This window comes from Oreochromis aureus, linkage group 6 (genome assembly GCF_013358895.1).
Source record: "Oreochromis aureus strain Israel breed Guangdong linkage group 6, ZZ_aureus, whole genome shotgun sequence".
NCBI lineage: Eukaryota > Metazoa > Chordata > Actinopteri > Cichliformes > Cichlidae > Oreochromis > Oreochromis aureus.
In genome coordinates, this window is record NC_052947.1 from 31,635,842 (window position 1) to 31,701,101 (window position 65,260).

The following is a 65,260-nucleotide window of genomic DNA, read 5'->3' on the forward strand; positions in this document are numbered from 1 at the left end:
GAATTGGCAGGGTCTTCAGCTGTCAGGTCCCTCTCCTGTGGAACCAACTCCCAGTTTGAATTTGACCCATAGACACCATCCCTACCTTGATTAGGCTTCAAATTTGCCTTTTTGGCTTATAGTTTAGGTTGGACAATGAACCATCCCTTAGCTACCTTGCTGCTATAGGCTCAGACTGCTGCCGGAATTCCTATGATCCACTTCTTTGCCTCTCACCTCTTTTCAGTGCTCACATGCAGCATGTCATTAAATATTGTCCCCTTGCTCCCTTATTCTCTGTTTCACCTTGTCTCCCCAGTCTCTTTTTTCTTTTTTTTGTATCATCTTTTCTTTTTCCTCTCACCCCACAACCATTCTCAGCAGATGGCTCCCCGTCCCTCATCCTGGCTCTGCTGGAGCGTTCTTCAGAATACTGTATAGTCCTTACAGTAATTAAGTGTCCTGAGTTGACTGTTGTAATTTGGCACTATGTAAATAAACTTGAATTGACCCTGAATTCATTTGTATCAGTACCTGCAGTACCAATGTTGTCAAACCACTTTATGCGATGACATTTCAGGATCTCAGTACTTAGGAGAACAGAAAAAATGTTGGATCAAGTAAATAAAGTTCACCTACACCAGCCAAACCTCTGTGCAAATGATATAAATAAAGCCATTAAAACACAATTTTGAGCCCACAGTTTAAAACTGCTTTATGCAGCACACAACGATTACAAAAACACATTAATCTCTCTTTATCTCTGAAAGGCTGTAGCTTTGTTCAACATCTATTGAGTCACAGGTTAATTGTAAAAATATCAGATCTTTTGTACAATATCACGAACAAGGATAACTCTATGGCAGTGGTTTCATTTTGTTAATGTGTAGTGATCTATCAGCTGATTACAGTTACAGTATGATGTTTCCTTTAAAAACAAGGAGAGCTCTCAGAAACACCAAGTCTGGCTGCGTAACTATTAAACACAAGAAGAATGATGACAGTAATTACAGTGGGAAAACAGTTTGATCCATATCAGACATAACTGCTTTGTGCTCAAGAGGCAGATAATTATTTTTCTGCAATATCTACACCCCTCCCGTTATAGTACACACAAACGTATGGTCTCTTATTCTGTACACACATGTGAGCAGTGTTTTTTCCTCTTACTTCACTTCTGTGGGACTGTAACCCAGCCTGTGCCTGTTTTTGGACTCAAGTACTTTTCACAATAGACCTGTCACTGCTGATTGATTCCTGCTCCACGTAGCTCCTCAAGCTGTTTTTGTCCTGATCTCAAAATAACGTCTCATAACTTTGTGTACTGCATGTACACTACTTCCTGTCCAGTGTAAAAATTAGATTATAAAAACCAGTTTCCCAGATTATACCACACCCCCACAACGCAGACACACAGCACAGTCGAAAGATATAATGAAGACTGTGATTTCAAATCTAATGCCAACCACAAAAGGTCAGCGATCCCAGAGGAAAACTGATTTTAGCCTTTGAATATTTATTCCTTCAGTATTAGATATAACTTTATTTCCTATTTTATTAAATAATTACTGCAGCCTTGCCTGACATTCTTTCTGCTTTAAGGATTTTCATAAGATTTTTATTTTGAGGGTTATAAATGTTACTGAACCAGAACGCAGACTAACTGTAGTTTTTAAAAAAAAGTAGAGAACAGTTACTGTACTCCTTTGAAGCATATCCTTTTTGAGTTGCAGTTTTATTAATTCCAGAAATTGTTTTGTACCATCTATAATCCATTTGGTTATCATGGGTTTGTGGTTTGGGAGCGAAATTCAGATTATTGCTGTAAGATTTTTTCACAGTCAGCTGAAATTACACACAGATGGTTTCAGCATCCTGTGGGGAAGCTTTGGGGAGGATGTATGGAAGAAGTTTGACCACAGTAATATGTTTTTAGTGACCCCAAAGATATAATGTGTTTTCGGACATCCTCCCTGTAGACTCGCAACATCACAAATGCCCATCTGGGATATTATTGGATCCCACTCGTAAAAATATTATAGGAGTTCTTAAAACAGACATTTTAAGAACTGTGAGCAGATCTGAGCAAGCGTGAGTATTTGTTCTGTTTTTGTAATACATTTTGTCTTGCTTTGATTTTGCATCAATTAATGAGATTATGGTTGTGATTTAAACACCAATTAGAGACAAAAGCTTCTTTGTCAGAATTTGAAAGCAAATTTTGGGCTTCAAAATCCAATTAAAGAAATTGTTTTTGTGATCAGTCCCTGTTTGCCCCCATTTCCTCTGTTTTTCTCCTCTTTTTCCCTTCACCTCCACCCATGACAGATGGGTGCCTCTCTCTGAGCCTGGTTCTGCAGAGTGTCGCTTTCTGTTAAAAGGAATTTTGTCCTTCCTTTGCCAGGTGCATGCTCTCAGGGAATTGTCTGATCATTGGGGAACGTTCTCTACGGTCTTCACCTTAGATTATAAAGCTCCCTGATGATGAGGGTTGTGAATCACTGGTGCTGAGATAAAACTGAATTAGTAGAATATAATCAATGCCTAAATTAGCTTGAGCTAACTTGTTATTTTTTATTTTGTTCATTTTTCTGAATTCATTTATTTATTGATGGCTACAATATATCTATATCTATCTATATATCTATATATATATATATATATATATATATATATATATATGTGGTCTCAGAGTTAATTTAATAGCAAAGTTAGTCATTCATCAATAGTCATATGAGGAAGTTATCCTCTCCCAGTATTTTTGAGGGTATTCAATAATCTAATGCATTCGCTTTTGCAATAAAAATGGACTGGTTCTTATATAGCACTTTTCTACTCTCACTGAGCACTCACAGCTGTTTATACAACTTATGCATTCACCAATCACACAAGCACTTTTATCTAAGGTTTTTAGTGCTCCTATCTAACGTTCACCTGGATTCATGCTGCGATGGAGGCATCAGAGGGCAATATGGGGTTAGTATCTCGCCCAAGGATATTTGGCATGGGATCGAACCATGAACCTTCCAGTGAGTAGGTGACCCGCTCTACCACCTGAGCCACATCCACCCCAATTAAAGAAATCCACACAAAACATATTCTACAAGAAGACAAACTGTTTCCTCTAAGTCAGGGGTGTCCAAATCCAGGCCTCAAGTGCCGGTGTCCTGCAAGTTGTAGATGTGTCATTAATCCAACACAGTTAATTTAAATGGCTAAATCACCTCCTCAACATGTCTTGAAGGTCTCCAGAGGCCTGCTAATGAACTAATCATTTGATTCAGGTGTGTTGATCCAGGGTGATATCTAAAACCTGCAGGACACCGGCCCTTGAGGCCTGGATTTGGACACCCCTGCTCTAAGTAGCTCTTCATTTGAGAGCCTGGTAGTACATGCAAAAAAAAACGGGAAATAACTGTGTTATTCCCTAAAAAACACATAAATAACAGTTAAAACTGTGTGTTGTTTATAGATTTTGTTTGATCAGGTTCCAAGGCTGGTAGTAGCTGTGAGGGCTTTTTACTAGTTGCTGCTGATACTACTGTTGACAGTGCAGCAGCAGCAGCAGCCCCGACAGCTGATATATTGGTCATGTTTTACACTTATTTGTAGTTTCTTTTCCTCTTTTAGCTTTTCAGCTCCAACTTTTCACTTGTTTGTCCATCTTTATAGACCACTTCTTCCACACTAACCTGTCCTACAAGGTGGAAGAGCGCATGGGAAGGTAGGGGAGAGGCCTGTTGCAATAGGGTAGTTGACTAGGCAATCCAGTGTCAGCTATGAAAAAGGGCTGCTGGAAATGCTTGTAGGGCTGATGTGCAACTGCCCTTCAAGCGACGCAGTAGCCTGTATAACTATATGGACAAAGAAAAAATCATATTGCCCATTGGGCACATGCCAGGTTTTATATATTTTTGCCGACACCACTGCACTAATACATCAGTTGTCCATTCATGCATACCATGACTGATTCCTCTGACTCCTGTCTTGTCTCCCCTCTTTGTGGCTATGAACTGGCTTGGGACAAATTCTGACATTCAGTTTTCAAGTAAAACTGCATAAGAAAAAAAAATTAAATTAAATAGAAGGATTGAAATTGGATTTGTAAGCCAGCTCTAATGGCAGGGTCTCAGTGCAGCCTTGTGTCTCTCACAGTGTTGACGTCACACCAGATTTTCTGCTTTAAACAAAAAGAAAAAACTGTGTTTTTTATTGTAATCAGTAATTATAACTTGCCTACTAAGTGAGGTAAGAAAGTCAGTAGCCAATGTCAGATGGCTTGCACATGAACCAAAGGGTAAATTTTCCTATTATGCTTGATGTAGAACAGTTTGCTTTTCCTAGCGAGAACTTGCCAACAGTACACAATTAAATAATTCATGGTCAACTCTGCTCCAGAGTTGTGGACAAACCTTCAGTCAGACACAAACTTCCTGAAGCTGATAATCCAAGTGGGACAAAATCCTGATTTTTTTTCCTGGAAATGAAATGTTCAGTTGTCGTGAGCCTGTCCAACCCTGTAATTTTCCCTGTATCCCTTTTTTCTATAAGCAGAATGGCACTTACAATATTCGATGCTGGAATGCAGCGTTCTGCCTCTGGTGGTTTATGTTCTCTCTTATATGTAAATGCACACACAGGCACAGCAATATTTTCAGAGAGACTTCGAGATCAATTACACACATGAGCACACATTCCCGGACATGTATGACTAACTAATACATAATTCATCAACTCATTACCGTCTGCACAACAATACACAGATATATGAGTAACCATTTCACATTGCAGTAATCTCCATCAGAAACATGGTTAATAATAAGGCCGCTAATCGGCTATGTCACATGTAATTAGCAATAACTGAGAGTGTTATTCATGCATGTGTGCACATAGACCATTTCATTAGCTTATTGTGTGCTTTTTTAAACTTAGGTTGGAACCTGGATCTTGAACAGGAGCAGTTCTACAGAAACTGCAAAATATCAGTTAAATCCAAGTATTTCTTTTTAAATGTCACGAAACTGAGACAGGTGTATTACTTATCTTTCAGTCAGAGTAGCATCAATGGCTCTCTGTTTGACACAACATACACTGAGACTCTTTTTGCTGACAGAATCAAATTTAATTGGATCCACAGAGGCATATGAAACACAATAATGTGGCTTTTATACAAAACCTCTTCCTTTTCTTAATGACAATGTTTGCTTCAGGGCTGTTTTGACAACTACAATACTTTAAGCAAAGAGACACAATATGATAGTTACAAACATGCTTTTCTCACAATAATTCTTACTGCTTTCATTTTTGAGTCACCTGCACTGTAACCATTAGCATAACAATACACCCAATCACCCACCTGCTTTTGTCTATTTAGCTTTATTGATATGTATAGTTAACTCTTTAAAGAGTGTCTATTTTCTGTTCTGAATTTAAAGAAAAAAAGGTCATTTAGGTATATATGCTGCTCAATAAAACAAAGAAACCTTCATCACAGTATAACACATAATCAGGTAAACTGTCAGTTTGACCAACTGACACATAAACCGCTATGATTGCATTTCACCTGCTCTGGTGCAAATGAGAGTGACAAAACATCTGGAGATGCTAATCCAGAAGCTTTCATGCATGTCACGGATAGATCAAGACATTGGGGATCCACTGTTTGACCTGCCATCGCTGGTGTTCTCAGGTGAATTCCAACACAGCTGCACAGTGCTGGGCTGTAAGCACAGGTCCTGCTAAAGACTGACTTCCTCATGGAGGAACATTTTAGTCAGAGACATGTACATGAGTAGCCTGCTGGAGGTGATTTTGTGGGGCTCCCATAGCTCTTTGCGTAATCGAAAACATGCTGGTTTTGCTGCTGGGTTGTTGCTCCTATATAGCCCTCTCCAGCTCTCCTTATGTAGCATCCTGCCTGCTTCACTCTCTTGTGACGGGATATGGATGTACCATCCTAGAGAAGCTGCTTTTGCAACTAGAATGGGCTGCAGTTACCATCTAATGCCAGTGGTCCATGGCCATCACCTATTACTACTTCCTTTTTGAGGGGTGTCTTGGTATTACCACTCCAGTGCAAGTGTTAGCACTGATGCACTGGAGAGAAATCAGCTGAAACTGATTCACAATGATTTCTTCAATTCAAGCCAATTTTATTTATATAGCACCAAAACAGTCACCTCAAGGTGCTATTTCTTGTTTATATGGTTTCCTATATATCTCCATATAATATATAAACGTATTAATAAAAATATTTTGTCCACATTTATTCTAAAAAACACAGTTTCAGGTTCTGCTTCTTTCTTTGCACGAACTACAAAGAAACAAGAATTAATTTTGAAAAACCTTTGCTATAAGAGAGGTACTAATAGCTTTCAAACTCATGTGTGCATAATGCCTGTTAGCAAGCAGTTCACACTTGGTGAACACACATTTTAGAGGAGTTCTGTGTTGTTTATTATAATAATTATTTATTATTTATTATTATTATAATAATTTGGGATAGATATAGATGACCATCATTGCTACAGCCCTAGAAAATGTATGCTTCCTAACAAGACAAATTGATAATGCACAAGTTTCACTGGTTTTGTGTTATACTGTGAAGATTGTATCTGCTCTTCATTTTTTTAAGCAGTGTTTCATTGCTGGCTTCATTTATAAAACCCAACTAAAAAATATGGGTGGGTGTGGCACAATTTTTGTTCTGCGTTACTAAGTTTGACATAGAAAGCATAAAAACAATCTTACTTTCATTGTCAAAGTGGTGCATTAACAAAAAAAGTTAGTCATACATTATGTTTTTAAATGCAAAACCTTTTCTTTAAAAACCTCCCTGGAATATAAAACAATCTTTTGACATCTGTACAAGCTGTAGATTTTGTGCAAAAATTATATTTCTAAAAATTAAAGTACGCCTGAAAAATTGTGCAGCTGACAGTGACTGTAACCGTGTAAGCATGAATCTTACAATGAGTAATCTTGAAGGCAAATGAGGAATTTGAGTTAGGTGTCAGACAAATCCAAGAGGCTCTGGATAGAGCGTGTACGTCTAATTACATATATACAGTTAAATATTCAGTTAAAATTCAATTCAACCAAATTACTCCTCTGTCCATATACATTCAATCAAAATTTGTTTAAAAATGGAGTAGAGGAATAAAAATATGGATTTAGTGCTTTATGCAGTCAACGACAAACCTGTGATATATTATTATTTTCTTGTTTGGCTTTGGCTCGTTAAAACCAGAATAAGTTAAACTTTGTATCATGTTCGTTCTAAAGGTGAAAGAGTCCATATTCTGTGTGCCTGCCTCAGCATAGCAAACACTGACTCTTATCACAGCACGATAAAATAGAGAGGTCTCCAGTAAATTGCAACTCCTGACCACTCAGGCATCAAGAGTCTCTCATGGTGCAATTCACATTCATTTCCATCGAACCAAAAGTTTAAATAAAATCATACTTTGACACCAAGAGGTTCTTCGGTACCACAGATTATTGCCAACTGCCGCAAACACACACGACACAAGCATGTGCCACAATGGTTACACCGGATAAGATGTGAGAAGGGTTGGTGTTGAAATAGCTGTCGTCCATATGCGCACAGGCAGACACACGTACGCACACTGAACGCCACAGAAGTTTTAATTTATTTGATCATTCTTAATGTCTGAAGTCAATAAGTGTTTTTTCCTCCATCTCCCAGAAGCAATAAATACTCATTTGCAGCTGGGCAGGACTCAACGGTATTTCCTGCAATGTTCTGAATCGGTGAACATCATGATCCCTGTTTGTTACTTCCTCATCCTCTTCCTGCTCAAGCTATACAACTGCCACATGATAAGCACGGATCCGAAACAACAAGCGCAATCAGTGAGAGTTTTTGCGATGAGGTCCCAGGGAAGTCAGACATTAGTTTCCTCTCCTTCCAGAGTATATGAGCGGTACTTCATGCGCTCTTCCAGACACACATCCTCTGTGGCGGTGCTGCTGGTGGCGCCTCTGTGCGATTGGAAAGAGAAGTGCAGGGTGTGCCTGCTTTTGGCAGGTCTGCATTTCCCTGTCCCGTTGCTAAAGGAGACAACGAGTTTGCGGTTCTCCTCAGTTGCAGCGGAGCAAACCGGGCCGCTGTTGGCTTTGTTGAATCGAGGCCAGTCAGCACTTGGGTCACTGGTGTTGGGCACATTGCCAGTGGCGATACTGCCGCTTTTAACGTGTGGCGTTTGGCTGTGTGTGTGGCGGTACTCCTCATCAATGTCCTTACCCAGTTTCCACCTCTTCCACTTTTTCAGCATCTCCGACTGCACCTGAGAGAGGAAGTGATGGGAGAGACAAGAGAGATAGTGGTGATGAAGATTGAATAAGACACAGAGGACATCAAAAGATGGATGTTCCTTGCCAAAAACTGCATTTAAAAGACTAGATATTAGCAGATGGATCCTGTCGTGTCTGCTGGTCTTTGCAGACAAAAGAAAAAAAAGTGGAACTTGAAGATGTTTTTAGAGATACAAAAGAACAAATAAAGGGAGGCAGCAGGAACAGAGACAATAAAAATGTATCTTCACAAAGAAGATACATTTAAAATTAAAGTGGTTTTTGACATCGAAAGGAATCTGTCTCACCTCTTTATTGACAAAGCAGTACAGGATGGCAACCAGCAGGCCCTGAAATGGAAGAACATTTAATATGCTTATTGTACTTAGAATACATTTTCCCATTATTAGAAACAAATACCCAGAAAATCACTATTTTTGCCTCATTACTCTCGTCTAGTCCCCACAATAAAATAGTAAAAATAGTTTTTTGAAACAAGAAGGGGAAAAAAAGAAAAAAAGAGTCATTTTATTGCACTGGACAGCTAAAGCACTTGATCATTGAACTGCCAAAGGCAGAGGCATAGTATGAATGATGGAGAATATAATTAATGCAGCCCAATCTCATTCCTAGGGTGTCAAAATCTCTATTACTATTTTGTCAGAGCCGCTGGGATCTCACAGACGCACAGAAACTTGTCTTATAGAAATAGAGAGACACTCTCTCACTCCCAGCTTGTCACATATGGATGCCTGCAAACAAGCCCGTGGCGCCACATTTAAATACACTGCCATTTTTAATGTGTAGAGTTATTGTTATGAGGGGGGGCATTGTACCACAAAGTAATTTTTTGCTAAACTCAATCAGGTAAGTTTATGGTGCAAAGACCTAAATTACAAGCAACAGCACAAGAGCATGCGAAATTAATGTGCAAACTCTTGTGACTTACTCCACCTTTCATCTCCACCTTAATAAATGTACTTCCTAGTCTTTCCAAAAAATAATTTTATCTCTCAGCCACGAATGCTGCCACATCTGGTTCATCAAGTCACGGGTGCCAGGACAGCTTGTTCACATTTCCTGCAACACCAGCAGTATCTGACAGAAGGGTAGGATTTGTGCGCTGCCTGAGTAAGAAATAGTCTAAAAAAATAAATTGTGAGGATTACGAAGGAGTTTGCTGGGCAAAAGAAATGTCGAACCCAAGCTCTTCACCTATGTTTGCTTTTATACGCAAATGTACAACATATAAAAGTGCCAATTTCTTTGTTCTCTGTGACCTCTTTGAATTATGCAGACAATTTATTACTTTAATATCAGGTTTATGTCTTCCTGGGTGTTGATCCTCTGAGGTCCCTCTGTTATATTTATGGGCACATGTGAAACAAGTGAAAGTTGAACTTATACCTGGAAGGAGTTGAACAGGAGATCACAGAAGAGGCGCACGAGGCGCAGAACAGAGCCTTTAGGAACAGATTCATCAATGACAAAGGTGAAGAGGATGGCATGAATCCCAAGCAGGGGAATGAGAGTCAGGGTAGATTTTGCCAGTCTGGAAGAAAAGAGAAAGGGGAAGCAAATGGGTATTAGAGATTACAAGAAAATTTTGAAAACAGGGGTTATATATAAAAAGGGCTATAATACCAAAAAAGTTAATTCCAAAGCGAAAAGCTACTAAGACTAAGCAAATGCTTGCTGTCTGCATTTTCTTTAAAAAAAAAACTAAAAAAAGAAGAAAGAAAGAAAGAAGAAATAAAGGAACACATTTCTCACCTGAACTTGTAGTCAGTGTATCTCATCTGGTGAGCTCTAAGTTTAGACATCAAAATTTTAATAATACGGATAAATATGAAGAAGTTAATCTGAAAAAAGAGGATAAAGAAAGTAATTTTGAAGCAAACACAATAAAATATGTTAGCATATGGTGCTAGAGAGAAGATTATTGGCCGCTTTGGAACGCGTTAGTCGTTAACACTCAGCCTGACTTTAAAACCAAGTCCTCACAGTGGCACTGGGCAGATGGATTAACGTCCCCACAACACGAGCAGTTCAAGTGCTTGCGCACAGAGCAAGCATGTGCACGTGCACACACACTGTGATCTAGTGCAGGACACTTACTGATGGCAGGTCATTTATTATCACAGCACTCAAGTTATTGGCGCTCCAAGTTTGGTAAAGTGTGTGTGCTGTCTCAACACAAGTATTCGTGTAAATATGTATAGTGGAGTGTACGCAAATGCAGTTTATTTAGGTGTGAATCTGGTTGTTTGCACAATAGTCGAACTGCAGAATAGCTCTGGGGTTGTTGCACGATGACGAAAGACTTTACAACAACTAGATTTTTACCAACTATTTCAGCAACTGCATTAAAAAGTAATGCTCCCACACAGTACACAGCACTGCATATGTTGAAGTGCACTGGTCATAAGTGCGCCCATCCATAATGTTATTTGGGAACAAGAATCAGGAAACACACAAAAGGAAAGCCTCAGCTGGTTTTGGTATGTGATGTTGTTCAGAGGGTGTGTAAACATAATGATGTTTCCCTATATGATATTTTAAATACTGATATTTTGTGAATATTGCTCATGTGGTTGTGTAAAGTGATATTTTGTCAACAGACTGAGCAACGTGAAATAGCACAGCACACAGCACTGAATGTAGGAACTGATAAAATATCAACTGCAGACAATAAGAGTCACTATTTTTACACTACTTACATTTTTCCTGCAGTCCTATTTTCAACAGCTGCCTCATCTACACACATTCAAATACTAGTAGGCAGACAAAAGCATTTGGTATCTTTATGAGCGCTCCTAAGCATCTGCCAAGACATAGATTGTTTTGAACTGTCTTTAAAACATTATCCAAATGTAAACTGACAAAGTTAAACACAAAGGTGAGAGAGAGAGACGGCAAGAGAGAGAAAAAGAGATACAGAGAGTCTTACCAGATAAGCAAAAAGTATAGGAGATCGGATAATCCACCAATATCCCATGTTAATGTTCCTCTCCCAGCACCTAGACACAGAAACAAATACACAAACATATGGGCAAAACATTTCATCAACATTTCCAATGTCTACAATATGAATTCCTTAAAAGAAACCAGGAGAAAAAAGGACCCACACTCATCTGTCTCCTCAGGGGTCACGGATAAAAGCGGTAATAATTAAACTGTCTTCCATTTGATGTGAGAATTTCATGAATTGATTAAACTTACTCTTCATTCTCGTACAGGTATTTCACTGCGATCCATGGCAACACAAATATGAGCGGTGCACCTGAGAATGACAGAAAGCCAAGATTAAGGATCCCAAATCATTTCCTTCAAAGCACACGCAGTAGTACTAGCTAATATTTATACTTCAGTAATCAGTATCAAGTTATATTACTATATCGCTGCCCATGATACAAAATTTAAATATTTTTTTCTGTCCTTGTGAGTTTAATATCTCATTACCTCTTCAAATATTGCCGCTCTTGTCTTATCCAAAGCAGACTTTAAAGGTCTCTAAATATTAAAATCATCTCTGTCATGTCTGCCTTTATCTAAGCTTCAATGAGCTCAATCCCTATGTGTTTATGAATGTGGTCTCAGAATTTTATCAGTCCTGTCAGGCTATAATAACACATCAAGGTGAGCTGGACAGTTATTATTTTAGACATGCATGAGTTGTTTTCTTCAGTGAGTATTTTTAAAAGCTATACAAGAACTTAACTATGGACAGCTGTATAATTAAGTTCTTATGAGAGAACAGGAGGCTGAAAATCATACATTCAATATTCATTTGAAAATGTAAAAATGGTGGAATCTAGGAAGTCTGAACTGGAGAAGCGCATCTGCTCGTGAATGCTTTTTGTTATGGAATCTGAGGACTTGTTAAGTAGTAGTAGCTAGACTCATTAAAATTTTTGTGTGTTTCAAAACAATATGTGACAGAGTTCCACGCCGTTAGGTGTTTACAGTGATATAAAAAACAAAAACAAAACATATTTTCTTTCAGTGTCTCGTGGGTATGAATTAGATATCTCACAGTCTTAAAGACAACTGGGTGTTATACATCAAAGTCAATTTGCAGGTCTTGCAGAGTGCTACTGTTAAGGAAATTTTAAAAAACTGTATATAGCTTTCTTTGTCTCCAGAGAGAGACATGCTAATGCAGGCTTTAGGTTTTAAAAAAGGATGAAAAATAGATTATTTGGTTAGTCAGAGAAGTTTGAATTCAGGGCTTTTTTGAAAACTTTCTATTTTCAGCTTAGTTTTAAGTCTAAAACACATTTGTAACTGTCAGTGGTATCCCTCAGCCTCCTAGCGGAAACACCTGTGGTGTCAGTTTGAAAATCCTATGTCTCCTTGTTTTCAAGTTATTGCATTCACAAGATTTTTAGAAAACACTTTGAAGTCGAGGTCACTGAGATTCAAAGCCGCCTAAGATTCTTAGAAGGCGCACCTATTGTATCGATTTGAAAACTCTATAGTGCCTCGTTCTCAGGTTATTGCATTCACAGGATTTTCAGAATACCTGGCTTCTGACCTTTGACCTTTAGGTTAAGGTCACTGAGATTCAAACTTATCCACCCGCCTGGTGTGGTGATATGAATTCCCCATCAGCCTTTAACAGCCGGAGGGTGAAAACTATTCTGAAGTTACGATCTGGGGTAAAATACACCTTTCTGATAAGTTAGTTCTGCTGTTCGCTACATAATATTTATATATACAAGAAAGTTCTTACACCTAACAGCTGGGAGACAGACAGACAAAACATACTGGTAGCAGGAGAAAACCACTAAGGATACATTCCCACTTCAAACATGAAAAGAAGGTAAGGTGTAGAGTTTTTAGTAGTCTCGAGCTGTCTATGGGATATAATAGCTAGAGGCCGCTGATTTTCTTGTACCTCCTCCTTCTCTCAGAGCTATTAACATAACTGTTGGCTGACTTCTTGTTGCTAATGTCTGTCGTCTGACTAAATCACCCACCAAAAGACTGGCTAAAAGTCAGAGCGCTGTTCACTGTTTGACCTTTTGCATTACGTTGATAAGCACAAAGCCAAGTGTTCAGCTGCTGTTTAGCAGATTATGCTCTTACCCCAACCAATGGCCAGGTAAATGTAGAAGTACTTCCTCTCGCTGAATACAGTGATGACTAAGAGGCTGTGAAGATAGATGCCTTCCACCAGAAGCCAATAGTTGTTGGCCATTACACTGTACTGCATCATCACCATGGCACCACGGCACCACATCACAGCCTGACACAAGACAGATACGATGGGAACACAAACAATAAGCCAAGTTGTCCTTGCTTGCACAAATGTAGCAAATGCAGCTTTTAAACAAAGCTTCACAAGGTAAAAGCTGACAAATATTTCAGTTCAGATGAATTAGTTTAACAGCATCAGGACAACAACTACAGTACAGCACAGTGGGTGTTTTATTGTGGAATACACGGGTAGTTCCCCCTTTGCTATACACCACCACCAAAAAAACTGTTTAAGCAACCGATAATATTTTTAAGTGATTTTTACTTCTTAATGATTGAGCTAAATGTGGATTATCTGACATCTTCCTCGACAAATGTGGAGCGTTTCATGTAAAAAGAACTAAGGGGAACTTGAAGATATCCATAGCTGAGTTTGCACTGTCCACTCTCTTTATTGAGTCACAATCGTTTTGTACTGCTGTTCATTTTCTTAACTGTAGTTTTTATTCCACTTATAATGTAGTAGAAAATCATCCCACACTGTAGTGTGTAAAAGGTATATGCTACTTTGCTCTTCAGCTGTAAAGTTAATGGTATTACCCGTTAAGAGTGGCTACAGAACATCCATACAGTGGTTCATTTAATTTATTGCCAGTGATGCAAATAAAGTTAATTTGTGTTACATATATTCTACTTCTATGTTGTAGAGAGATGTATCAAATGAAATGTAAAGTATTTATCCAAAAATACAAGCAATGTTGATCTGCCCATAGCCTCTAATATATTGCAAGTATTCTGCTGTGTGTTTTAGCAACAGAGGTAATTAGATGGGCAATAGCAGTATACATTTGAGTGGAATCAGACATCAACAGGTGTCTGCCCTCGCTCATCTTCTGTGTAACAAATCCTAGATATTGGTCAGACCTTTATGTTTCTTTATATTCTCTTGCAACCGCATATCAGAACTTTAAATTAAATTCTTATGGACCTTTATGAACTCATGACAGGTTAGAATAGCAGGTGAATTTCAAACATATATAAACTATATACTATATGGACAAAAGTACTGGACCACCCACACATTACACCTACTTGAACTGCTCGGCTATGGAAACACATGATGTTAATGCCAGAGGATGTTTGGAACTCTGCAGTTACTGAGTCAGCACTGCGTTGGCGACTTTTACGCACTATACACCTCAGCACTCGGCGACCCTGCTTTTCATCTTTATGTTGTGTGTCACTTTCCTTTCCCTTCGTTTGCAGCAACACAACTTATAGTTGCTTTTAGGAAGAAAGTATATAATCTATAAATACTATAATACTATAAGTGCCATGTTAGGGCTGGTGTGTTCTTTAGAAGATACCATTCTTTCACAAATGTTTGTAAAAGCAGGCTGCATGGTCAGGTGTTTGATTTTATGCACCTTTTGCAATGAGACTGAAAACACCTCATTTTGAATACTAAGAGGTGTGACCCAATACTTTTGTCCACATGGGGTATATTCGTTTACTGAAGCTTTATTTACAGGAAATGACATGAAAAACAACACCAACAACATCAATAATGTTTTGGAGAATATGTCTTTCTTATCACAGATTTGTTGGTCTAGACATACCCAATCAATATCTAATCAGCAATTTATTGAAATATATGTGTGGTGGTTGTTAAAACCTACATGGAATTTATGTTCAGGATGAGCTGTGCAAGTCACACTGTTGAATATAAAAAGTATAATGTGGTAGAATAGTCTCTGTATGTGTTTGTGGCACATACTGCACTACATTACATTTGCGATCGAACTTTAATAGCAACATCCAGTGAACATTGATGTTTAAAGTGAGCAATTAAAAGTAACGGATAATGTAAGTTATCTATACGTTTGTCTCCTCCAATCACTAATCACCTTAATATTATTATTTAACAGGCTCTACACTCTATATCTACTGCAATATGGTGGCTATAGCTAAGGTTTTACAACTGCAGGTGAGCTGGATGTGTGTTTGTTCGCTGACCGGTATGTTGACCCAGCTTCGTGCCTGTGAGTCACTGTTGCTTCTGGGATCCAGTGTGAGGGTCAGTAAAGCATCTTTAACCAGAATGGACACAGCTCTCAGGATGAATGAGGCAAACAGGTTCATGTGGATGTTGTTTCTCATACAGTGGAGCTTCCTAAGAGGTAAGAAGTGAGGGTAAGAAGGTAGAAGATGTAAACCAGATCCCTTAATTCAAACCAGGTTTGCAGAATGTGCAGAAACGACTGGGCAGCTGTGTCAAACACAGCTCATAAATCTAAAATCACAAATCGATTTTTTCCTCCTTCCATTTCTGCTTCTGTAATTATTCTATTCATTCGTTTCTGCTTTTTTATAGGTATATAAAAAACTGTAAACATTTGTCAGTCATTATCCTTCTAATTTCTCTCAATTATCACTCGTTCTTTAGCCTTTTCCTTTCACTTTTCTCTTACCCTTCCTGCTGCTTAATCCCCTTAACATATCCATTTACATGATGTACCTGAAGAAGATGAGAATTCCCAGTGCCAGCAGCAAAGCCCCCAGTGAAAGAGAGTAACCCACTGTGTACATGATCCGTAACTGAGTGAGGATGCGGCCATACTGCTGCTGAAAGAGATAAAGTCCTTTACATACATGCACTGCATTCACATAAATACAGACACACAATTTATATTCAGCTTTATTTAAGCAATACAAAAAGATCCTAATAATTTGCTGAACAGATAGAGGATTTTCACATGTGGCAGTAAGTTCAGATCATAATGAGTTAACGTTTTAAGTTGCAGTACCATGTAACAACCTGCCACTGCAGGCAGCTTCAAAAATGACCACTAATTAACAAGAAAGCCACACACAAAAACCCAGTACTGCACTGTGTACACACACCTCACCAGGGTCGTCCTCACATTCACTGGTATTCTTCTGTGCCCATTTGCCATCTTCACTGCAGAATCTGTAAACCAGGCCATCCTGAACTATACACACAAAGAAACAACCAATGTAAGATTTTATATTAGAGTGGCATCTGTAAACTATGCAAATAGTGCTGTCGCCTAAACACAGTGACACTTTTGGATTTAAATTAAAGTTATGCAGTTCAATTCAGTTTTACTTCAATCTTATAGTTTTACCAATTCACAACACTGACTACTTTATATTGTGAGGCAAAGACAGAGCCAGAATCAGAAACACTTTATTAATCCCAGAGGAAATGTTGTGGTCACATTCGCAGATCAGTACTGCAATAGTGCCAACCAATACAGCATTAAAGAGAAAACCCCAACAATGTGACTTGTTTCAGTTTAAACGCTGTTTTCAATTAATTGCATGCTCCAATTTCTTTTGTCTCACTCCCATTTCTTCTTGTTGCATGTTGAAGCTCTACTTGGAACCTTGTTAAGATCCAACCATGCAAAATGCGATTTTTTGCTATTTTCAAGTGGTCTTAAACTTTTGATAGGGACTGTCTGAGCAGTACTTGGCAACAATGAGGAGGAAGAACTCCATTTTAGCAGGAAGAGACCTCTAGTATAACATAGCTCTGGGGAGGGAAAGAGAAAAGAAAAAAGATTTACAAGATTTTCAGAAAACTTGACCTCTGACCTCTGTCCGAGACTCTTAGTAGATTCGCTTATGGTATCAATTTCAAAATCCTACGTTGCCTTGTTTGCAAGTTATTGCATTTAGCTTGGGTGTCACATCGGGTGAAAACAATACCCCATCAACGTTTTCCAGCTGAGGGTAAAAAGATAAATTTCATTCCATAGTTTAACAGATAGCTACAATAAACATAGCCATTATTTCAGAAATGCAGATGACTGTGTCTTTCTTTTTTTATTTATTGTGATATTTGATAGACACTTTTTACCCCTCAGCTGTAAAAAGCTGATGGGGTATTGTCATCACCCTGCTGGGCAAGCGGACGGGGAGTTTGTGAATGTGATAAATCAAGAAGGAAGTCACCAATTCATTACATAGGTGCATCTACTAAAAATCTCGATTGTGTTCAAATCTCAGTAACCTTGACCTCAAGATATTGGGCAGAGGTCTTTTTTTTTTTTTTTGACTGTGCTCACACAGCCACACAACCTCCACTTCAGATACACTGACTAGTATTTAAAAAATGTATTGAAAAGCATGTTATTACCTTTCAGATATGTAAATTATGTTTTCCATGGAGTTTTATCTCAGAGTATTCCCATAACATATATGTATGGGCCTCTTAAGAATTAGAATGAATTCATTAAGCAATATAGTGGGATGGTGGTGTAGTGGTTTGCATTGCTTCCTCATAGCATGAAGCTTCCAGGTTTGAATCCACCGCTTATTTTAGGACTTGGCAGAGAAGGAAAATGCACCTTTTTTAACCAAATCTAAACACAAACAGACATCATTTTGTATGAGTCTTTTCAACAACTCAAGAAAATGAATTTTCACATTTTTAACAAGCTCTCAATTTGTAGCTTTCTTGCAGCAGAATAATATGTTTTCGAACAAAAGTTAGTGAAACATAGGTTAGGTCTAAAGTAGCGCTGCACATCAGATGTTTACACACACCCCTGCAAGGCTACGAGTCCTCCGGAGATAGCGAAGATAAACCCCCCTTCACACCTATTCAGAGGCCCTAAACAACCTGGAGGAAGCCTGTGCATGGAAACAAAGATACTAGACAGACAGCTGCAGTCAAAACCCGGGCTTTTCATGCTATGAACCAAAACTGTTTGAAGCAAAAGCCCGCACACCACAGGCAAATGACTCAGAAAGCTCCACAGGACAGGTGTGCTGCCACCGGAGACACAGTGTGAAGTCTTTACACCACTCATAGGTTGAGAGTAAAGTCAGGGCTGAGTAATATTTGGCCTTCACACTCAATTAAGCACTCTCTGAAACCTCAGTGCACCTCAGTACATTGTATTCAGTACATCATTCTTCCAACCGATTGCCTGATGTACATGAAGAAAAGAAACCAATCTGCCAAGTGTTTGAATACATTATATGTTTTGTCAGACAACTGGTCATGTTACCCTGAAATACATGAGCAATTTTTGAAACATCTCTTCTTACAGTGGGTCATTCACTTATGTAATGCAGATTGACCGATTAATTATTAAAAACCTTGATCTTGATCTTATAGAAATATGATAGAAAATGCTGCACTAAACCCTGACACACAGGTGCAGCAGCATCAGGCTGCCGTGATCATACGCTTTTCTTAACTTCCTTTTTTTTCACTGTTTCACTGTTTGTACTTATTCACATTAATAGTTAAAAAAAGTGCCAGAGTGAGCACAAAATGTAGCGCATGCATGTCAAACACAATAATTACATATTATCACCTTATATGCTCGTTATAGTAAACCTTTTAATTTGCAGGCAAACTGTGCAGTGAGTTAGGTATAAGCATTTTATCCATGTAAATGAAACAAACAGGTTAATATTATGGCATATAATTAAATGCTACAGATAAGAGTGATAAGATTAGATGTAAATCGTACATTTGCAAACTGTAGCAACAGATGCAGTAGTTACTCTTTTGTTATTTTTTGTCTACCTCACACAGATATACTCACACAGACCTTTATGGTACCATGGCAGGAACCATGGGCAGGAGACATTTACAGTGGTTCCTGGATGTCCATCGGGCCAGCACGCATACAAATCAAAGGTTCTGTTACACACCAGCCCTACAAGGGAAAGCAAATCTTTAAAGTCTGTGCTGGTGCAGATGCATTTAATGGACTTGTGTGCTGGGAAGAAATCGAACCACCTGTTGCAGGGGGCGTGGCACCGAGGTGGTCAAGGCACTGGTTCTTGTAGCTGCTCCACTGCTCCTTCACAAGCTCAAGAGAGTTAGCAGAGGAGACCTGAAGGGAGAGAGAAATTTCTTTTCAGAACTCTCAGAAGTAGACGGTGTGAATCAAGAAAAAGGAAACATTTTTGAGAATTGGCGTGTGGAAGTGAATAATGCTGGGAGGCATACCTTTTGGCAGCTGCAGAGCATGAGCAAGGCCAAGAGGAGACACACCTGGGACATCCCACTGATGCTGGGAGGATGGGGGTGGGGACCAAAACACAGAAGAGGCCCAACTCATGAGGCAGTCTCAGCTCTATTTCACCACTTGGCCTGCAAACAACACGGAGAAGCTTGTTATAGGCGTGTGTTTGTTATTTCAAGTTATCTACACAAAGGGACTGTGAAACAGGGAACAGAAAAAACAGGCAATAATCAGTGATGTACTTCTCCTTCACAATCACAACATAATTTATATGCACCTACGAGATACCTGCTTAAAAACAAACACCTAAAAGTCTTTGTTTTTATTGTATTTTTTACACATCCTTTGCTATTAATGTGTATTATTGACCTCAATATTAGGATATAAAACACAATCAGTAAGATGGGCTACTGAGTTGATGACTATCACTTTGCTAGCACAGTAATAATAATAATAATAATAATGAGAGGAAGAAGAAGAAGATTTATTATTAATAAAGTAATGAAAATATGGGAGAGTCATATCAGGCACTTGCTTTTCTACATGTCTCTGAAAACATGCAGTTTTCTGAATCTGATTCTGATTCACTGGAGCTCAACACATAATGAAAAATAGTATTGTGCAGGGGAAGTGGGTCAGAGGACAGCTTTCAGGGAGATTTTTCAGACTCCTGGTATGTTTGTGTACTTGTTTATGCCAACCCGCACATCTAGAATTCCACACTACAACTATATATACACTTCTGAATGAAACCCATCCTTTGTCTATGTCTTAAATTCAACGAGCGGTGGCTTTCCTGTGGCATCAGTTGACCAGCTTCACCAACGCAGTTGGAGAACAAAACGAAATCTGAAACGTTTCTGCAAAAAACACCTTGAGCATGGAAACATTTTTAGCTAAAACGTTTCAAATTCCATTCTATTCCAGTCTCTTTGCTTCTGCTGAATTTCTTCTTCGGGCTGTGGGTGTGTGTTTCTGTGTGTGGTTACCCCATGGCGCTAAATTGCTGTGACAGTGATCTAAAGTGAACTAAACTCGACATAAATAGCCTGTCATGTTATCAGGGCACAAAGATTATCACCTTCATTTTAAGAGCTAAGAGCTGAGAAAAACAACAATACAGCAAAATGCGGCTGTCCTTTGTTGCTACAACAGACCTTTTATCTTGTGGCGCTGGAACAATATTTTTCCTTAGAACCACATGCAGTTTTTATTGACTGAGCAACAAAGTCAAGCAGACAGACAGAAGAAGGGCAGACACTTCATAAGCTCTTACACAGGACACAATCTGAGAGATTAGACTATGCTACTGTTTACGGTGAAATATCGGAATTAATCTATGAATATTAAAAATATGAGTGAGCCAGTGGTTTGCACTGTCACCTCACAACATGAAGGATCAGGGTTTTAACTTCCTTGTTAGAGGAGGCCTCTCTGGGTTGAAAGAAAAAAAACTGAACAGCAGCCAAGTGCCTGAGATGACCATACTGTGGATATTTACTCTAACAAACTCGGTAAAAAGCCAAGAGTAAATAAAAAAAAACTGAAACAAAGTGTTTAGGACCAGCAATAATTGGATCCTGTGTTCAAAGCCTGATATATCTTCCTCCTATGTGCTTCACAACACAGCTGTTGTCCAAAAAGTGTACATTACCTTGAACTACACAATTGCATAAGTTTGCGTTTCACTTGGAATTATCATGTGACTCATTTGAATTCATCTAAATTAAACGTGTTCCTTCAATACTCCATAGAGTTCTAATAATATCAATAACAGTGTTTTTAAGTTCTTGTTTTATTGTTTTAAAGTTGGGTGGGATTAGTACTAAAGATGGGTTTCAAAATAAGAAAATATTGACACAAGCTACAACATTACTGGATTTATCGATTTAATATTCACTTGTTTTCCACTACTGAGTGAAACTAGAAAATTGTTGTTAATGTTTCCAGTTCTCTAATCACATAGTATTAAATCTGAAATTGCAGTTTTATGACACTTTTGGGCACCTCTGGGCAGCGTCCATGTTTTGCTCATTTTTAAAGCACAAAGCAGTAACTAAACCTTCTGTTGCAAATGCACAATGAGTCGTTCAAATGCACATTTAGATTCAATTTTTAAAGTACTCAGCACAAATTGCAAACATTTCTGATCTTTATAGCAAAGAGTTTTTTTTAGACTTTTCTTGCTCACACAGAATGTTTATGCTCTACAGACCTCTGAGAGCCACAATGAGTGGTCTGTTTGGATCACTCTTATTTTGTAGGAGAAGCTTGTTTTCAGTTTCTTGGCTGAATGGAGGATATTGTGCCCAGTATTTGCTGGCAATCGCTCTATTCTGTTTTTCCTGCTTAAGTTGGTGTGTGTCAAGTGTGCATTTATGAGTATGTCTGTGCATGCAAACCCACTGGGCTACTAGCATCTGTGTATCTCTTTTTAGATATTAACAGAGACCAGAGGACAGTGCAAATTACAAGGCTGCTTCAAACTGATAGCCTTATCGACCACACAGGGAGATTTTACATTACACATACATAAAACACACGTGTATAAAACACTTGCACATGCACACGCCTACACAAACACATTAACATGCTGTGGACTGCTGATATTTGAATGTATTTTCCAGCATTTATAAAACTTAGTTTCAGGCAGCACTTCATGTATACCCTAATTTCCAACCCTGCAAACACTTTACCTGCCTTTCACTGGGTGTAGATAGAATATTTAGTGGCAGTTAAATTTAATGTTGGTATCCACAGACTACAGGATGTATTTAAAGCAGTGAGCACCACACCGTGTAATGCTGTCTAATGCTGCTTTTACTTGATTTCCTTTTATTTTTATAATTTTATATGGTACATTTACTCAGAAAAAAAAACAACTTTCCATGTACTTCTGTTGTAGGTAAACCAATGCTTGCATTCTTTTAAGTATCCAGCTTGGGCCCATTTTACACGGTAATTAAATGGAAAGGGCTCAGCGCTCTTGTCCAATGATGATATGATGAATACAGGAGTCTCTGTGTGTTATTAAGCAGAGAAAAAAAAGCCAGAGATGGAAATTGAAAAAGATATTTGCCCAGCTTCTAATCTGTATTACAAAAGCCTGTATGACTCAACGCGTTCCCATTAAATTATTCCTGAAAAATATCCTTTTCATATGAATGCGCATGTAAATCAAAACAAATGACAGACCACAAACAATGTGAATGTGCATGTGTATGGTGAGTACTACTGTTACTCCCTAGGGTTATTTACTTGAAGAAACTGAGTGTCAGCCTTCACCTGCATTATGCATTTGTCTTTATCACTCTCACACATTCTCTGCCTCTGCTTTCTAGGGAAGAAAGAGGTGTAAGTGTAACATCTCTCTAATCACTGTGTTGTTAGCTCATAACAGAAATTATTGACAGTTGACTACAGGAGCTTCCTACGTACCTCTTATGGACTTATACCTTGCAGCAATTCTTTATAATTTTGTTTAAACTGTTAACTATAAAATGAATGAAGAAAGTCAAATGGTCAATCTGATTCTTCCATTAAAAAATGTCATCTTTCATTTTCCTCTTCTCTCTGTATCAATGTACCAGATGCAGGCTAAGGCCGTGCCTGTCACTCTCTTCCTCCCACACATCTCTATTTAACCGCACAATGTGTAAAGCGCACAACAGACAAACAAAAACAACGACGACAACAAAAACATACAGAAACTGCAGGAAGAGAAAGTGAGGGAAAGAAATATAGCCTTGTGATTACTGCTTCTCAGGCATTATGGACTTTAAGTTCAGTTGATCAAAGTAATGACCAGTGATGAAAATTAGCTGTTAAACACATCACCATTACTTCAAACTGTACATTTGTATTCAGGCCATAGTTTCTATGGATAAGTGCATTATCTGCTGTGAGTGCCAACCAATTATGTTGTTTAAATCAATAATCATTCCCTATGTGAGGAGGAGCAGGCAATTAGGCATAGTATGGAGAGTATGTAGGTGGTAGCAGAGACAGGAGTGCAATGGCTATAACGCAGAGCTGTAATTATGTTGTTTCTGCCTTGGTGAACCCTCCTGCCCCATATGGTGACTGACAGCCAAACGGTCTTTAACTCCAATAATATTCTTTGCAGGACATTTTAGTTTGTTTTGTGTTTGCTTGGTGTTTTTAATGCTTTCTATCAGTACCTCCCAAGAATGCAAAAAACACATTGCAGTCAGGATGAAACTATTAAAAAAAGATTTCTTCTGTCTGTACTGATTTATCTTTGAAGGTATGACTCTGTTCTGGGCTCTCCCCGCTTTTCCATGCACATTTGCAAAGTATGTGGCAGGCAGAATAAGAATCCTGCACTGAACAGGCGCCGGTGACACCGCCTATGACGCTGATTCATTCAGACACAGCATGAAAAGGAGGCACTGGAGTGGTTTTGGTTTGCTAAGCTGCTTGCATTTAAATACGTGAGGCTACATAAGATTAATAAACTAGATGCATAAAAGGTTATCGGCTGAGTCAAATAAGTTGGCTTTTTAAATTAATAGTGGTCATTGCTTTTCAGTGTTTTTCAAATGTTAAGTTCTTCATTAGAATTTAATTTAACCTGCAATCAAAGAGCTACAGCACCATTTTCTGTGCTATAAAAACCTTTGAAATAAATTTAGACCATTATGCATACAGTAATTCTACATCTAGCCTTAAAGTAGTTAGACTTATAGTAGCATCTGTTTATGTTTTTATAATATTTGCAGCACTTCTGTCTGCACCTCAGTATATTGGAAGTGATTGGAATTTGGGTTTGAGCTGCACAAAACATTGTGCAATAACAGTGTTTTTCCATACAAAACGTTCCTGCTTCTCTCACAGACCTCACTATGAACATTTGGAAGTATTTTCTGCCAAATAAATAGTCCGAGTGAAAACCACTGTGCAGATTAACTTATTTAAAAGGGGCGATGTTTATGGAAATAAGTACTAATCTTAAGTTTTCAATAAATTTTAAGCCAAAATGAAACTCGTATCTAATGTGTTGTGTTGGCATCAAAACCTGAGCTAATAGGATTCCAGACCACGGCATCTCTGTGTACACAGCGAACACATTCCGCCAGAACACCAAGGACAGTGTGCGCACTGCGGATGACGTCAGTGCGCACACTGTGTTTGGATGCTGTGTATTCGACTCTTATACAGAGAAGGTGAAGTCACATAGAAGAGCTTGAATTATGGTCTTCAAGGGATCACTGTTATCTTCATCAGATTAGGTGCACTTGGCATAAGAGTGTGTTTAGGTGTGTTTTATGTGTGCGTGCATGTAAGGGAGTGAGCCTGTATTTTATGAGCACCTGAGGTGTGTGATGGAAGCGACCCAGAATCTGCTCCTTCAGCAGATGTTACGCTTCACAAACAGAACAAGTGCCATATTTTTTTTTTTTCATCTCTCACCTTCTCTCATATGTTCACCTTTTGCTTCCACCATCCTTCTACTTTATGATCCTTGAACCACTTAGAAGCAAAATGGCTTGTCAGATGCAGGGAGACAAATGCCTGTGGCCAAAGTTTTCAGAAAATCTCCCTCTGTTCCCTGCCTTATCGTTCCTTCTGCCTCCTCGGGGGAGAATTCTTGCCCATCTTGTTTCCTGTCTGATTTGGCTTATGTGGAAAATCTTTGCAGTGGGAAACACAGAGGTGACCAACAGGCATAGGCTTGTATCTTTTGCATGGACCTCAGACACATAGTTGGCATACTCTTACTATGTAATTGTGAGGCTTACAGTTCTTTGCTATCCAGATTCATCAGCTACTTTCACACCGTGTGTTTACAATTTTCAGTATTGGCTTAAACCAAAGAAAACTAGGCAGTCAGCTCTCTTTTTCCATTATTCATATATTAAAATAGTTCTATTTTGCGATTCATGTGAAATATCAGGACTTCAACTTTGGGTTGGAAAGAAATCTGGGTACCACTGAGACCATGGCAGATGGGCTGAGCAGCGTTTAGCTGATTGCTACATTCACAATAAGGTAGCATTTCTGTCTTATGTCATCAAATCATGGCAATACTGCACCACAGGGCAGGTGTCCAACTAGGGAATGACGCATAACGCAGTGTCCAGATGAGCATCATAAAAGTTGTGTGAAGGAAAAAAGAAAGACAGAGAGAGGGAGAGAGCACATGGGGGAAAGGCTTGGCCAGTACATACCATTCTCAGTGTCCAGTGGAGCATGCCAGAACTATGCTCTCTGGGCTTCATAAAATTATTGTCTTTACAATACAATGCACACGTCCTCCACACTAGGACTGCTTGTATAATGAAATGGAAGAATGAAATAATAAAAACATAAAAAATAATAAGGTGTATATCATCAAGGTGCTAGAGCAGCCTGTTACTGTAGCTCAGTCTGGGACAAGGACAGGAAATGAAACAGCCAAAGTGACCTGGTTGAATTGTCAAATAAATCTGCTCCCAGTTGCTCAATACAGTTGCTCAGTATCTTATGTCTCGTTTAGTAGATTCCTATGTCAAAGAAGGGGAGATCTCCAAGTTCCTCTACCTCCAAAAGTATAAAGTACTAGATAAAGAACTGAACAGCTGACCTTATTGTAAAAAATAAACTGCAAAAATGACAGTTTGTGATTTTATGAGGGTTTTGTGATGAACCACTTCTTGGCTCTGAAGTCTCTGCAGACAGCAGGAAAATAATCCAGCACATAACTCCTTAGAAGTTACTGTTAGAAACATATTTTCTTACTTTTGCACAGAGTTTGGCAAGCTGTCTACATATTTATCATATATTTTCCTCATTACATTAGTTTCATTGCCAGGTGTATGAGGAGTGACTTCTTATCAAAGCTGTCTTGATTTAGTGTTTGGGTTTTTGCATGAGGGTCACAGTGTTGTTTTTTGGGAGTGAAGCCAGAATTGGGAATGAAGCAACAGTCCAATAATGTGTCTTGGCTGTTATTCTGTTACACAAGCTGGTGCATTCTTTTGCTCACATATCTCTCTGGGCATACGGTCTGTTGTGTGAGGTTTCTCTAGTATTAATTTCCTTTGCGTATTGCACTTCCCTGTCTAATCATTCATGTGATGAAGACAGTAATATTAGTCATCTTTGTCTTTACTCTTTTGAACAGGGTGTGACAAATTGGAGGCGCATAAGTAATGTGAATCTAACAGCTTACGTATATTATTTGTCTTCATTTTTTTCTATGTGGCTACAGATGGAGATGTTTAAACTGTTCAAGAATGTTGCACAGTTCTTTAAATTATTTAACAATGGCTGCAAATCCCGCAAGCAATTGAAATAGTTTAAATTATTATTCCTTACTCTGTTAATCGATTACTGCAATTATGTTCCAGTAATGGATCCAATAATGAATTCTAGTTATTGATTACGACTCAACTTTACGGGCTGATACATACACATTTGAACACAAACAGCAGGTTCATGTGCAAAAGGACAAAAAGCCAGACAAAGTGGCTTTGATTCATAGTGTTTCCCGCAATCTTTGAACTGCGGGTCAAAATGTTTGTGTGTGTGTCATATCTAAACTAACCCTCCAACCAGTCTGCCATGTCTCTGCCAATGCTGCATCTACAGACACGCACCATCACTCCTGTGACAGCTGTAAACATGAGGGTAATGTAAAGTGATGACATAGGATGATAAACCACAGTGACCAGCAGTGACAAAAACATTCAAGAACACACTCGCATGTCTTTTGTCCTGTCTTCCTCCCCCTCACTTCCAAAAGGCTGCTTCTCCCTGAGCCTGGCCCTGCTGGAGGTTTCTTCCTGTTAATACAGAGTTTTTCCTTTCCACTGTCACCAAATGCTTGCTTGTTGTCTCGCTGTCTGTTCCTCGAGGCAGCTGTTGTTGTGATTTGGTGCTGAACTGAACTGAATTGAAATTAAATAATGAAATGTAGCAATTGGAACCAATATCAGTAGTATCATGATTCTGGCTATCTAATTCAATACCAAAATAATATGCATTGTATGTACTTTAACATAAACCTCTTTATTAAAAGGTTTTCAAACAACTGGTATGATTTGAATATAACTATATTTTTGATGACAGGACCAGTGATGGGAATAACGGCGTTACAAGTAACGGCGTTACTTTTTTCAGTAACGAGTAATCTAACTAATTACTATTCCTATCGTTACAACGCCGTTACTGTTACTAACAAGAAAATGCGGTGCGGTTGCGTTAGTAGTTTTCAACAAACAGACGATTGAAGCTGTGTTCAGCTTACCGCATCTTATATCAGTTGCACGGAAGTAGCTGTAAGTAATCTGGGCGCTACAGCTTTAAGCAGCTACGCGCTCCAGCGGGCGGCAATCATTTTCTGGCAGACGATCACTTTCTAGCACAACACCTGGAGCTCAGGGGGCAAAACAATCGCATGAGTGCTGCTGTTTGACTGAAGAAGAATAAAGTAGTCGTGGTAAGCCAATCACACGACCACTTTAAGATGACAAAGCAACAAGGTGATATATACCAGTTTTTTAATTGTGCTAATAGGCCACGTAAAACCAGAGTCACGATAAACAATGTGTGTGCTGAATAGTTTCGTCACGTTTACTGTCTAAGGACAGCGCTAGCAAGCACTCTCTGCTTATGACACAAAAAAACAAAACAAAAATCAGCCTTTTCGTGTTGGTGGAAAAATGCACCATGTCGACCAATCAAAAAATGATATCGCAACATGACATGTGGTTGTTTAGGAAGAGGGGGAAGTTTCAGGAGAGAGAGAGAGAGAGAGAGAGAGAGAGAGAGAGAGAGAGAGAGCAGAAAAAGAGAGAGAGCGAGTTTTGAGATGTGAGAGATTTGTGACGTTTAGCGTGTTTGTTGTGTGTAGTTAATGTGTTGTCTTGTGTAGTTAGTGTGTAGTGTTGTGGATAGTTTTGTGTTGTGTGTCAGAACAATGAGGCGACTGCTGTCTCCAGGTAGAGAACAGCAGTGATACACCTGCTGCTGTCAGACCTGCAGGTATCAGACTGTGATGTTCTCCTTTATAGTGGACAGAAATTATTTGGAGTGGCACAAATAATTTGTGTGGCATCTTATTGAATGCAGAACAGCTGATTGTTATGTAAATTGTTTGAAATGGTTATTTAAAAAAGGGTAAAAGGTAAATGGCTGCAAATAACTTTGTTTGCAAAACCTGTGCATAGGATTTTAAAATTGACAATTTATATTTGCATTTAAAGTTATGAAATATCATTCAATAAACATGTTTGTGGTTGTTAACTAAAAAATATAACTTTTTCTACTTGGATTTTATGTTTTTTGTCAGATTTTAGATCAATTGTCTACATTATGTCAAAATGAAAACATAACTGTAAATTCAGACATGCGAGGTTGTGCTGAAAAGGATGATACCAAACAAGGCAAAGTAAATAGTTTTTAAAGGTGAAATGTAGAGGTCAAATCAAAAGTAGTGAAAAATGGCCAATTATACCTGGACCGCAATAGTTACTTTTCAAGTAATTAATTACTTTTAGAATCTTGTAACTCAGTTACTAACTCAGTTACTTTTTTGAAGAAGTAACTAATAACTATAATTAATTACTTTTTCAAAGTAACTTGCCCAACACTGGACAGGACACACTATCAAGGTACAATATTAGTTGTGTTACATTAGCTTAGCACTTGTATGACATTAGTAATTGCAAACATTTTATCTTGAGGAACTAACGAGGTAACAGGTCACGAGATCTGGACCTCAGTATTTTTTTTCCAAAACAACACTGTAAAAGTGCCACTGATTGGGTTGTGTTTAAGAAGTTAGTTTGACACATGACATAATTGGTTAGTTTAGGCACAAAGAATTAATCAGAGACACAGCAGAGCCAGTGCCAATGATTTATTCTTCTAATTTAAAAACAATGAATAATTATGTATTTTTGACTGCTATTTTGTTTTATTAAATGGTTTCGTACATACAATACTCATCTTTAACGTTTTTATACACAGTTGTTCCTCCAAAAGAGGGAAGATGTATAAAATGAAAGTCCTTTGCTTTGATTGAGATATATAATAATAAAATCCCAACAATATTAAGGATTCTGTAAATTTAACAATAAGTATTCTGTATTTTTGCTCATTCTAAAAGAATTTGTGCACCTGCATACATGCTATCAGTGCATTCATGTGTATTGAAATAGAGGCATATAGGACAATCACGGCAGCCGCACTGTCTTCACGGTACACAGAAACACACAAAAGATGATGGTTGAAGGGTAAAAACACAGGTGTCTGATTCTTGTGACCAACACACAAAAACATATAAGCACTGAGGAAGCACAATGCAACCAGTGGCACTACAGACAGCGCTCCATTACACATACTATCTTCCTCTACAACCTCTACATTACACATGTAGCACAGAACAAGAAGGAAAAAACCCCAAAACTATGTGCCTATTGTGAACTCAACACTCCCAATTAGCCTTAAACTATAACTGTTTGACACTGATGTGAGTTTCTTCATTATAGTTACCATGGCAGCAGTGGATCAGATCCCCTCACATAAGCGTGTATCCGTAAAGGATTAAAACCATCGCCAAACAGTTACCCAAAAAAGTGTTTCAAGATTTGAGACATTTAAACATGGTATTTTGAGCTAGCTGTTAACATCAAATTTTTTATCGATTGTGGCTCTAATCCCTCTTATCATTTTATATCATGTACTAATTTTGTACAGAACTTTGTTGTCTTGGCTTCATGTTTCCTTTTTTAAATTCTTTTTCTTTAAACTCGAATAGATTCCTACTTTTTTAAGTAGTAAATAAAGAAAAAGTAGTATGCAAACAAGAAAGCAACATTTTTGCATGTTAGTGGAAAGAATACATAAATTATATATTTTATAAGTTTTTCTTTAATCTAACTGACAATGATGCTGATGGGTGGGGGTTCTGTCCATTATTGGACTCCGCCCTGTTGCTTCATCGCAGTCTAATTGCCAAATAGTTTATAACTCAAATGATCAAATGGTCTCTCCCTTTTAAACTGTGGAAAAATGTTCAGGTTCTCTCTCCTCTGAAGCAGAGGCGTCCTCTGAATAGCTCTTGATTAGGAGAAGAGATCCACTATCAGGCATAAAGACTATCTGCACACAGACTGTGACCTGGTCAACCAGAACTTGGCAGCATGCTCTTTTTCTACTTCCACTCAGTCTCATTAACCTTTACTTTACAGGTTCTTTTCAAGGCAAAGTCAAAATGTGCCCCACAGTTTTGAAGTACAGGCTGCCAGTATGCTTTCTATGTCCTCCCTGTGAGGTTGTCTTCTGCAGAAGCTCACACCATCACCTGCTGCAGGAAGCTCCAACATGCTAGATGACCCCACTGGATAAATGCCTGATGATGTGTTTAAGTATTTGAGAATTTCTTTCACAGATCTGTGTTTTGTTTCTTGGTACTTCAAAATGCGCAGTATTAAAAAAGTTTTCCCTAAAAGTTTCTGTTGTTGATCCCTTTTTTCGTATCAGTAGGAAACAGTCAGTATTTCACTGGTTTTGAGTTGAGTTGAGTTGTTGTTTTTGAGCCTAAACTCAATGAATCTTAACGTCTTCACACAAACAAGCTGTTCTGGTCACATCCAGACACGAACAAAGAGATGAGTGTCTCTGACGTTTCACTTTCCACTGAGTCTGACATCTTTTAAATTTAAATGATCCAGATTTGGTTAGGTTCAGACAAGAACAACTTGGTCAGATTCAGAGTTTAAATTGCCACCCCACTGATGGTAAGCAACTTTGTTGTTTTAAAGTAAATGGAAAAAATATTTACTCTTCCCATCTTAAAATCCTTGATTTTGTTCATGGCTCCTTAAGAACGTATCCCAAATTCATCTTTTTCTCGAATACAGGTTATAATTTTGACAGATGCTCTTCAATTTACACCTGAAAGTGGACAGAAGGGTTGTTCAAACACTTCAGTCTCTGTTTTTCTATATTTATACAACCAAATCACAAAAATCTAAGGATTTATATTACAAAATATGTCATCCTACTTGGGAGGGATGCTCTGATTTACACAGTGTTAGATGCTGATTGTGGCAATGTAGTAGTAAAGAAAGAAAACAAAACAGGAAAATCATCACATCTGATACACAGGAAGGCCTGAAACAGTTTTCTTTTTTCCCCTCAATTCATTCGGGTGACATTTCTTCATTATATCTGATAGTAGAAAAACAGCTTAGCCTCGTCTGGTTATCTTTAAATCTTTCAATCTTTGCTGCCAGATCCAGGGACAGGGGACTGTTTACTGTCAGTGTTGGATGGTGTATTTTGTTGTACTGCTTCAATTATTCATTCCTCCTTCAAAGCCTATAAAATGCACTCTGCTAAGTCTAAGCTTTTACGAGTCTCATTCAATATCAAAGAGAGTTATTTTCAATAAAATACTCACATTCACATACTGTAATATTTCTAACCGAGTTAGCATAAGACCAAGTTTTCAGTTGCTACAGAAAACAAAACATCTTTAGATTGAGTGATTTCATGGTATAAAATACTGCTCTATAGCTGCATCAGCGACTTAAGCTGTTGAGATGTAAATTACAAAGTAGCGAAGAATGATGCATACATAATGTCTTAATCCGCTCTTCCGAACAGGGAAAAATTGCTGATTTACATGCTGGATGTTGGGCCTTGAAAGCATTCATTCAGCATGCCCGTTTCTGATCACAGTAAATGATACTGTCCTTCAATTAAATATGTTTAAAGTATTACTATAATTAATGGTAAATCCACGAAAAAACATCACTAAATTTTCTCAGTGCTCTCTGATGGGCTCAACAGTAACTGTGAAAAGTGAGTGAAGTAAATGGCTCCATTCATCTCTGTCAGATTAGATACATTTTGGATTTAACGAGGAAACATAATTATGTTAAAACTAAACAGACCCATAAGCGCCACAGGCATCACAAGACACAAAATGCAGTCTAACTGTTGACGTGCAAGCCAGAAAGATACAAAGAGTGTGTTTGTACTGTATGTGCATGAATTTGCATCCTGAGGGGCCAGCCCATAACTCAACCTAGTGTGTTTGGAGCAGTCCCATTCCTCTTAAATTACATTACAGGGAATCTGATTCAATTAACTGGCCTGAGAGAAGCTCAAAGGGGTAAAAAAAAAAGTGCATTAAAAACTCAGCGACATATTGTGTTAAATTAAAGATAATAAAGGCACAAATCAGTTTTCTGCAAAGGAATTTTATTTGAGAAACGAGATGTATCAAACTGTGTCAACCACGTAATTTTAACCACTGCACATTTATCTAAATGAGTGAACTATGCCATCAAATTCAATACACCTTCTGCAAACTCTACATGAATATAGTAATCTTTCTTTTCTAGTTCTTTTTAAAAATTAAATTATTGCTTCAATTAAATTATGTGTTTCCTAAATAAGAGTGTGGGGTACTCACAGAAGCAACAACTTAACCAGACTCCCTCCAAAAATGAGTATCATTGTGACAAAAACCAAAAAACACCAGCTTTGACTTTTCTTTTACAAGTAGCAGCAAAAAGTGGCATTACTGATAACACAAGATGACATCAAAGTTGAAACATGTTGGCTGTAAGAAAGCAACAAGTGTACCTGACTTAAAGTTTGTTACCCCTAGCTTTAAAGCAGTTGCCTTAAGTTGGCATACCCGGCACCCAGAACTCCTCCCAAACTTGGAATCCTACTTAGTAGCATTGTCTCAGTGCTAGAAGCACCACGTGCATCACATGATGCTTCACTGGAAGCTTCACGGTGTCAAATGTATTTTTACAAAGAGTGCAAAATGGATAATGATGATTTTGTTAGTGCAGCCAAAAATATGCATGTTTTCAATGTGTCACAAGGGGTGCATTGTCAAAGTGACACAACAAAATCTCATCAGGTCATTTGTTAATGCTCTCCCTCAAACTCCCTACGTTACAACAAAAACTTGGTGCAAAACTTTGTGAACATTGAAGAAATCTCAGAGCCTTCCTGTAATGACACAAGTGACTTGCACCCTTCTTTGGGCTATTCTACTGCCAAGGACTGTGTGACGTCCTAGCTCTTGTCACCAAGGATGATAGTCAAATGAGTCAGCGTTGTGTCAGTGCTGACACAATGAGACGGTGCTGTTTTGTGATGCAAATCACAAATAAAAATCTGCAGAAAATCACAAAAACAAGTTTAACAGGTCCTGATTTTGATCACACAAGAACATGCATTACTGCTAGCATGTGTTTGACAACCATGACTGCACAATCCTCAATTCGAATGCAGTAGCAACAATCTCTGATCTAGCTGATCATCCTTGTCCTTTAAGGTATTTTAAAAAAATAGATTTTTGTATGATAACACATAATGCAATACAAAATGACTTTCTTTTATTTCAAATGCATTTAAATGTTTCATTCAAGACCATTATACTATAATATCGAATTTGCAGGGTCAAGGGAAGGCATTAAAGACAGCATATGGTGACATCAAAGCTGAAACATCCTGGCTATGTGAAAGCAACAAGTGTATTTGTACAGTTGTTGGTCTGATTAGAGCTAAGGATGAAGCTGGCTCATTTTTTCACAGTTTACATGTCAGGTGATCTCATTTCAAGAGCTCAGGTGACCTAGTGCACACCACTAGCAATACCAGGACCTTGGAGCCGGCACAACTAAATGGAATGCAGTTATAATTAATGTCATTATCTACAGTTAAAAGGCCTTCAGCGAAGACAAGGTCTGTAAGGTATTAAGCTATTATCACATTTCACATGCACCCTGGGAGTATTTGCTCCAGCTCACTTAACGTGAAGCTTCCGACTGTAGTTACAAAGCACAAGCTTCTTTGTCAGACTCTCACATGAAGGTTTGAATTTACATATATCCGATGAATATGTGACAGATATGAATACACACTGACAGTAAAATAAAAGCTAAAAATAAAATCGTTGTACATATCCATGTTTATTGCTTAAAATCTGTTCTGTTCTGTGTGTGGAGCAGTGAAGTGCTTTGAAGCAGTAAAGCAGCAGAACCCACAGAGAAAAAGACATATTTTCAATGTCGAGAAAGATGTAATAAATACGTAAAATAAGATATCATTCAAGAAGCTTAATTAACCAATTCTTTGTGGTACTTAGGAGCACATTACTGCACATAACATACACATTCATGTATTTTAGGGTTATGGGTGGTTTACAGTTGCATGCCACACAAAACTGTTTAATAATGACACAATAAAAAGAAAACGATCCTGTACAACCGGAGAATGAGAGCTGTTATTATGACCAAAACAAGGAAACAGGAGTGGAACTCCAGCCATGATTAGTAGGTATTTTCACGCACCAGAGCAGACTTCATTTTACAAAGTGAGTTGACATGCTGCAAAGTCATAAAAAATGCCAAATAATAACCAAATACTGAAATTTTGCAGCGATAGTGACTGTAGTTGGAATTAGAAGACAGTGAACTTGGCTCTTGGTCAAAAGTATTAAAGAAACAGTGTATAAATTGTGTCTAAAACTGTATGTAATTATGTTTAAACCTTTGATCCATATCTCTACATTGCCATTTTTTCATTTATCAACAGTGTTTCAACCACTGTTGGTTTTCTATTTGCATTTAAATAGTGACCTTAAGTAAATATGATCTGGTTTGTGCAGCTAATATTCTCATTTTCATTTTGAACATGCTCATCGGACTAACACGCACAGTCACAGACGCACACATGCCTCCTGCAGTATTACCAACTGTTATTTCTTTCTGAGTTCTATAAAAGTGAAAACAACTGAATAAATTAGAAAATCAAACTAGCAGCTTTCCAAACACTGGCCACATTAGCCAACGTATGCTGGGCTCTCGAAGCTGGTAACATGAGGTGTTTGGTGATACAGTGTCGAAGAGAGGAGGTTCAGCTGTTGTAGATAACTGTTCACATTTGCTCATGTAATATTCAATTTTACTCCTCATCAACTTCAATAACGTGTAAACCCACAGAGTTTGGCCACATACATAAAACTCAGATATTTACTATTGATATAATTTTTATATTATTCATATTCATTCTTGTGGCAATTGTTCTTGTGATTTGGTGCTATATAAATAAAACTGATTTAAAATGAATTGAATTGAATATTTGGCATACACCAGCATTTTCTGTCCTTTTCCCTTCCTTAAGAACGTGTTCTTAACAGCTACTTTTCAACTGTGATCTGATGAAGCTTTGGGGAACAGTAGATTAACCAGCTGAAGGGCCAGATGCAGCTTTCAGATCCTGTGTCAGGTCTTTATTAGATTTTTTCTTATTTCTTAAGGCCATAACTTTCAGGTACTGTTCATCTACCTACTTGTTGTCGCAAAATGCTACAATGTACACATAGTTAGTTGGAACTAACTATATATTTTGTGACAAGCTGCTAGTTACAGAAGATAAAATTTAAAACTGGGTCTTAAGTTGTCTGTTATGTGCCGACACAACACGGGTTCATACCTTGAGTTGGGTGCCTTTATATGCAGGTCAGTGTTAAGTGCATGAGATGAGGGATTATCAAGATAAATAAAAAACAACAACAACAAAACAGGAAGTAACTACGACCAGTGTTGGGGAGTAACGGAATACATGTACCGCCGTTACGTATTTAAAATACAAAATATGAGTCAGAAATTACTGTTCAAAAAATGATTTAATATGAAGGAAGAATGTTAGAGGCATAGCGCTAAAGAATGTAGCCTCATGGACAGTGTAGTCCGTGCTGCAGGGAGAAGGGACTGCCTTCCCGTTATGTGTCTGTGAGCGAGGGAGGGAGAAAAAGAGTCGAAAAGTACGAGTTGTCACTGAGCAGAAACGGGAGCTGGAAGCATGTAAATATAATAATAACCACTGCAGCTAAAAAGAGTGCCTGACGAGCCCAGTTGTAAGTAAGCTAGTAAGTCTCGACTGTACACTGTGTTTGTGTTTTCCTCCAAAACAATAAGTTCCGTTGGAGCAGCCTTTCAACGCCGCTCTCTGTCTCTCGCTAGCAAAGTTGACCCAGACAATAAAGTAAAGCTAGTTTTCAGCTACGAGCCTGACACAGAACCCGACGCATTAGCCAGAGGTCCCTTTACTACGGTTCGGAGCCGCAGACCTGTTTTATATACGCACGGAATAGTTTTCTATACAAGAGCGCTGCAAAAAGTGCAGCCTTACCTAATGTCCACCCTACTGTTACTCATTTTATATTAAGATTTAAAAATCTAGTTGCTATTGGTATGGTGGGTAACCTTCAGTAATAGTAATAAAATCACACAGCAATAGTACATTCATATAGTTGTAAAAAGCCTGATAATATATTAAGTAATCCAAAGTATTCAGAATACGTTACTCTCACTGAGTAACGTAACGGAATACATTACAAAATACATTTTGGGGCATGTATTCTGCAATCTGTAGTGGAATACATTTTAAAAGTAACCTTCGCAACACTGACTACGACAAAGACCAGGACTACAATGCACACGTCTGAACAGACAAAAAGGTAAACAAGCATGAAGACATGACTGACTGGCATAAAGGGAAAATTCAGTCATCTGAACAGTGAATGAAGGTAATTCAGCATAGAGGAGAACAAGATGACTAGAGAGGGGAATGTGGGAATATAAAAGGACAAGAGCAGATGAGACTGGGACACGAAGGAACACAGAAGGGAACAAATTAAGAATGATAAGACAACAGGACTTAAACTATACACAAACACGGCAGACAAATAACCACTAATGTACAACATGAAGTAACAAAACCTGGAATCACATGCACACAATTACAAGACAAAGACAAAACACAGGGGAAACATGATAATGAAAACTATGAATGGAGCACAACCTAATAACCCAGATTAGAACCCAAATGCGTAAAACTAGAAACACTAAACACTGAGAAATTACCACTAAACTGACACAAAAGGACAAGAGACAAAATACAGAGATGGTACTTAACCCAACACAGGAACACAAGGGAAGCAGAAATACATAAAGGACTCAAGGGATACAATATAAACAGAAAACCCAGAAACTTCACAAGAAAGAAAACTTTTGAATATCAAAATGCAGAAAAGCCAGCAAATATGCACGGTAGATAAAGACTCAAAACACTGGGATCCTAAAAAGAGGGAAAAAGCAGCCCATGTTCAAAGGACATTTTTTGAAAGGCGTTCAGAAAGCCTGGAGAACTATTGCTCAAAACCCCTTTAAAATTTACAAGTCTGGCTCTTTGGAAACGAACATAGAGAAATGAGGGGTGAATCAAAACCTTTGGCCAATACAAAAGTCCCATTAAATTTACAACTCGGCTCCCTGTGTTTTTATATTGTAATATTTTCTACTGTCTGATTTAATGCAAGAAAAACTATAGGGGAAAATAAATAAACCTCAACCCAGCTCTTAAAGCACTGTTGGTGTTCTCCATTATTGGGATTTTATAAACTACTGTTGCCCTATTAACTAACAAAAGGGCCAAAAATCCACTATCCACTGTTTTTGCAATATGTGAGAAACAGTCTTGTACATGATTACAATCACACTAGCGTTAAAACAGGATGGCAACCTCCAACTGGTCACCTAGAGGTTGAGCATGCAGCACCCTAAACCTCTTGGCAACCACTTTTGGACACAAGACAATTGCACAGGTCACCTGGTGGGAGGAATCCTACCTCAGACTGACTCCACTCGCCCTCCAACAAACAGATTGCTAGCACGTTATAATCAGTTAGAGTCAGTTTGTGCCACTGAGCAACTCATCCGCTCCTTCATTTATTTCTCCAAGTGAGGATACAATGCAATGAATCACACAAACCTGAGTAACTAAGATTTGTGGCAGGCAGTTTATTGTAAATTGCACTCTAAATTTAACACAGAAAAGCGTGTCTTATTTGGCATCTGATATGTGTGTGATTGTTGCCGCTAGGAGTGTTTAATTATTTGGAACAAGAGGGGAAAATGTTATCAGAATCAGTGTATTCTGATAAAATCTCTCCCTGGATGTCTCAAATCTGTGAGCACAGCGACAAAACCTTGGCTCTGTCCTATTGCTCTCTACTAAGTTCTCAGTGTTTTGATGTGAGTCCCATATTTTCCTGCTCTGCAAAAACAGAGATTTATTCAAATAGAACTGAACTGAACTTCATGTAGTGTCAAAGTGACAGAAAAGGAAAGCCTGATGCATACAAGGATACACTGTATGCTTAATCTATGGTCTTCCTCCATAATCACCCTGCATGGACTACTTTCTCTTATCCACGGTTCATCATACTGTCCATTATCAATGGCACTAAAAGTGCTCTGCAGAGAATCAACCACACACAAATATTTACACACAACAGCCTTAAGGATGTGCCTGCTGGAGTTCATAGTGTGTTTTGTGTATCAGAGTAAAGAAAGCTGTGTGAATTACCAACACAGACCTGCCTCGAACACATGAGGTGAAAACAGCAAGACTTGTTTGTGTGTGCAGGGCACTGACACCTGTAGACTAACTCAGCAGGAGTTTTGCTTTGACAACAAAACCAATCATAGTGGATTAAACACAGGCCAGGTACCTGCCAATAAAAAAGTGTCTGTGTGTATGTGTGTGTGCGTTTGAGTGAAATAAAGGAAATAGAAGAGTCAAAAAGTAAATGACAGAGTGAATTAAATTAGATCTGACAGGTATGACTGACATCTCTCCGTCTGATGTCTTTCTGCTTCAGATGAAAAATAACAGATAAGAAAGTAAGTTAAAAAGAAAAACAAAGTGGAGAGCTCCTGTGACTGCGATGGATGTCATTCATAACATTAGACCATCAGTGTCAAAACAGAGGAGCTCAGATGAGTGGTTTCATTAAGATATCAACATGATGCCTCACCCTTTTTTTAAACCAGCGTCTTGGTCTTTGAAGAAAGAATAAGAAGGAAATCCACACAGACACAAAAAGAAACGGTCTACAAAAATATAAAACAGGAGATGGTAGTTCTGTGCTAACATGGTTTTTTGTTCTTTTTACCTTAAAAAAAGATTTAACTAATTTTAAAAACCACTGCTTGTTTTTAAAAAAGTAGATTATGACATCTGAAAATTAATTCTTAAGTTAAATCATTTTTCTAAATCAGCAACCGTCTAAATTAAAGACCTTTTGAGCTGTGGCTGACAACCAATTTTCAGACCTAAGGTCGTTAATTCTCTGACATAAATATATATATAAAACATTTTTTTAAAAACCTTTTACCACTGAATTTAACAACGGTCATCAATTTAATAGACACTGTTTGATCGTAAAAGCAGAACCATCACTGAAAGGCTCAAACAGTCCGAGACAACCTTGTAGATACTACAAGCAAACCTAAGCATAATTGGCTTCATTTAAAAGGAAACCTCAAATATGAAGTCAGTGCAGACAACCTATCCAAAGTCATATTTTTCACCCATCCACATACTGGTAAGAAGTTTCCGGTCAAACATTGCATAAACTGCAGTACAACATCAGCACTCTAGGTATGTTGCACATCCAAACACGTTCATGAAGCTAAACATGGCTCTCTTGCCTATCTGGATTTCTTTGAACTTGAACATGAAGCTCACCCAGCCAGAGGCAGCAGTCTATCAAAGTTCCTGTCCCAGAGATCAGTTAGATGCCAGCACTACACACAACACCTGTTGTGGTGCCATTGTGTGTAGAGCTGAGTGGTGAGTTTGGATTAAAATGTCTTTGCTGAACAAGTTGTATAATGGAGTTATATGCTCCAATGAAGCCCAAAAGACAGAAATTAATAAACAAGTGAAACTGAAATTTGTTGACTTTTTCCTTAAGTTTTTCCTTCAAGTGTTACCTGTTTATCTTTGATTACTCAGCACAGAAAAAACACAAATATCAAATTTTCATTGTAGTAAATAAAAGATAATTCCCTTTAAAAAAATGCAGACAGCAAGCATGTGTTTATTTATCAAATGTATTTTTAAGAGTTAAAGGCTCACATGATTGTATGAGTAAATGTCACACTGACATCATGTTTCCATTGCAGTAAAAACTCTTTTTGTGAGATAACACATTGTAACCTTGTCCACAATTCATTCAGACAACCCAAAATTATTTATTACAGGAGCAAAATACAGAATGCCAAATTCTATTTGTCTAGGGCCAGAGCTCATCAGCTTCCCCAAAAGTTAACCCACAATGTTACACTGAGAAACTGGGACATGATGAGTAAATAGCTCACCAGGGGCTGAAGCGGCCAAAACAACATCCAGTCATGCATGTTAGAAGGAGAGATGGGAGACTCTGAGCTCAAATACAGTGCCAAAATGTGAGAGTGAGCTTCCTATAGCTTGTAAGTGTATATGAAGCAATACAACAAGTTGGATTTGAAATATTAATGCTGCTTTCTTATGACGCAAAAGATGTAGGAATTAATAATTGTATTAATTGCTGTTATTGCACACTGGCAAATACCAGAATTGATGCCATCACTGGTGGAATTGAGTAAACTTTGCTACTGTTCAGGCTGACAATGTACCCTCCAGTGTAATTTTTGCAACCTGGCGCCTAACACGGCTACAGAAAATCAGTCTTTTTATTTTCTTCTTTCACCTGCTCCCTTTAGGGGTCACCACAGTGGATCATCTTGCTCAAAATATTATAACATCAGTCTGTCTGATGGATAAATTGAAAGTACGGGGATGGCAAGACAGCATAGTGGGTGGTGGCTACAGACGTCTGGGAGAAAACTATGGAAAAACTTTTGTGACTTTATGAATTTGTTTCCTGTTTTAACATCTTATATTTCTATTCCGACTGTGAAGTAATTTTTTATTTATTTATCTTGTGCAGCAACATCTGTAGTTTAGGAGAACAGCTCGGTGAGTCAAGTGTGCCTCAAGAGTGGGCACAAATGGTTATGGCACTTTCCTGACGTCACAGTTTGTGAAAGCACCGTGACAGCCGCTTTAAAAGAAGCATCAGGCAAGTAACATGTTTTGGGTGCATTCAATATTGCTTTCTCGTTTTATTTTAGGCTCTTGAGAAACTATTGCATGTTTCTTGGACTGTGACATCCTGAAGGTATTTGGTTAAAAGCTCAGTTCAGACGGCAGAACAGCTTGTTTTTGACATTTTTGTAGTTTATTTTCTCAATCATTTTCTTAATCGGGTGGTTTTAGCAGTAATCTGGAATGAATGTCATGGAACATTGTGTACTCATTTTACTGAGTGTCTGTTTGTTCACTGTGGTTGCGGTGACAGGAGGTGGCTGTGCACCCGTGTGAATCAGCCTCTTAAACTGGCATGCTTCAGCTCCGCAGCATAATGACATGAGCTGGACAGGTGTTCTACACAGTGATTGAGAAGATAGTCAGTTGTGAACGTGTAGGCTGATTACATGTTTGGAGTTGGGAGAAATTTTGTTTTAAGAGTGCAATAAAGTGAAAAATCAGTGATTCACAAAAGACCTCAAGTGTGATTCAAGGTTGAATTTAGAGGACTTGTTGTTATTCAAGATCAATGCAGTTGCTGCTCTGTGTATTGCTGTCCTTGAACACTCACTCCAGCATCTGTGAGTTTAGTCATACATAAAGAAAGCCAAACCTGCGCACACAGCAGCAGCTATTGTGGGAATGAAAGCTTAATCTTACCATTTCTGTCAGACTTTTTGTAGCAAGGAAATTAATTAAAATTTTAACTATTCACTTTAACTCTAGCACTTCAAAAATGGGTATTAAATGTTTAAGAGCCTCTTTGGTTTAATTTTAAAAGATTTTGATAAATCTTTTCAATGTTTTGTCAGATAGTGTTCCACTCTGTCATTCATGCCTCATTGCGTTGCTCTAATCCCCAGATACAACAGATGCTAAATATAATCCACTTCCTTTAACTATTATTGTAACTTCCTTTTTCCATTTTACAGTTCTGGTGTGGATACAATTTAATCAGGAAAGCCATAAACATCCTGTTAGATAACTTGAAGCTAGCGCTCAACCAATCCCACTTTTTCTAGTTTCAATTCAATACCATTATTGGCTTTAGCCATCTGTTGGTATTGAGTACCTATCTAATACCAATGTAAAATTAACAAGCTGTATTCCTCTGAGCAAAAGACTATGAATCATCATTTAAGCAACATCAGGGTTGAGTTAAACATTGCTGTCCGTAACAGTCAAAACATTCAATAACCCTTAATGGACAACCACCACAAACAGGTTTTCAGTCTATTGAAGGGACAGACAACCATTCACTCGCACATTTACATCCACAGCCAATTTAGAAACACCAGTCAACCTAACATCAACCTAACATGCATGTCTTTGGACTATGGGAGGAAGCTGTAGTACCGGGAGAGAATATTCAAATATGCCACCCAGTGGATTCAAATCACGAGCCCTCATCCTCTGAGTCAACAATGCTACCCCCTTCAGAGCCATACCATATGGCTTTCATTGTAGAAATATGTGAGTAAAGCCCCATGTAAAGCATCATGGTCGAATGACGTTACACAGTAGACATCAGCAGAAGTGGTGCCTTTTTTCAAAATGAGCCAATTAAATGTCCTCACAGATTTTTTTAACACTTTGGGCATCAGTGTCACTCGTAAGGATATTTATCGCCTAAAAATCTGATCTCCAAGTCACATTTGGAGTCTTATGACCTGCACGCAGATGAAGGTAAATCTTATTATGAGTTGGCACCATGCAGTTTAACATTGTAATTAATCAGTAATTTCACAGTCCTAAATTTCTTGCAAAAAGTTACCAGACTATCTGTGTAAATCTGTCTTTTGGGCCAAGTAAAATGTTATTGATGTTGTGTGCAAATTGGTTGACTGTATGCCTTGACTGCTGTGTCTGACTTATAGTTGGAAGACTGACATATGTTTTAATGGTTTCATAATGGATTTGCTCACCCTTTTTTGGGCGTGACATGTGTGCCCTGTGGGGTTTAATTATTGTCATTAGTGTTAAAGTATTTTCTGTAAGCCAGAATATTTTTTCTTGGCTGCGTGGACCATTTCAGTTAAGTTTTGGCTGTATGTACTTCTGGTAGTTGAAAGACTGACATAGCTTTGTAGAATTATATTAGAATGTGACAAATGGTAACTAATACTATATCCATTTTATATCTTAGAACCTAGACACCCCTCCAGAGATGCAGTTCAACACCCCCAAGGCCACAACTCCGGTCAGAGGCAAATGGTAAATGTTAGCCATGAAAATCATTTCCAGTAAACATACAGCTAGTTGTGTTTAAGACAAAAGTACACCTCTGAAAAAAATCACCTAAGCAAGACGTGTAGATAGTGTACTATATGAAAGTTTACTGACAGAAGTATCTGCAAAATTCAAGTTTGGAGGGCTCTAGTGCATTCCAGTGATGTGATGAAGCATCTAAAATATTACTGCACCATTGCACTTTAATGACATTGCAGTCAGCGCAGCATAACTACAGATATTGTTTTTTATTTCATACATTCTTCTTCATTATGAAAACTTGGCACCTACATTACCCACTTTACATTTCATCTTTAACTAGATAATGTCTATGTATTGTATTGCTTGGAAGTACAAAAAAAATGCAGCTGAATTCCAAGTTCCATGTTATCTGGAATGTAATCAAAGCAAGAGAGCAATCAGTGTAATAATGCTACAGGGACATCTGTGTTCAGTCAAACAGATGTTCAAACCTCTCAAGTCTGATACTGAGATATCATTCATAAATTTCTATTGACCTGACGGCGTTCTCCCTGCCACTACTCTGTCTTCTCTCACTGTCACCATCTGCTAGATGAATCACAAACAGGCTGCGTGAAATAACGCCCATTTTGTTTAACCGAATTATCAGAACAAAGATTTGTCGAAATTATTCTGCTTATCTGACAGTATGATTGCATCTGATCAAGTACTCACATTAGCCAAAATGACACAGAATACAAAAAGCTGTAATTATTTTATCAAAAGATTTGAGCTTGGTGAAAATTGTCATGACAAATGATCATTTGTATAAAAAAAAAAAAAAAACTGTAATATTTTTTCTTACTTTCATAAATTTTACCAAAAGAAAATGTTTTTTTCTGAACTACTGAGAAAAAGTTACATCTGTAAGTTAAGCTCTCAAACTATACAACAAGAGGGATTGTAGGAATTCAATCAAAGGAAATGCAGAGTCAATGTGCAGTCCTTCAACAAGCCAACAAAATACGTGGTCCATCATGGCTTGTTGATTGACTAATAAAGTACATTTATTCAAAGTCAAAGTATTCACTCGTCTTCTTCACATGCATGTAAACTTGAGCGATATCCCATTCTTGATCCATAGGTTTAATATGATGTCAGCCCAACTTTTGCAGTTATAACAGCTTCAACTGTTCTGGGAGGGCTTTCCAAGAGGCTTAGGAGCGTGTTTATGGGAATTTTTAATTCATTTTCACAGTCTCTGCTCTTATTCATTCCAAAGGTGTTCTACCAGGTTGATGTCAGGACTCTCTGCAGGGCAGTCAAATTCTTCTGGACTAAACTTGCTCATTCAAGATTTTAGGCCCTTGCTTTGTGCATCGACGGGCAGCCATGTTGGAACAGGAAGGGGCCTTCCACCACTGTTTTATCAAAGCTGGGAGCATGAAATTGTCCAAAATGTCTTGGTATGCTGAGAAGTTCCTTTTACTATAACTATGAGACCAATCTCAACTCTTGAAAAATAGCTCCAGACCATAATCCACCAAACTTTACACTTGGCACAATGCAGTCAAACATCGCTTCACAGCCACCAAATCCAGACTTGTCCATTCGATTGCCACATAGTGAAGAGTGATTTGTCACTTCAGAGAATCCTGCTGTAGAGTCCAGTTTACACCACTGCATCCAATGCCTTGCATTGTGCTTGGATGTGGCTGATTGACCATGGAAACTATAATCTGCATTATTATGATTGCATTAAGAACATGTTTTACAGCATTGTTTATCAGTAATATTGTTTACAGGGTTCATATTGCATTGAATATGTTTGTCATCACATTCATTCTATTCACAGGTTTAGTTCATTTTATACACATTGCATATCTGTGCTTGTTTAGAGTTGATGTTCTATCCAAGAGGGTTTTAAGCTTCACTGGTGAGAGTGTCCAGGTGATACATGTTGAGGGAAGATGAGAACATAGCAGGTTAATTGCATGCATGCTTACAATACACATAAATCTAGTAGCAGGCCTGAGCGAGGGCCCAAGTGTCTTCTGCTTCTTATTTGAGACCTGCGCCAATTCAGTTTACTTAGTGATTGGTGACGAGGGTCCATTCCACTAGATTTTCACTAGAGAGGGACCCAGGAAAGGAGCAGAGACCACTTAAGCATGAAGTGTTTTCAAGTGGGAGCTGGCGTTTTATTACTGGACCACCTAGATGACATGAGGTTATTGTCTGATTTGCTGAGTCAGGGGACGGCTAGAGAGGGTCAGAGCGAAGGCAGTGGACCTGGGAATGGTGGTTTCGGGGCCCATGATGCCATTAATGGATCCAGAGGTGACAGAGTGGGTTGAAGAGTGACACAAGAAAATGGTGTAGTGACGTCTCTGGAAGAGACGTCAAAAGAGGGAGTGTGGAATAAGGAATATTTTACTGCTACTTATACTTATTATTGGCATTATCATTGTATTAATTAACATTGCATTAAACCATATAACAAGCATTTGTAATAATACATATAATCAAGAAGCAGGCTTGAGTGAAGGCCTGAATGGATTCAGCATGAAGATCTCTTCCCACTGTGCAAACTGACATCGAGGTGACGTCTTTTATATGTCAGTTTTGTTCAATCAATATGTTCAATTTTGGTACACTGGCAACATCTTTTTGTTTAACATCTACTGTACGTTTATTGTTGTGGACGTCTTTTCAATGTCAAACTCATTATAGACACTGTTTTTATATTGCTTCCATAGGCACTGCATTCCCATGTTTCCAGAGGGTAGAGGGCATGTTTTCTGTACAGAAACAGTTATGTGTGAAGGAATGCAGGGTGCTCAGCACACGTTTCCTAGATGGTGCGGGCTCTTTAGCTAAAACAAAAGTGAAAAGCTGCACGGTGGATTTCCAGCTTCTTGAATCAATAATGGAATCGGAATCGGTAAATCCTTATCAATTCCCTTCCCTAATTACCACATATTTTCTAACTCCTATCAGACATGAATGTAGTTTTACAGATGGGAATTTTGGTCAGATTGTTGTTGTGGTTTCTATTTGTATCTATAATTATCAGTTTATTCTTACAAAAAAGAACATTTGCAACTTAATATTATTGGCTGTTGATCAGCCTTAAAGTAATTTAGCAATTTATTTAACGTAACATCACTTTCATCCATCCCTCTTGTGATGGATGGAAAGCATGTACCAGAGTAGACTGGCGTAAACTTTAGCTGCCCTGTGTGTCCTGTAGAGAGCTAGGATATTGGTTGTCCCAACAACAGGAGTCATGACGACAGACATGCAGCATGACTAAAACATTAGGTGTCTGTGAAAGACACGGAAGGGTAAGTGATATCCCGGAGGGTAAATGGTCGCCCATCTGAGTCTAAATACTGTCTCCACGAGCACTACTATCTTTTACATAACAGCGCAGAGACAATACAGAGAGTGCACGGGTGAGTGCACAAGCCAGATAAAACCTCATTCAGTAAAGCTCAGATGGACAGAACCAGAACACCTGTGCGATCTCAGCACCGATAAGCCTTGACGCATCCCAGTTCATTTCTAGAGTTGCAGGCATGCGTGCATATCTTAGAGATAGAGTTACATAAAAATGTTTATGTGCCCACACTGGTTTGGAAAAGCATCTAGCAGTGAATTAATTCATCATCCTTTGTTTACTGCCTATTTATATACAGTAATTAATGAGTAAGTGGCACTGGGGGATTGTCTATTGGGATTCATTCCTGACAGGAAACAGCAGTGACAGCAGATCTGTGTTGATTGTGTCAAAATGTCCGACTTGACTCAGCCAAGTGCCGGAGAGCACAGGCAAACCTCATCTATTTTTCTCTACAATTTCCTGTCTATCTTTCACTCTTTCTCTCCCCCATCTTCTTCTGTCTTTCCCCCTTAGCTATGCAGGATAGATCACATTATGATGTATATTAGCTCTTCATGTTTAATGGATAAGTTCTGAAGCGATGGATTCTCTATATTTTTATTCCACTTTTTCTCCAGCATATTTCTGGACCAGTTGCTGCACAACTAGAAAACTACAGAGGGATATGTCGCTGCAGGAAAAACTGTCTGCACTGAGGATTTAGTTAACACTAAGACTAAGAAACTCTTTCCTCTATATTTCTGCTCAAAGGACATCTTAATGGTTTCTTGATAAAAATAAGGAAAGAGACTCTGCTACACTGAAACATTTGACAATGAGCATCGATGAAAACATACAGTAAAACCAATAATCATTAAAATATGCCAATCTTATGATAATGTTGGGCTGTAGCTTTGACTCTCACAGTTTAAACATGGTTTCCTATTTATATCTAAGATAAAACAAGTCATAAAATAGCCTTTTTCAAACTAGACAACTAAATTCAGTTACTGCAGGATGTGATACATTTGTTCCAATACAGCAGTGTAACTCCATTCCATCCTTCCTTCCCATTATTTCCATTTCTTCCTGTCCCTAGCATCCCCCTTGGTCACACCAAACCTGTGCATGTCCTTCTTCACTACATCCATGAATTTTCTCTGTGGTTTTCCTCTTTTCCTCCTGCCTAGCAACTCCATCGTCACCATCCTATCACTATACTACATTAGTAAGTCAATTATATACACAGTGTACCTGTCAAAAGTGTACTAACAAGTATCTAACAGAGACATAGTGGAAGAGGAACTCGTGTATAATATTATATTATCCACCAGCTGATAGGCTTCCTGTGTGGCTTCTGGATTTGAAGCTATATTAAAAACAATATTGTAACAAATAATTGCAACCAAATAAATGTAGCATTAAAATCTGCAGTGAAATCCAAAAATGCACCTTTTATTGAACACTAACATGAGTTATTCTCACTCATTTCTCTTTATGAAGTTGTTGTTGATAATTACTTCTGTCAATCACCTTAGACACGAGAGACAGAACACTAATATACAATTTTTACAGTCATGTAGAAAAGAAGATTTCCACAGAATGCTATGCAATCCTGTGAGAAATTAAGTGCACATTTACAAATCCACTTGATTAAGGGATCATCAACAAACTCCAGTATAAAAGCAGAAGTTTGGCTGTTTGCTGGTCTGGTTTATTCAGGTCTGTGTTAATGCAATGTCACAATCCTGGAGTGGATGTTCCAGCAAATTCACTGCATGCAAAGCTCAGAAAAAAAAACACAAGAGCTACAACTCACACTCAGTTAGTTTGTTAAACATTAAAGTTCATGACAGTTCATTTAAAAAGACTGAACAACTATAGCTTGTTTGGAAGGACTGTCAGAAGAAAGCTTCATCTCTCTACAAAGTTCTACAAGCTATTAAATCATGAGGCACACTGAGGTTTTCACAAGGCTGAATGGAGTCTTGTGAAAATTTTCTTTTGCTCTGTATGATTGTATACACATTCTCCCACTGCAAAACTTCCAGTTGTAGGGTCAAATGAAAGTCAAGGGCAAGGATTTAGGTAACACCCACTCACATACGTTTGTGGGATGGCTAAAGACAGAAAAAGTTCAATTTTACGCTCCAAGAAAGAGAATGAAAAAATATTGGAAGAATACTAGTGGTGTAATTTGAAAGCAAGACTTGCAGGATGTGTGGGAGAGCATAATGGAGGCTACAGAGATGGTTATTGTAGAGTGTGAAGAGATAACGGCAATAGGGGGAAACTGAAAAAGAAAGAAATCCAGCCAAACAACAAAGGGAGTGTGTTTAACCCAATCCTTTAGATTTAAAAAGGGAGGGTTATTACAGGGTAATAGATGTAGTCCAGAAAACTGTGAGAGTAAGAATGACAAAAGAGAGCAGGGGATGACGCAGGTAGTGATAAATGTGAAGGTCTTATTCTTTTCAATTTTGCTGCCAGTTAGAAAAACTTCCAGAATGGACAGATAGTCATTAATGAATGCAGCCACAGTGGCATCACAGGCACATGCATGAATGTCACAGTTAGCTGCACAGAATAAAATAAATAAAGAAATAAAACTAAATATAGCTAATAGCCGCCATCAAAAATTACTGTTGTTAATTGCTGTGAGTTAACAAGCTGTTAGCTATATTTATAATGAGTGTAACAAGCAGGAAATGATGACCCTGTCTTAATTTTATCGTGTATATGCTATATTAAGCACCGCATTTCTAAAAATGACATTCATAGAGAAAAGGGAGTGTAATGTATTGTTGATGGTAATACTGTATATACACATCTCTCTTTTTTGACAATGTGTTTATAACATTGTATAGTGGTGGAAACAAGCAGTTTAACACAGTTTTTAACATTTTATCTTTTGTCATTATGAATTCACTGCAAAGATAAAACCTTTGTAATGAGGATATGGAAATAGGTTGGAAATGGAAAACCCTTTACTGTTCTTTGTTGATTGATATTGACATTGATATTGATATACCTTTATTAGTCCCACAAGGGGAAATTTCGTGTTTAAGCTATAGTAATGTTAAAGTCTGCTGGGTCTGTGCCCACATATTTGACTAGTCAGATAATTGTTTGTTCAGCATGTGCAGCACAGCAGTGCAGTAGTTAGCACTGTTGCCTCCCAGCAGCCTAAATAGGTGAAACAGTTAAGAAAATGCAGAAAGGAATTTCTTTAGTGTACATTTTCAATTCAGTGCTTTTTAATTTAGAAAAAATACTGTTGCAACAACATGCAACAAAAACTTCTACATTTTCAGCCTATTCACATAACATTACTTCCTCAGAGATATTCTGCTGTTTCTGACTTGTTATCACAGGGATAATTTTAGATGTGACTCTAGTCCAAATCACAGCACATCCATTATCTTTAACTCATATGTGGTGATTTTGTTAGAAAATGTCACAGTTTCAAAATTAGACATGAGGCCATCTGCCAAGATTCTTTGTTTGATGTAATTACAGGCTGAGCTTTTTATTATTATTGTCATTTCAGCTTGTCTGCCTGACATCCCTCTCACTCACAGCAATGATAGCCATGCTTCATTACACATAACACAAACTTTGTAGCAAGAGTTAGTAACTTTTCGCAATTCTTTAATCGCTATTTTTTTATAAGTACGCACTAAACACTCCCAAACATCCCACGGGTACTCTTGCACACGTCCCTCTGTACCATTCAACAATTAGCAACTCAGAGACAGCGTTCACACACCGTGTGTTACTTAGAAAAGAATGGTATAGAATAGCATTTCATCATCATTGCAAATGTTCAACAAAATTGTATTAATTCCAATTTTTTCTTTTATACCCCATTCCCAACATATTCCTATTAATTTATTTTTGACAGTCACAAGGACGTATATCCCTGTAAGCTAACTGTGTTTGTGAAACACACTAAAAGTTCAGCAATTTAAGACATCTGTAAGGCCTCATGTCACATTGCCCTGCAGCCAGTTAAATAGCCACAAGGGTGTCTCATGATGATGACATCAGATTGAGGAGATAAATTATTATGATTTTAGCTGACACCAACTTTGTTTGAGCAAGCTGGGGCAATCTGTGCTTATAGTGTGTGTGTGTGTGTGTGTGTGTGTGTGTGTGTGTGTGTGTGTGTGTGTGTGTGTGTGTGTGTGTGTGTGTGTGGTGGGGACTTTCTGCACAGTGGGGACCAAAATCCAGGTCCCCTTGGGGTTGAAAGCAATTTTCACAGGTCAGTGTTGATGAATTAAACAACTGTGTTTATATAGCAGGCCTTCTTTTTGATGGTTACAGGCATGCACAAAAATACCCACAGATCAACAGACATGTTTGTGTGTCAGTGTGTGTGTGTGTGTGTGTGTGTGTGTGTGTGTGTGTGTGTGTGTGTGTACAAAGTTTCCGCAGTGTTATCCTGTCTTTGTTTTTAGCAGGCCTTCTTTCAACTAATGAAAAAAAACCCACAGCAACAAAGTGCACTCAATTTTCCATCTGTCTTTATTTCATAACTAATGAAAACAAAGCAAATGTGCCCTCAATTTTCCACCCAAAAAAAAAAAAAAGGAAATTCACAAGAATCCGAGATTAGTACATTTCCTTCAAGCTCATTGTTGAAACTGACATTTTGCACGGTTCATACTGAGTTCTACCATAACAGAGGGAAGAAAACAAAAAGGCAGGACCTCTGATGTAATGAGAAAACTCAAGGAGGGAAAGTAATGCCTGTAACACCATTCTCACCCTGTAAGTGCCAGAGCTTTGCTGGTGTTTTTGTTTGTTGTGCACCTCTCACTTTTTTGTAACCCGCCATGTGCAGTGCTGAGAGCAGCGGGCAGGCTGGCGTGGGCAACTTAAAGACATAATTGTACTATTGTGTCCGTCACTGCCGCCAGTTTAATGGAGCCCAGAGATTTTCAGATTTGACAGAGGGAGATGCTGCAACATTCTGAAAAGATGAAGGTTCTGAAGAAAACTTTGTGAAAAAAAAAGTTGTTTGCTTTTTGAATTGATTTCTTCTACTGAGTGGCGACACCTATCATTCAGCAGAGTACTGCATCAGGTTTGGAGCTCCAGTATTAACAGTGACAGGGCTATGGTGACACAGCTGGCACACAAAACAACCAATGCAGTGACCACAAACCACACATCAGTATTAGTTCAGGCAAGTCACAAAGTCCAAGTCAGCCAGCAATCCCAGTACATTAGCTGAAACAACCCATCTCAGTGCCAGCCCGTATCTCCTGATGGCTCAACTAATTACCCTTCACAAATCCAATTGGCAAATATTTTATTGGGCACACCATTTAAGTTTGTTTAACAATGTACCACCAGGTTTGGTAACCCAACTTCACCTTAGCGTATCCATTTCATGCTCTCTAACTTAATCGATGTCCTGGATGAGGGGTCTATGCTCTTATTTCCAAGAACAGAGTCATGCCGCCAAATATAAATTACTGCAGGAGGAACTGGAACAGTCTTCTCTTGACCAAACTGCTCCTGACTGAAGTGTACATGTGCACATTTGTATGCAGGAGAGAATGACTAATAATAGACTCTGAGTGTAATCAGTCACTCTGTTCTTTAACTTATTGTAATTAAATAATAACAAATGCAGGATCAAATACAGGACTCTACAAAAGAAAATAAAAATGAAATATGCAAGGCTGGCTTTAACATAAACCTTCTCTTTCTGAGCATGTTAACAACAGTCAGGGACTTTGAAGTTCGACACAAGAAAAACAAACCATCCAATCAGCATTAAGCAGTCGGTTATTTTGTTTTGAACGTGTAATGTAATGCTGTAATGTAATGCAGAAAAAATAATGCGCTCCTGTGCATGTGTGTATTTATGCTTTCTGATCTGAGGTAACCTATGATGTTTGATTTAATCTTGGTAATTAGGTCTCACGGAGTTCAGTGCTTTCTGGTTATAGAAAAGAGTGTGAGTCTAGCCTGTGGTTTGAATGCATCACTGAATATGTTGTCATGGGCTTCCATTCACTTCTTATAATGCTATCACGGGCCTCTGTTTTTCTTGCGTGATGCCACAGATAAAAAAAAGACAGCAAGAATAATAACTGGCTGTTCAACTAAGCGGCAAATGTCAGTGTGTGTCTACATCATCCTTTCTGCTTAAACCAGAAGTCAAACACAGCTCCTTGTAGTTTACCTGCTAGACTTTACATTTGCTGAAAAGACTGGAGTTCATCCTTGCACAAGCAAACAGCAAACAGGAGAACATCTTATCGCCTTCAGTGGAGCTACTATTTATTTATTTATAGCTGTTTCTAGAGTGGAGTAATTTAAGTATTAATTAAGCCTTCCAGTTCATCAACAGCCATAATACATCTCAGCTGTTCCTCACTGACTTTGGTGTTTTATGCATTTAATTAAATATTCTCTGTGCATAATCTCAGCAATCCCATAACAGATAGTTTTTTAAATTTATAAAATAAAAAAACCCTCAAATGCAGTTTGTTTGCTTTGTTTGTTTTGTTTTGTTTTTTTGCTTTTTGGGGGGGGCAGGTTTTGAGTTTTACGGCCCCCATGCTGTTGTGTGCATTTCATCAAATTACATTTTCAGTAACAGAGTAATGTAATGTGCTACTGTGCTAAATTCAGTAATCACAACACAATTGCAATTATGTCGTTACTTGCATTACAGAGGTTCTGAAGTGACTGTATCTGCATGGCAAGTGGATAGCATGAAAAAAAACTTCAAACATGGCCTTTATCTTAATTTGCACTTGCGCTACAGTAATCTTTTATTTTAGTTCAAGAGCAGGAGAAGGAAAATGGGGGAGCAGTCTACACCTTTTGAGGAGTGAAAAACGTGTAGACTCCTCCCCCTACACGTTTTGAGGAGTGGAGTGAACAGTCGAATGAACAGGAGCACAATGGTAAAGTGAAAACTGGATCCAGGACAGAAATAAGTGGATTGTACTGCAAAGACAACTCTGGCTTTTTGCAAGAATCTGCACAGAAAGCTAGCAAAGAACCCAGAGTGATGGTAAACATTTCAGATCACCATATGAAGTAATGTGAAAGCAATGTAAAGAGTAGTGTAATGTAATGTAATGTATGTAATGTACTACATTGATTTTAAGAAAAGTAGCAAGTAATGCGCAATACAATACATTAAATTACAGTTTTGAGTAATGACTCTGACACTGATGTGCAAAGGACATAAAATTGGGATCCACTTACAGAAACATTGCTTTGTATCTCATTCACAAGATTTTCAGAAAACTTGACCTCTGACCGTGAGGTCAAAGTCAGTGCACCCATGGTATCAGTTTGAGAATCCTTGGTGACGTCCTTCAAGTTATAGCATTCACAAGATTTTCATAAAACTTGACTTTTGACCTTGACCTTGAGGTCAAGGTCACTGTAATTCAAACTCATCTGATATTTTTAGTCGATGCACCTTTGGTATCAAAGCTCCTGTATCGTCTCGTTCTTAAGTTATCACATTCAAAAACTTAGGTGTCCATGCCGCCCACCTGGCGGGTGAGGACAATACCCCACCAGCCTTTGGCGACTGAGGGGGAAAAACCAATACCACAATGAATGCATCGCTAGTCTGTTGCTCATACATCTTTTTAATCCAAACCCAAATATTTCAGCGTCAACTGAATAGATTGTTGTATTCAGACATTTCTGAACCTCCAGAATAGTGAGTGGCTGTTGTGTGTGTGTGTGTGTGTGTGTGTGTGTGTGTTTTTGATTGATTTTTGTTAGTCTTTTTTTTTTTTGGGGGTATATCTCCAGGTCCATATTCATTTCAAAATCTTAGTATAATGGCAAATAAAGCATTGTCATAAAAGTAATTGCTATTAGTAGGACTGGGCTATATCATACTGTTCACGGTAATACCGGTATAATGTTAGGCAATGATAAATGAAATATCGCAATAGAATATGGGTAAAACACGCATGCGCAGTGCCTTTCTTTTCATACACACGGCGGAAAAAGCATGGCGGCGACGGAGAATGAGAAGGGCGAAAGTGGATCGTTGAATGAAACAGATGAACCAGAATTGGTTTGTAAAAATGGTGCAACTTCAGTGGTGTGGAACTGGTTTGGCTTTCGTCCCTCAGATACACACCAAAGCACATTTTTTGGTAGAGCATGCAAGCGGGCCGTTATTATTACCGTTATTACCGAACCGATTTTATGTGGTACACGATGCTCAAAAATCTGTCAAAAAATGTTTTAGTACGACTTTGCTAAGCTATGAAGCCGCACCACTTGATGGATTGTCGGCGCATGCCGTAGTCAGGAGCCTCGTAGAGTAATACGTACTGTGCTTCAACATAATATTACCGTATTGTGTGTATAACCTCTTCTTAAGTTTTGTGGATATTATACATGGTTATGCTCAGGATATATGGGCCAATTTCCACTGGAAATGCCTTTTGGTTAAACTGTCAGCAGGGAATTTGCACTGTTACATTTTTATATAACTTTAATGCACATAAAAAACAGCTGCTTGTTTGAGTGAAAACACATTGATGGGGTTTTTTTGCACTAATAAAGTTGTGGAGTTGTAAAGTATTTTGTCTCGCGTCAATTACATCGTCAATTATATTGTTATCGCAAATTTTCAAATATATATCGTGATAAATATTTTTGGCCATATTGCCCTGCCATAGCTATTAGCTTCAGCTGTATTTTATATTTAGCCAACAAAATCTAACTAATATCTTGTGAACACTTTCATGACAGCATGAAAATGTTAGCATTCAACTTAAGTACAACTATAATAGCATAGCATAGAGGACAGTAACAATCAGGGTGCTTCCACAGTCTTTTACTTTACTCTAATACAGCGGTTTAAAACCTTTTTAAACCTGGCATGCCTCATTTTCAAAAGTCCAACAAGAAAAGTTCAAGCTCCACGCTCCATCATTTTTTATCAAATTTTAACAATAAAACACTGCATCTCACAACCACACAAAGTAAACTGATGCATGCCTAAATCTGTTAAGAAGAGGCAGACTTTGTTCCAGATCAGCTGTTTCATAATCTAGTTCTCTGTCCCACCTGTATGCATATGGATCACACCTCCCGAACCAATAAGATTTGAAAAAAAAAGCAAAATGTTTTGCATTTTCACACAAGTAGGTGCTGAATGTATGTTTGGGCAGGTAACATGGCCAGTGTGTGCAGGTGGTAATCATACATGGACGTGGTGTGATTATACTGAATGTGGACGAACCTTAAATCTTATTTAGCTCCACTGATATTGACTCAGAGTTGCATGTTTAGAATGGCTAAAAACCTTAATTGGCTCTGTATGTAGCCCTAGCTTCATTCTTGGAGTACTTCCCGGGAAAATATCAAGGATCATATCAGCGATCACTCACTGGCTGCATCCCCTAAGCATGAAATCACTTGAGTTGCAACACTGACACCCACACACTGTTCCCGCCACGCAGACAGAAAAGGCAATCAAGGTATGATCGCTAGGATGTGACATTCCAGGGAGTAAGCGCTGATTTTCTAAACAATTGGCATGCTGTGACATGGGGTGATAGCGGCAAATCCTAACAAGTTACTCTGTCAAACCACAACTGCACAATTTACATCTGTGGTTTACAACCTTCACAGCCTTTATATCTTAGGGTAGTTAGTTGGGATTGGGAGTAAAGTGGTCTCTGCCACTTAGTATGGATATCATACTAAAGAGAACCAGAGCACAGGGTCGCATTGCTTAAGAAGAAGGAAGACTAGAGGAACAAATGTTAAGCCTGTTAAAAGTCCAGGAATCCATAGAAATCTCCAAGCATGGAAAAAGAAAAAAAACATAAACATAATTGACTTGTAGATACAAGTAAATGCCTAACATACTCTCTCATCTGAAAGAATTGTGTATCACAGGTGTAGGTTGTGAAGAGTTTTTATAACAATAATTTCACAACCTCACATACACATTCACTGTTTTCATAGTAAAAATGTCATCGAGACTTGTTGCTTTGTACAAGAGAGTGTGTTTGTACAACTTCAGACTAGACCTCTGGCCGTCTGCCTCATAACCAAGTAAACATTGCTTGGTTATGGTTTGGACGGTCAGCGAGCCCAGTAAATGTCACACACTGAAAATATGTTTGACTTGACTTCCACTGAGAAAGATGAAGAGGTCCATACACTTTTTGAACACTGACAGATTTGGACAATTGTGCAGTGGATTTTAAACTAAGCATTTAAGATGTGATTGTAGGGCAGACTTTCAGAGTTTAGCGAATGTAATGTATTAACAAACGCCAATGCTGCCAGTGGAAACAACGCACTAGTGTTTTTTGATGATGTACAGAGCTGCCGTCTCTGGTCCGATCCAGACAAATGCTGTACAACTGATTGGATGGGACTCAGGAGTGCAAATGAATAATGAACCAAAGCAACCCACACCCAGACTTGCTCAGGGCAAAGATAAGGAATGGGATAATCATCTATAGCTAAACTGGTCACCTGATCTCAACCCAAAAGAGCATGCTTTTCAGATATTGAAGAGAAAACTGAAGGTAGATACCCACAAACATAAATTATTAATGCAATGCTTTTTTAAAAAAAAATCTTTGATCTAAAGCTGAAAGACTGCACTTCGATCACATCTTGATTGTCTGAATTAAAATTCACTGTTGTGGTGTACAGAGGCAAAGGTTTGTCATGTTTGTGGACCTAACTGTACCTTCTAGCAGTACAGAAGGGTCTATTAAATTATATAAAATCAGTCGTATATCATAAATGACTCGAAAGGGTCCATGTAAAATCCAACTGATGAGATTTCCCCGGTTTGGGGTTGCAAAACCTTTCTGTCTTTGACTATTGATTGAAAAGGTTCTGCCAGTGAAGCCCTAAGAGTTTAACATCGATGATCGTCGCAGGTGGAAATGGTTAATGGATAAATGTCCTTAGCTTACTTCACCTGCTTTCATGTTTGTAGACCAGTGTCTGTGAATCAATATCTGTCCTTTATAAATCTTCCCTGCATACAGTTGGCCCATCCTGACCAGGTAAATCAAATCTCTGGCCATCATACCATTACAAAAGAGTGGTCTGATGTCTGGGTGAAAGCACTGAGCCCTCAGCCAAGACATTTCTTTTTTATTGGAAAGAAAAAAACATATAAGAGGGCAAGAAGACACAAGAGGAGAGAAAAGGTTCCATTTTTAAGAAATTGGATGCAAGCATCAGATCAAACATTGAGTATTTTGTGTTCAGAAGACTGAAATTCAGAGCAGGTGTATCTATGCATATATGGTGTTAAGGATGGATGAAATGAATATGGTGTTCTTGTGACTGAAAGTAGCCGGTCATAACCTAATCTAAAATGCCCCTGGGACAAGAGGCCAAGTTCGCTTCTCTAAGGGCAAACCAATCAGTGTGCAGAGTGTTCAGGTGCAAACACAAATAAAAATACATCAAATACAAAAACCAAAATGACAGAAAGCCATGAAAAGCATCTATATAACTATTTTCGTTTCTTTCTGTGTTTCAATGCTTTATTTACACTGTTGAGTTTTCTAATTAATAATCAATCCAGAATTCTATTATTATATTATCATTATATGCTGAATGGGTAATATATTCAGTTATATTACCAAGGAATTCTCATATATATATATATATATATATACACATAGCTGGTCTATTTTTCACAAGAGGTGCCCACAGCGTAGCTCTGCACATTTGATTTGGCAGAATTTTACCCCAGATGGCCTTCCTGATTGACTAATTTATTAAGACACTGAAGAACTAGGATCACACAATTACAATACATAACCATACTAAATTTTGTCCTATTATAGCTATAAAAAGCTTTGACTATTTTGTGAGGTCATTAGATAATTCAAATTGCAGTCACGGTTTTCGTATTTAGTTGTAATGCTCTTTTTTTATATCACAGTCAAGGAAATGATCACAACAAGCACAACATTAGACCCTTACAGAACTACAACACTGACTGACTTATCTGTATAGGGGCACTCTCAGCCTCCACTGACATATTACACTATGAGCTCTGTTTGAAGCTGCATTAGACAGCTGAGATGAAAGCTGTAAATTACCTGCAGATATTGGCTAAGGTCTGACGATTTTTACTGTCACTTTTTTTTTTTAATCAAGTGATTACATAAGAACAATAAATTTATGGTTAAAGAAAAGACACCTTACTTGTTGAGGTTACAACGTCCTTAGCTGCAGATGAAAAATGTTAGGAAACTGGAACTTTTTAGGCACATACAGCAGTAACATTGCAGCAAAGCAAAACGAAATATCAATTCTTCTCATATAAAACTTACATCGTTGCAGTTTTGTGTTAATGCAAAACACTAAAACTTGCTTTGCTGGAAGAGCTTGTCTACTTCATGGCTTTGCTAGAGATATTTATCACAACTCAACTTTTCCACAATCCGATTTAAGTGATCACGGACCTTTCGTTCCACATTAACAAACCACACGAGATAAACTAACACTGGCATTTCATATTATTTAGTTATCTGATGTTCCATCCCTTTAAAAAAGCCCAAATTAACTGGTCCGAATTTATATTAAAGGCTATCTCTGCTTCCGATGATAACTGACGGAAGAAGAGGCACATTTAACAAGGTTTGCAAGGTTTCCCTTTATGTGCACGGCGCACTCACATATCCTTGAGAATCAGTCATACAAGTGCACAGAGGCGTGGAAGTGACTGCACTCTGTTTTGTGAATGACAAGAAGGATTGCAACTGCGTAAAGGCATTCAATGAGAACAGTCATAACACTTTTTTAAAAAGAAGGAAACAATCACCTAAAGCCTTAGCTTGTACACTTCTAAAAGCTGAGCTTCACTTTTCAGTCAATGATGCCGGAGAAAAATAATGCCGGCTACAAAAAATAAATGAATAACACATAAACAATGTCCCTCAACAGAAACGAAACTCGCATGTGACACCCAGAATTATCAGTCATCACTTTCTGTGATGACAGAAACCAGAAAATCAGATAAACAGTGCAAACTCCAACCAGTTTGTTTTCGTTTTTTTCTTTTTTTACCTATGCGTCCAGACCTCCTCTTGCGCTCTTGGCACCCCCACACTGCCCGCTGTTCGTCCGGCCCATCACAGCAGGTAGGTCCAGAGCAGACAGTAGACTATGTATCACCGTGTCCAGAGGCAGATTTATAAAGAAAAAAAAGACAAAACAACCTGTGAGTTCTCAAATTAGCTCTAGTCCAGTTAAGCAGCACTGGGTCTTTTTGTTTGTTTCACTCTTGATGTCTGTAAACCACTTTTTAAAGTAAATGTCGCTCTCTTTGCAGTGAGGTCTGCTGTGCGCTGTACTCAATGCTGCGCTCTTTATGGCGCTCCGCTCCTGGAGCTGGACAGAAAGCGATGTAGAACGAGGAGTCCAACTTCCGGTGTCAAGTTTCAAAATACAACTTCACATGATGAACGGCAGGAGCAATGTGTTTACCCATATAAATAAAAATGATTAGACTTTAACAAATGAATGTGGCAGTAGAAGGTCATTTAACTTTAGGTGCAAGAATAAAGATGCTGGAGAAAAAAAGGCCTGCAGGGAAACTATAATGAATCTAAGTCTTAAGTAACAGGCCAAAATGCTACACTAATATACCATAACTCCCAAGTGTTAAATATGCTGCTGCATTATGTGGGAGGTTTACTTGAGTTATCATGTAGGACTGTATATATTGTGTCTAAGTAGACTTCACAAAATCAGTGCACATCTAATGTATATTAAGTTTGATTTCAGCTTTGTCTCTCTCTCTCTCTCTCTCTCTCTCTCTCGCTATACATACACATATGTATATATACAACTCAGCAGAAATTATAAAATATTGTTCAGTTAAAGTTAAAGAAAAAAAACCAATAAGGAAAAAAAACAGGAACAAATCAAATGACTGGACACAAACCAGGAAATAACTGTTCATCCATCCATTTCCTACCAGTTATCCACTTCATGGTCGTTGGGAACGTAGCCTATCCCAGCTACTATAGGCCAGTCTGTCCAGGGCTAACACAGAGAGACATAAAACCAATTGCATTCATATTCACACCTATGGATAATTCAGAATCACCAGTTGCTGGAGAACCCGGAGAAACCCACGCAGATAAATGGAGAACGTGCAAAACGCGTACAGAAAGCCTCCACCGACCAGTGGATTTGAACCCACTGCATGTTATGAGGCAGCATAGCTAACTACACCGTGCCATCGTGCTGTCCTCAAAAAAAGGTAAGAAATATAAAACCCAGTGACACCCAGGCTGAGCCCACGCTCTCAGCAGTCGAGGTAAAGCCGACGATATAACGTGTCATACATTTATTTTAAAGGTGTTTAATTTTCCTCATTTTTCTTTTTCCAAATGTCACAACATGTTGTGATACAAAGCTACCTGCAAAACTGGTATTCGCTCTGAACATGTGCTTCGATTGCAGATGCTTTCTTAGTACAACTGTATGATTTTATTTAGGCTATAAATTTTACACCTTTCCCTCGTAAATCCATATACAAAAGTTAATTTGGCATGATTTGATTTATTATGAAACGAAATTCGCTTAACTTCCGGGAGCCTTATTCCTAAACGTGGTTAGCTTTATGTAGGTCCGTTCCCACCGGTACTTTTAACTGAATGTGATTGAATGTTTTTCCTTTCTAACTCAAGTGTTGGCCCTGAAGAGGTGATCACAGCAGAGTTTTCCATCTGGAATATATATAATAAAAATAAAATAATAAATAAATGATCACTTGATGGTTACCAGTGACACACAGTGATTGGAGTGGGGAGTGGGTGGGAAGAAGTGAAAATAGACATCTTTAAATAAATGCAAAAAATAAAACCATCCAGCAGACTCAAGAGGTAACACGAATAAATGACTCCAAAGTCAGCACATCTTAAGAGATTCGTTGTGTGCACTTTTTAATGTTTGCTAACATTGAAGCTCCAGTGGTTTGCTGGGAGCAAGGACTCCATCACGATTCTTAAAAGGGACACAAAAAACAGAAAACGTCAATAAGAGGCAACATTTAGCTGATGAATAAATAAATTTTGTCCACTCTTAGCCATGGATGCAATTAAAAAGATGGTTACATGCAACATTGCAATAGAAAACACACTGTAAAATGTTTTAAGCTATGTTTTTATGTAAACCTGTAAAATCATGAGAAAAATCACAAACCTTTAAAAACACAAGAAGTAGCAAGTAAAATGAGGAAGTCATTTTCATAGTCTGGACATTTACTGGTCAGAAAATAACCGAGTTGTATTGTGTTAAAGTGGGTTTGTGTGAGGTACTAATCCCCCCCATCTCTAATCCTGTATAATAGATGTTTGTAGGCAACTCAACTCAGAAATATCTGCACAGAAATCGGATCAAAGACAACAAAAAAGAAACGAAAAAGAAAACAGCAAGTATATGGTATATAGAATACCACAGGAAGCCCTTTCCGATGGGTGCCAGCAGGAATAGGATTTTAAGAAATTAGGGGTGTGAATTCAGAAGATTCCTGACAGCTCATCTGATTTCTCTACAGTGCATTCATAAGAACAGCTGAGAAACTGCTCAGACTTGTCTACTCCCAGGAGTTGATCACAGCTTGAGGAAGTAAAAACAAGTGGAAAAAAGTGAAATATCAAAAGTAACCAAAATTACATTTGATTTGTCTTTTGTTGCATGATATATGAAAGAGTAAATGACCTTAGACAACAACCTAAACATCTACAGTGCATTAGAATTCTGACAGGAGTTTATATGTTAGAAATATAAAGTGTCAGTTTGCATTTTGAATTAAGCATTGACTTTTACATGACATTCACCAATCAAAGGACAGCGCTCTCCTGCTTGGTTCTGTGGCAAACAATGGCACGAATGATATGAGCAAGGTTTTCGTTTCTCTTTTTGACCTTTGTTTCTTTACACAGAAGACCTTACATGGTTTTGTTTGTATACGATAAAATAAGACTTCAAAGACTTTGTTCATGATATTGAGCTCATCATTGATAACTATAGCAAACAAATGTAATCTATTTTGGTATTCCAGAGCATAATATAATAATGAACATGTTTTCTTATTATTTTATTACAGACAGTATGTTGTGCAGCTATTACTTTGACTTTCTTGCCTTCCTGAATGTCCATGAGGCAGTTTTGGTTTGGCAGTGTAGAGAATAGGTAATGACACAATATCAGTTTTCATATTTTATATCATACAGAAGTTTTTAAAATAAGCAGTTTCAAAAAAACAATTTCACCATGTAGTAATACAGAAACAAGTTAGATAACATGCTTGTAGGCGACTGAGACTGCTGAAGCATGAAAGTGGGGGTCATGTAGAAAACCCACATGCTGATAAAGCAACAAGATTCATGAGGGAAATGATACTGGAAACCATGTTTATTATCCAGTATCTTCAATTTCAGCTCTGTAAACTGGCTATATGCCTGCAGTAACACAGGGTCCTCAACCATCAGGAAAATGAAAATATGGTTAAATGGAAGTTCAGGACACTCATTTTAAAAGACAATTTGCCTCTTCTGTGTCAAAAAACACGTACTTATTCAACTGCTGACGTTTGTGTCACAGGTGATGCTCATAAAATGACAAATTAGCATTAAATTTTGCTCATTTCTTTTGAACATTCGCAGCCCTTTATTTTTATACAGACAGTGATAAACAGAAGGTAAAGAGAGGAGGTGGGTGCTGTACGTTGGCATCGGTGATGCTGGTCAGGAGAGAGCCGCCATGTGAATTTTAAACTGATAGCACAATGATTCAGAGAAAAAAAATGAATGGAGCCACGAGGCACGGCTAGACTGGAGTAATGAATGAAGCAATATGGTACAGAGAATGAAGCAGTAAGAAGTAAAATATGCCAAAACTTAGCTGACCAGTGAGGGGTCTGCTGCAGAAGGCTTGAGTCCTACCTATCAATTTTCAAGACAAACAGACAAACAGCAGCGAAAACATTGTTTGGCAGAGGAATAAGTACGTGAGGAGGAAGACATATCGAACCTCCGCCTGACAGTGTTTATGAAAACTCCTCATTAAACGTGTACATTTTGCCCATTTATCTACGTGGGCTAGTTGTTGTTGTGCATACAAAAAAGGTTACAGTGCACATTTCTTCTTTCAAATAAGTGGTTTAAACACAGAGATTTTAAAAATGTCCGACTATCTGGCAGTTTAATCTACTCCTTGAATTTTCTTTTCCACATTATGCCATTAAAAGCGTTTGTTTTCTGATGATTGTCACTTGAATTCCTCGTGGTAATTAATTAACCGTGATAGGAGCTGAAGAATGAAATCCAGCTCAGTCATATCATGATTCTGGAATGGGTTTGAGTGTTGAGGCTTAGTTTTTAAATCACATGGCAGGACCTTGAGCTGAGAAGCCTGTCATCAGCTGCCACAGCCTTTGCATGAAAATCACAAAAAAGCTTCATAAATCTGTCAGATATGTCTGAATATTTTTTTTTCTGAGTTAGCCTCTTATTTCATGTTAGACATTATTGTCTTTCTCCTCTGCCTTCCTCAGTCTGCCTCCTCTTTCCTCGTATTGTAGGTGGTGCAAATCAGTAAGTGTTGCCTCTGACCTTGAGCTGCTAAAGCTTCATCTTAAAGCAAGATTCTCAAACATATGCTGGGCAAGGACGAATACTGCTAACACACGAGCGAATGTCAGCAGTGTTTTATGTTTTATTTTTTGCAATACAAACGATAAAAAACAGTTTTTCAAGCTGTGAAATTGAATTAAATGTTTAGGTTCACAGAGAGTTGGAAGCTGAATGATTAACGTGTAAACAATATTTCCCAGAAACATCTAGTTTCCAGTCAGCTGAGAGCAGTTTAATCAATGAACAAAGAATCATTTATTTATGACATCGGTCTCTCTCTACCCCCCCTTTCCAGACATGCTCTGTTTTGAATCAAAATTTGTCTCATACACTTTTTCCACAAAAAAGGATAACTTGTTTTTTCCCCCTTCCTTATTCAGTTAATAGGCAAATATTATGACTTTCAAAGGTTTAACCAATTCGTGGAAACCACTATTTGAGGTCACGTAGATAATCCATTCTCCATGTATGTGGTGCAGAAAAGTCAAGTTTCCACTTGACTATTAGTAACTAATTGGCTTCCAAACCACTGTTAGGACCACAAGGCGCTGAAAAACTCT

General features: G+C 38.2%; 1 protein-coding gene across 6 annotated transcripts; it reads right to left on the minus strand.

The window, feature by feature from the left end:
• Window positions 1-5,079: 5,079 nt before the first annotated feature.
• On the minus strand, window positions 5,080-60,411 carry gcgrb (glucagon receptor b). 6 transcript variants are annotated; one of them, XM_031735748.2, is made up of 14 exons: window positions 60,121-60,411; window positions 19,496-19,639; window positions 19,283-19,379; window positions 19,092-19,199; window positions 16,402-16,490; window positions 16,016-16,119; window positions 15,514-15,670; window positions 13,387-13,546; window positions 11,518-11,578; window positions 11,246-11,315; window positions 10,069-10,157; window positions 9,703-9,847; window positions 8,604-8,645; window positions 5,080-8,288 (listed from the first exon to the last, which is right to left on the minus strand). In XM_031735748.2, the coding sequence occupies exons 2-14, from the start codon at window positions 19,547-19,549 to the stop codon at window positions 7,887-7,889; spliced, it is 1,578 nt and encodes a 525-aa protein (XP_031591608.2). In that variant the 5' UTR covers window positions 19,550-19,639; window positions 60,121-60,411; the 3' UTR covers window positions 5,080-7,886. The 6 variants fall into 6 exon arrangements, with proteins under 6 accessions (XP_031591608.2, XP_039469939.1, XP_039469938.1 ...); XM_039614005.1 differs by having other exon boundaries at window positions 16,016-16,122; XM_039614004.1 differs by having other exon boundaries at window positions 19,086-19,199.
• Window positions 60,412-65,260: the final 4,849 nt, after the last annotated feature.

Bases quoted from the DNA above. Each gene is read 5' to 3' on its own strand.
- gcgrb (XM_039614003.1), bottom strand. From the start codon at position 19,549: ATGTCCCAGGTGTGTCTCCTCTTGGCCTTGCTCATGCTCTGCAGCTGC. The intron at 16,123-16,401 runs GTGTGTGTACAC...TATCTCTTTCAG, and splicing joins GTGAGGACGACCCTGGTGAG to CAGCAGTATGGCCGCATCCT. The intron at 15,671-16,015 runs GTACATCATGTA...CTTACCTCTTAG, and splicing joins GGAATTCTCATCTTCTTCAG to GAAGCTCCACTGTATGAGAA.